The sequence below is a fragment of the Polistes dominula genome, unplaced genomic scaffold (assembly GCF_049000335.1).
Source record: "Polistes dominula isolate Pdom_NZ unplaced genomic scaffold, Pdom_raw_medaka contig_6, whole genome shotgun sequence".
In the NCBI taxonomy this organism is placed as follows: Eukaryota; Metazoa; Arthropoda; class Insecta; order Hymenoptera; family Vespidae; genus Polistes; species Polistes dominula.
Genome location: NW_028301069.1, coordinates 206,306 through 278,394, shown reverse-complemented (window position 1 = coordinate 278,394; position 72,089 = coordinate 206,306). Strand labels below are relative to the sequence as shown.

At 33.1% G+C, this 72,089-nt stretch overlaps 2 protein-coding genes and 1 pseudogene across 2 annotated transcripts; 2 read left to right on the top strand and 1 right to left on the bottom strand.

Moving 5' to 3' along the window:
• The first annotated feature begins 42,036 nt into the window (after positions 1-42,036).
• Positions 42,037-44,131, top strand: LOC149031343 (uncharacterized). The gene is made up of 4 exons (XM_089176282.1): positions 42,037-42,169; positions 42,428-42,871; positions 43,056-43,739; positions 43,878-44,131. The coding sequence occupies exons 1-4, from the start codon at positions 42,037-42,039 to the stop codon at positions 44,129-44,131; spliced, it is 1,515 nt and encodes a 504-aa protein (XP_089032408.1).
• A 9,518-nt stretch (positions 44,132-53,649) lies between these two features.
• LOC149031342 (ATP-dependent DNA helicase PIF1-like) lies at positions 53,650-54,340 on the top strand. Its single transcript, XM_089176281.1, has 3 exons — positions 53,650-53,736; positions 53,836-54,097; positions 54,147-54,340. The coding sequence occupies exons 1-3, from the start codon at positions 53,650-53,652 to the stop codon at positions 54,338-54,340; spliced, it is 543 nt and encodes a 180-aa protein (XP_089032407.1).
• Positions 54,341-57,330: 2,990 nt separating this feature from the next.
• On the bottom strand, positions 57,331-59,227 carry LOC149031341 (protein FRG1-like; annotated as a pseudogene).
• Positions 59,228-72,089: the final 12,862 nt, after the last annotated feature.

Below are 72,089 nucleotides of genomic sequence, written 5' to 3'. Positions count from 1 at the left end.
GATTTTTTTATTTTATTCTTTTTCTCATTAGTGTAATTGTGGGAAATAAGAGTCAGGTGACTCCCATTACCCGCAAGTATAGGGTAAGCAAAACAAAACAAAACATATTGATTAACTGGTCCTTAGGATGTCTAAACAAGTGGGTCCACTTGGTTCTGAACCAGATATTGTATCACCAATACCTGGCACGTGAAACCAAATTAGTGGTAATTTGCATGATTTAATCAAGTTGTTAGAGAAAACACCTATTATAAATACAAGAAAGGGCCGAAAGAAGCAACACGCTACAATTTTAACTTCAACGCCAATCAAAGAAAACCTGATAGAAAAAGAAAATAAGAAAAAGAAAAAAACAGAGGGTAAAGAAAAAGAAAAGAGATGGAAAGGTAAAGGTCAGGGAAAAAAAGACTACAGTACAGAGGAAGAGTCCTGAAAAGGCGAAGCGCCAAGTACTACACGAAACGAACGAAACTTTTGTATCAGATGTTGGTACTAACGACTTATGCCAGAACGATGAGGATGACGACACAGAAAGATGCTAAAAACAGATGCCTGGTATGCAACGATTTTGGAAAAATCAACAAGATCTTGTTCAGATGCACCTCATGTGGGCTATAGGCTCACGCGAACTGCACTGGGTGCAACTCAGCTGAAGGTTATGTCTGCGATATGTGCTAGATTTTCTTTGACTCTGATTGCCCCCAGGGTGACAACTATTACCCCTACGTGGGTGTAATGGGAGTCAAATCTGTTTTTTTTAACTTTTATAATATCCAAAGTTAATTGCCTAAGGGACTGATAGTTATTTATAATGATAATTATTTAAGTAAATGATGTTTAAAGGCCGTTGTAATAAATAGTTTGTTTTTGATTAAATTTTTATTTGTTCTCGCTTAAGTGACCCCCCATTACCCTCTTTTACCCTACGAGCTTTTTACTACAGAAGGTTACTTTACAGTTAGAAGAACAGACAAAGCATGATCTGGTGTGTGGCCGGATATGATCATAGAACAAACGTTAAACCTTTTTTTTTGGAAAAGATTTGACTTACGGCAGGGGTGTTACACGCTGTGTTGTCGCTCGATATTTATCAACCATGCCATCAGTATACAATATAATGGAATGCTTAGAAAATTATTTCGGCTTTTCATTTATTTCAAGTGAACAGCATGTAGATCTTTCTCGTAGTCGAATAAAAAAAGACGATGAAGAGTATCTATGGATACTTTTCTGTTTTAGCTTAAACAACATGATCCCTTTCAACCCGATGTTTCTTTAATTTCTTTATCATCTGGAATAATTGAAGGTCCAAACATCAATTGCTATTTGGCAATTGAAATGGGACAATAAAGTATGGTTACAATGTTAAATAAAAACGTTGCCGAAACTTCTTTGTCAAAGGTTTACTATATACAACTATTATCAGTAGCCAAATATAGATTTCATTTAAGTTTCTACAATGTCTCATCCGTAGATTCTTTTTTACTCTTCCAAAGATCTTGCATTGCTTTTAATGGAGATGAAGAAAAACAGCGTAATGCACTATCGTAAAAATTGGCGCCATTTCCTTTAAGGGGCACGTCACCTTCGAGTGCAAAAAAAAACGGTTTTTTGGTGAATTTTTTTTGCAGCCAGTTTTATTAATATCAATACAAATTTTTGGTCTATGTAAGTTATATATCTGAACTATATTCACAATTTTTTGTGTGTAAAAATATTGTAAATTGTGTTGTCTGTGGCCACTTTTCTAAGAGTCCAAAAAGAAAAAGGTGATTTTCGGTTACCCTCACTGGCAAAAATTGGTTCATCAGAAACATAAACATAAAACCAAGTGTTATCCTTTAGTAGAGGTGTTGGCGCAGGGAATGAACAAAACGAGATTTTGATTTTTTAATTTTTTTCAAAATAGTCGACTTTTTACGAAAAAATTGACATTTTTGCAGAAAAATCGCAGAGTTTTCAAGAAAAGAAAAAAAATTGGCATTTGTTCGAAAAATCCTTTCGTTTATTCCCTAGATACGTGTATCTAGTATTACTATACAAAATTTGGTAAGGATCGGATGAATGGTCTGGACACAGCGAGGGCAACCGTTTTAAAAACGCGAATAGGATTAATTAACGTTTAAAGTTTTGGACACTTACTTGGAGCGCTGCGGCGCGCTCCGTTTAAACTACTACAGTTTCGTAAATAATGGGCGGATCTTTACCAAAATTTGAAAAAATATTTTTGAAATAATATTCTTTCAGAAAATCGAAAAAAAAATCGATTTTTTTTGTTGACGTGTCCTCTTAAGTTTATTCGACGATAGTGGGCTGATGAGAAAGACAGCTAAATCTGGACTTTATAAAATTTTTAAAAAAAGTATTTCGTCTGAACAATTAATAAAGTCTTTTAATTACGTGATCGATGAAGGTTGGTTAATTCACCGTATTAGTTGGCCATATAGTATGAAGTTCAGTAATATTTTTCGAATATGCTTAGATTATATCGTTCAAAATTTTAAGTCTAGTGCTCTGATAGTTTTTGATGGTTATAATAATGAGTTGATTGGAACAAAGTCGTACGAAAGATACCGTCGAGGGGAGATGAATATGGGTGCTGATGTTTCGATAACAGAAGATCAGTTGGTCAATCTAAGTCAAGCGAAATTTCTATCAAATGTTGCGAACAAGTATAAATTTGTACAGATGTTATCTGCGTATTTACAGAGACACAATATCAATACTTAAATTGCCGATGAAGATGCAGATTGTTTGATCGTCCAAACCGCTCTTGAATTAAACAAAAAATGTGATTTAGTTGCTGTAGTCAGTAATGACGTGAACTTATTTGTTTTAATGACTACACTTACGCCGAGAATAGAAAGTCTTCATTTATATAAATTAACATTGTGCAAAACAACAAATACTTTATATTCGACATCAGATAATCAGCATTTAAAACCTTTTATATTATTTGCCCATGCATTTTCTGGATGTGGCTCCACCAGTAGCTTATACAAAAAAGGAAAAAAAAGTATAATTTCTATTCTCAATGATAACGAAGCTTTACAAAATCTTATATATATTTTTGAGCTGCCAGGAAAAAATATATGATTTATATGAGACAACTGAAAAATTTACAATTAAATTATATAATACAGCTAAAAATAATAAAAATGAATCAACATCTATTCAAGATTTAAAATATAAACTGTATACATCATTGACACCGGAAGCAAAAAATCAAGTTTCTTTTAACTGCTCTTCCACCTACGGATTCAGCTTTACGTGAGCACGTTAAACGTGTGTATTATCAAATACAACAATGGCAAGGCAATACCTCAAATCCAGAGCTTTGGGGTTGGAAAAGGAGCGGGTATAATGTTATTACCTGTCATGACTGACAAACAAGCTGCTCTAAGTGAATTACTTTATATGGTAAAAATATTCTTATTAATTTAAGTAACAAACTTTAAGTACATAGAAAATTTTATAACGATAAGAAACATAAGGTTTCTTTTCTTACAACAATTTTTCTAATTGTTTATAGTTTAATTTTATCAGTTGAATATACTGTTATTTGTTTAAATAATAGACGACTTTTAATTTATATTAAAGGGTTCATTCTGGTTTATCATTTTGAAAAAATCAATTGTTTTTTTTTTTGCTTTTTTTGAAAGTAAACATATGTAGAATTCACATATAAAAATTTTAGAACAATCCGAGCAGTTTAAGTATATTATTTTGCAACCCAAACACATAGAGATATTACTGATAGAGGAAACAAACCATCTGCGATGGTGTAAGTGGAAATGTCTCTGCATGAATATAGCAGCAAAAAACAAAAGGTTGATGTTGATCTGACAAAAACAGAATTACTTGAAAGATTTTTAGGTGGGCACACACATTTAAAATAATAATGAGTGCTTCAACAAATGCGTTTGGGCTATGGTGCCTAAATACCTATTTAATGGTAAAAAAATTGTTGAAATAGCTTGTAAATTGGCAGCTTGTATATTCAACAAAGGTTTTGATCCAATACTGAAAATAATGCACGTTTTGGAGATAAAACTTGGCCCTATCGCAGTCAATTACGCTAGTAATCGCGACAACACGCGTGAGCGCTCGGCCAATCGTTTGAGCGGAGAATCTTTGATAGAGGCCAGGACACAACGAAAAAAGGCTGAAGTGGAAAGAAAATGAGTATTTTTGAAGAAGCAGAAGGCATACTGTATGGTGCAGGCATCGCAGAATAAGATAAAGTTAGACTTTTTAAAAATTTGGTAAAAGAAACTTTAAACGCGTTTTTCTCGAAACAACGTTTTTTCGGTTGGCGGGCATGATATCTCCGAAACTACTCAAACCGATCCTTCTGAAATTATAAATACATACTCTAAACATGAATAGCTATCTCGCATGCTATAACTAAGTCAAAAAATTAATTTAAAAAGATTTATTTAAATGTTTATTTATAGACAAATCGTATATTTATATATTGCAGGTATTTTGTAGTTGACAGGCTAATTGTAATACAGCTCGTTGTACATGTAAAAAGGCTGGATTAAAATGTTCCAGGACGTGCAAAAATTGCAACGGTGAAAGTTGTGAAAATACACCAAATAAAATTGCTAATTATTTTGAAGATTAATTAATTAGTGATTATGAATTTGACGAGTTAAACAGCAATATAACAAATGACATTCAAGAAAATGATACAAGTGAACATTTTAATGTAGTAAAAAATAACGGCAACGAAAATGAAGAATTCGATATTGATTTTTAAAATTTTTAATTAACTTGCTTTAAGCTAAATACCAAAGTATAATAAATGTTTTTTTTATTTTAATAATATAAAAACGTTATTCGAAAAAGAAATTTTTCTTTTAATCCATTCATATTTTTCTTTCAATCAATTCCATCGCGTTTAAGGTAGTACCCCCCTGTGTCGGTTCAAAAAAATCGATTTTTTTTTTTACATATTTCGTAAGAAATACATTTCAAAAATATGCTCCGAAAAATTTCAGACCGATATTCAAAGTATTCTCAAAGTTATAGCCGAAAGTAGGGAGCGCGCCGTAGCGTGTATAACTTAGAACGCTCTCTATTTTGTTGCCTCCATTTACTCTCTGTTAGGTATTGTGTCGTTAATAGGCAGATTTTCAAATAAAATAATTGATGTGATAGTCAAATCAAGCATATGTAAAGGATGTCAGTATTCTGCAACAAATAACCCAATCGAACCTGAGAGTTAATCTGAAGATCACAAAAATGAATGCACAGCAAATCAGGAGAGTAACAGTGGCAAAATGGAGGTCGACAGTGTTTCTGAAATGTTCAAGCGTTCTGAGGAGCGTTATGGTGTGAATTACGTGAAATACATTGGTCAAACAGCCAGAAACGACGTCGATACCGTTGATAATGCTCGTATTTTGAGAGCGAAGAAAACTACAGAAGCTAACTCTAAAGAGGCCAGAACCTACGTAGGGTTCTCAAAGCTGTTTAAAAATAATAATTATGAGGAAGCTAAAGGACTACTGCATGCACCAGGCATAGCAGAATTGTGTAAGAATAATTTGTTTATAAAAAAATCTGTTCTCAAAACTTTAAACGCGTTTTTCTCGAAACTACATTTTTTGAAATTTTGGAGAAGCACTCACTAAAAACTATAAAACTGATTGGGCTAAAATTTTTTACCAGTTATTCTTGACACATATTCTGATACGAAATACCTCAAAAATCTTTAATTTTTTAATAATAAATATATTTTTTTTAACAATTAAAGGTAAAAAAAAGCACCGATTTTGGAAAAATTTTTTCACACGTCCGTCATTTTGTTTCTTTTTTTTTTACAAAAAATATACATATTGTTGGTATCACGTCTATAATTAAGCCTATAGAATAATAAGTATTTTTAGTTTTTTTGTTTCAGACAGCTACAAAGGCTCTGTGTTTCTCCAAATTGAATTAGTCTCACTCCAATTTGACGTTAAAAAAAAGGGACATATCTTGCTCAAATAAGATTAAAAAAAATTTTTTGTATAGTTTAAGATACTGATAGAAACATATTAAAATTTCAAAACGATCGCATTTTATTTTCCTATTCAAAAAAATTCATGAAAAAGCATTGAAATTTTTGTCTTTACAGGGGGGGTACTACCTTAATGGAAAAACATAAACACTATCAGATTTTAAAACAGCTGATTTAAGTACGAGTTCCGAACACTTGAAAGAATGTCGCACACGCACACGCCGCACACGCACACGCACACACACATACACACACACACGCACGCGCGCGCGCGCGCGCTAAACATACTTTCAACAGTTTCAACTCTCGATGTGACGTGCAGGCGCGCCGTGGACGCCAACACGGTGGTATACCTATCCGCTCCGTGCTAGAGACCCTATAGGAGGAACGCGTCATGTAGATTGCTGGGGAACAGGAACTCGTGTAATCACGTGATTGCGCGCGAAATATTCAAACATTGAAATAATTATGAAATAATGAATTGTATCAAATACAGAAAAAAATGAATTATATTTAATGATAATTAAAAATTTATATTAAAATACAATAGGTTACACAAAAAAATTATTATAAATTCAATAAGAAAGATTCAATTAAGTTTGATTTGATAAAAGGCAATAAGTCCGTAAACAAACGATAAGTTATAAGTTAGGTTTTTACATTTATACTTGTAATTATTAAATTAGTAGAATAAACTTACATTTATAGAAAATTACCTTAAAAAACAAAACAATTAAATATAAATATCACAATAAAAACTATAAGTATTCCAAACTTAAACTAACCACAGCCGTTAATACATACTACAGATAAACATAGCTGCGCGATGCAACGGAAGTTGTCCCCCCACATTTCCAGCCTTATAATAAACATGGCGCGTCCCTCCTACAGGATCTCTACTCCGTGTGAGATTGCAGCGCCATGGTATCTATGAACTAAAGGACGCTGCTGCTGAGTTTTTAATATCTAAACGTATAGGGCTTTGCAGTAATAATTAATTTTTGTTATTAAAAACATTTTTTTGCTTGTCAAACCACGTGGCAATTGAATTTCAATCTTGTGCAATTATAATGCAAAAATTACCGCTAAAATTTAAGTATAATTAATAATTTAAAAACAGTATGAAAACTGTAGAGTTTACTGTAGTAAATAAAAAATTAGAATATAGCCACAGTAGATGAAACTTTAAATAATATTGGCAAACAGATAAAGTACGATGTGACATTGTTACCAAAAAAATAAATAAATAAATAAATAAATATATATATATATATATATATATATATATATATATATATATATATATATATATATTTTTGTTAAACTTTCAAATATAAAGCAACCATGGACATAATTAATAGAACTTATTAAAAGAACAATATTAAAAATCTTTAAAAAAATATTTTTCTATATTTTATTTTTCTATATTTGTTAAATAAGTTATATTATTTTATTCTTATTGGAAATATAAAGTAAATAGAGTTTATTTCTTTTTGTCACGTGTCTAGTTTCTCATATTTAAAAACTTTTCTATTTTATTGAAAAATTAGTATAAATTTTCTAAATACGCAAACATTATATTTAAAAAACATGTCTTCGGATATTTTTAAGAAAAGTATTCTGCAATGTTGTTTAATTTTCTTTCTCTGATATATCTGATAATCATTTCATTTTTTTGTAAAATATTGCAGACAATACAATTATTATATTCTATATATTTCATAATTGTTAATTATAATATTTGCGAAATGAATAATAATTTAATATTAATTTTTCAATAAAATAGAAACATTTTTAAATAGAAAATATATGACACGTTTGGTAAAATAAAAACAGACCACGCACATTCTTTCTTTATTTCGACCGTCGGTTCGTTTGGACCTTACACTTTTGTCGCATACCTACGTGCTTATCTCTGTTTATTCCTTCTACCCTTCTATCGCTCCTACCTAGAAACATTTCGAGTATCAAAATAATATGTGTTCACGCTTTGTAGTATGCAGACGCACACAAACACACACATATACAACTAGGAGCGATAACTACGAAGCATAGCATAAAGAGGAGACCGAAAATAAAAAAATACTGTATAGCTATGTTCTGTCTCATTCTCTCGCAGGCTTAATCCTATATGTTCTGCTCTTTTTGTTTTTTACTTCCGTTTCGACCCGTTTTTTGTTACGACGTAGAGTTACATTTTTTCAAATCACCCCCATTCTAAAGCAGTTTTTACTTCAAAAAAAAAAAGAGAAAAAAAAATTATAAGAGAACCTTAGAAGTACTTGCTATTTACGGCACTGCTTTTTTCAACGAATAGTTGAAATCCCTCAATCTAACTCGATTATCAGTGATCCCATTCGTACGATAATTATCGTACGCGTCACATAATTTGAAGCCTTGTACTATTCAAAATTCAACCTGTACGATAATTTTCGAATTTACGATAATTCGATATTAATCGATATTATTCGATATGTAAATAATTTTATCGATATGTCTCGAAGTTTTTGTTTTGTTTGCTTCTGCTCGCTTGCTCAGCGTCACGCGCCTCCTATTTCCCCCACACCACTGCTGTCACACAAGTCATATACACTATAAACTACCACAGTCCAATTAGAAAAATTTGAAGATCATATGTTCGTGACGTCGTGAGTCGCCAGTTGACGGAATTTAGTTGGTGGTTTGATGAGCCAACAAATTCAGAAAAAATAAAACTTGACTTTTTTTCAGTTTTTACTTTTACAGTTTTTACATTTCTAAACATATTTCAAACATTGTGACGTCACAGAAAATCACACGACAAAAAAAAAGTTACTAATTTACCAGGTAAATATTTTAAAATTATTAATCCAGGTAATTTTTAAAGGATAAAAATATTCTCAAAATTCAATTAAGTCTTTGAATTTTTTTCAACTATTTCATTAGTATTCTATTTAATCTGTCATTTTAGTCTTAACACTTAGAACAGGGCAGCTTTTTTGAACAAATAGAAAAGATTGAACAGATAGGACAGATAGGACAGATAAAATAGCAGCTACAGAATCTACTATAATAACAGTAAGTCTATAATCTTTAGGAAAAAAGGGAGATTGAAAAAAGAGAAGAGCTTGACAATAAATGGTAAAGAACTGGAGATGGTGGAAGAGTATAAATACCTTGGTGTGTGCTTTTCAACTGATAAGACCTTCGACAAGCACACAAGGATGGTGGAAAGTAAGCTAAGGAAGGCAGCGAACGGAGCTTGGGGAATAGCGAAGAGAGCGAGAATCGGGAGACTGACGGATAGGCTAAGAATAACGGAAGCAATAACGAGGAGCGGGTTCCTGTAGAGGGTTGAAGTGTGGGGATGGAAAAGAAGAGAGAGAGTTGAGAGAGCGCTGGCCAGGTACACGAAGATAGCAATGGGTCTGAGGAGGAATACTCCCGATTACATCTGGAAGATGGAGGCAGGATGCGTGGGGATTGAGATAGAGATAGTAAGGCGGGCCAGTAACTACATAGGAAAAATAATGGTGATGGAGGAAGGAATATGGCCAAAGAAATGTCTAATGGAGGAGGCGAGGTGCCTGATAAACAACGATGGAAGCAAATGGGGTAAGGAAATGAAGGCAGCAATGGAAAAGGCAGGAGAGGGTCAGATTGGAGAAGCAATAAGAAGAGAAAATGTGAAAGAGTGGAGGATGAAATCGGGAAGAGCGGGGCAGAAGCTAGCGGAGAAGAAAGTACAGAGGATGTGGGGAAAAATAAACGCCTCAATTTTCTGCGTAGAGTACAAGGAAAGGAAAAAAGCACCGGGAAGGGAGGGGTATTGGGACGAAGGAACATTTCAATGACTCAAACATTGTGTATTATTGTACGGTATTACGATGAATGTCTAGGACGAATAGCTACTCATTTTGGGAGTTATGTAGAATTTTCAATGATGATTCTAGAGAAGTATCTGCTACAGCAGAGCATCTTTTTTAATTGTGTCCGGGAATCTTTTTAACGTTTTTCTGTATCTTTTGATAAAATTATTGGTTTCGGGTCAGACGGTTGTAATGCGATGATGGGTAAACATAATTCAGTAAGAACAAGATTTGAAGATAGTTGTCCTAACATTTACATCATGACATGTATTTGTCATTTGCTTCAACTTTGTGCCAGTGAAGCTTGTGACGCAATACCGTCCGATTGTGAAAAATTATTTCATTCTATTTATAATCACTTCTCATCAAGTTGTAAGTGGCAGCATGAATTTAAACAGTATCCACAGTCTTTAGAGCTTAAAAATTTTGTGTCCAGTGGAGACTCGATGGCTTTCAGTAACGGCTGTAATTACCAGGCTTCTAGAGCAGTGGGACGCATTAATTTTATATTTTAATAATATTGTTTACGATATTGAAAGGAAAAGATCAAATTCTCGAAAAACAAAAACTTCTTCGACAACTTTAAATTTTGAAATAGAAAAATTTATACTTCAATTTCAACATTTTAATAACTCGATTACAAAATTATACTACCATTTTCTTGAGTGGATTTTACAAAAATTCTCAACTTTAAACAAACTTTTTCAGTCTGAGAAACCATTAATTACAGTCGTACATAAAAAAATGAGTTCAACATACACAGTATTACTTAAAAACTTTATGGTCCCTGATTACGTTAATAAAACACCGTTAAGAAAGATTAATCCAGCCGATGAATCAAAATATATAAATATTATGAATGTTTACATAAATGTATATTCTATTGATTTTTTAACAAGCCTGAGTACTAAACATCTCCACTAAAAGAAGTACAACTCGAATTTCTTACTAGTTGCAGAAATTTTTTCGTAAAAGGCTACTTAGCAATAAAAAAAAGGTATGATTTCGATAACATACTATTAAAAAATTATACTATTATTAATCCTGAAAAAGTTATTGTTCAATTTTACACGAAATATAACACCTTCTCTATTACTAATAATGCGACAACTACCTTGACTTGTTCCTAAAGAATGTTACCAATCAAACGACGATAAGTGGCAACAGCTACCAAACTTTATTTTACCAGAAGATATTAAAGTCACCGACCCTGTAGATTTATTTTGGCACAAATTACAAAAATTTGAAGATAAAAACGATATTTTGGTCTTTTAAAAATCTAGCTAGTTTTTTTTTAATATAATGTCACTACCTTTGTCAAACGCAGATTGTGAGCGTATATTTAGTAAAATTATTTTAATTAAACCAAAGACTCGTAATAAGTTATCTGTTGAAACGCTTAATGGTTTGTTATAGTCAAAGAGTAAGTTCAAATTGTGTTAATTATGAACCCAGTCAACGCGAATACAACTTAATAAAAAAATCATTATATGTTAGTGAAAAAAAAGCATTGATGATAAAAACAATAACGAAGAAGATGGTAAAAACAATAACGAATAAGAAGAAGATTAAAGACGATGGAGAGGTATGCGAAGGGGAATGGACTAACGATAAATGCCAAGAAAACAAAAATTATGGTGTTCAGGAACAGGGGAAAAACCGGCAGGGGGAGGAGTGACATTTATATGGAGAGAGAGTTGAGGTCGTGAGCGATTTTGTGTACCTGGGGTATAACTTCACGTCAGGAAATGCAACAACGAGACACATAGAAAGTGTGGCGGGAAAGGCGCAGAAGGCGGCAAACGCGGCATGGGGAGTAATGAAAATGGCAGGTAGAGAAACGAGGGACGAGAGGGTATATCTGATGAATACATTAGTGAGGTCAGTTGTGATATATGGGGTTGAGGTATGTGGGTGGGGAAATCTAGAAGGGCTGGTGAGAGTATAAGGAAGTTATGCGAGAATGGCTATGGGGATGGCGAGGAACACGCCAAAATATGTATGGAGAAATGAACTAGATGTGAAGGGAATAGAGTTAACGTGTAGGGAGAGGACAATCAGGTACATAGCCAACATCACGAAGATGGAGAGTGTAAGGTGGCCAAAAGTATGCCTGAAGGAGGAAATGAGAGCGGTTCTCAATTGCAAGCCGTCTAAATGGGGGAGGCAATTGAGCGACATATTGAAGGAAATAGGGTGTGTAGATATGGTCCGAAGAATATGGGAAGGTGATAGAGAGGAGCAGTTGTATGATGACATGAGAGAAGGATTGAAAGAATGGTGGGAGAGAGAGATAGAGAAGGAGTGGGGAAAGATCCTTGTATCGACATACAACGAGATTTATAAGTTTATCATCCCAGGTGCGAATAGAGCGGAATACTTAAGGCAGGATTCTACTTTGTAATTTTTCTTTTTTTCCAAATTTTTTTTTTCGATTATTCGTAAGTAAATATATTTAAGAATACTCTCTGAAAATTTCAAAAAGATCAGAGCATCCTAATTGTACTTTTCCGTCCCTCGAATCTACCTGTGCGCGTTAATCTGTAGCGCGCAGTTAACCTACTCATACCACTTTACTTTGTTTGTTCGATCAACTGCGTACTATTTTAAATCTCTTATTTTTGCCTATCTCTTTATTATTTTCGGTAAATAAATGATATTTTGTAGATGTAAAAACTAGTATTCACTTCATTGTATAGGCCATGGCACCTAAACACATTTTCAATGGAAAAAATATTGTCAAAATTGCATGCTTTACTGCGGCATGCATATTTAATGAAGGTTTTCATATAATTTTAAAAATTATGGAGGTAATGGGCATTACAATCGGCGAAACCGCTGCTCAGTATGCCAGCAAACGAGACAACGAGCGCGTTGTCAAAGAAAATCGCAGCTCGTCTGAAGCTTCCAAAAAGAGCAGAACAAAAAAAAGACAAGCTAGACTTGAAGAACATTATCTTCTAAAGCACTCAAAAGGCATACTGTATGGTGCAGGTATCGCTGATTAAGCGTAAGTTAATGTTTTTCGTGATTTTTTACTTAAAAAAACTTTAAATGCGTTTTTCTCGGAATCACGTTTTTATACCGCGTGTTGTAAAAATCTCGAAAACTAGCTGTTCGATTCGTCTGAAATTTTTACCACATAATCTATACACATATATCAACCGCTGGTAGCAGATTTATAAAAAAAAATTTCATTTTTACTATTTTTTTTTTTGGCAAAAAAAAGAAAAAAAAGAGACTTTTTGATAATTTTTTTTTCAACTGACGCCATTTTGTTATTTTTGTTTGTAAATAAAAAAATTTGCTACGAGCGGTTGCTGTAGTCTTTGTGAACATAAAACTATTCGAGTTTTTCATTTCAGATAATCCAAAGTCAAGATTTTTACAACACCGCAAAGGCTAGTCTATTTTTAGGCTTTCAGTTCAAGGGCCTTTCCAATGTATATAGAGCGTATAAAATAAATAAAAAAATCATGTGTGCAGATCACACGTGTTAGAAGTAAAACCTTAAAAAATTAAGTTTCTAGAGAATCAGACGAATGCACAGTTTCAAGAATAAGATAATTGTAAGATTTATTTATTATAATATTATTACCATATATAATAAAGGTCACCGGTATGATTAGTAAGTGGAATAGTCGATAAAAAGTACACTTTTCCAAATTTAAGGAATAAAAATGGAATGCTGAATGCGATAGTTATAAATAGACACCAAAATGGTAGGATGTTTATCAAAGAAAATATAATTCGTCAGAAATTAGGTAAAAATAAGTAATCCTTTTTTTTTGAAACTCAGGTATAACATTTTTTTTGTTAGTATGGTTTTCTATTTCCCGTTTTCATCTGCATTCTTGCGCTATATAACAAACATTTTAGGATAGATGAAATAAAGACGTTACGAAAAACATATGGAAAATACTGCAAGACTGAACGAAGGTTCTGGTAAAATTCAATGAAAGATCTAATAAAGATATTCTCTAGAAATGTTTTTTCTACTCTGTAGCCTACCACACTTCGACGAGACCCTTGTTATTTATAAAATATCTCGTCCTTATTCTTTGGACATCAAACTTATCTTTCTAAATACTCTCGTCTAAATAAATATCTGAACAACGAAAAATCTAAAAAAATGCATTGAATCGTATCGCTCTCTCAGCTTATCGAACTGTGTACACTACGAGTCTTAAATTTCAGCTCCGTGGTAAGCTCCACCGATTCACGATGGGCGTTCAACATCTTACAAATGTTTCTATTTCATTGAAAAATTAGTATAAGTTTCTTAAATACGCAAATATTACAATTAATAATATAATTTTCTTGTATGCATGGATCAGTAAATCTCTTTGGATATTTTTCATAAAAATATATATAAAAATCAAATTTAATAGACATATTTTGTCTTGATGCATCAAATATATTTTATAAAGAAGCAAAATAAAAATATAACAGTAATTTACTTGCTTTTGAATGGAATTTGTCAGCAGCTTCTCATTTATTCCACAGTATTCTCTAATTCTTTTTCTCCGATGTATCTGGTAATCCTTTTTTTTTTTTTAATATTTCAGACAATACAATTATTATATATTCTATATACTTCATAATCATTTATTATAATATTTGCGAAATAAAGAATTTAATACTAATTTTTCAATAAAATAGAAACATTTTTAAATAAAAAAGATATGACAAGTTGTAAAAAAAAAACTATAGGCATGAATATTATCGCATCGATAATAAAGATAATAAATGTAGATCGAATTTCAACAGACCTTCCCTGTTTTTTATAATTCTTTTCTCATGATAAGGAACCGACCTTGGGGTGTAGGTAGCTGACAAAAACTAATATTTTCAAAATTCTATCCATCAATGGAATACAAAATGCGATAGCTATAGATAGAGACGAAAATTGTAGAATATTTGTCGACAGAAAGATACGTCGTCCTCTAATCCAAGTAAATATAATATATTTTTTTTTTGAAACTCAGGTAGATGAATTTTTTTTCTCTTACACTTTTCACACTTTTTGTGAATGTGAGATATCTTTATCATGGGTTAGCATACACAAGTATTTCTTTTTGTGTTGCAACTAATAACTGTAGATGCTGTTAAAAAAGGGAACAATTGTGGTCATATTTTTTTCGTTTCATCGGGTTTTTAATTACAACGATTTTAAAATCTATTTCTATTTTCGTTGTTTAATTTTAAAGTATTAAAAATTTTTTTAAAATTTATTTTTTATATTTTTTTTTCCATATTTGTAAAATAAATTATATTATGATATTCTTATTGAAAATATAAAGTAATTAAGGTTTATTTGTTTTTGTCACGTGTGTCTAGTCTTCTATTTAAAAACTTTTTCTATTTTATTAAAAATTATTATAAATTTTCTAAATACACAAAATTATTATTAAAAAACATGTCTTTGGATATTTATAAGAACAATATTCTGCAATGTATTCTAATTCTTTTTTTCTGATGTATCTGATAATCATTTCATTTTTTTGTAAAATATTGCAGACAATACAATTATTATATTCCATATGTTTCGTAATTGTTAATTACAATATTTGCGAAATAAATAATTTAATATTAATTTTTCAATAAAATAGAAACATTTTTAAATAGAAAAGAAATACCACTTTTGGTAAAATAAAAACAGACCACGCACCTTCTTTCTTTATTTTGACCGTCGGTTCGTTTAGACTTTATACTTTTGTCGCATATTTACGATCTTATTTCTGTTTATTCCTTCTACCCTTCTATCGCTCATGCCTACAAAAAACATTTCGAGTATCGAAAGAATACGTGTCCACGCTTCGTAGTATGCAGTCGCACACAAACACACACAAATACAACCAGGAGCGATAACTACGAAGCATAGCATAAAGAAGAGACCGAGAATAAGAAAAACTGTATAGCTATATTTCGTCTCATTCCCTTGCAGGCTAAATTCTATATTTGTCTCTTTTTCTCTCATTATTTAGTATAGCAGCCGTTTCATAGTTTTGTTACAACATAGCTGCGTTTCTTTACTTTTCAGATCACTCCCATTCTAAAGAAGTTTTCACTTCAAAAAATTTTTTAATGTACTTTAAGAGTATATTAATTAGGCACAACAAACTCTACATCAATATCTTTCTTAGTTTTCTAATAAAAAATTAACAAAAATACCTTTTTTTCGAGCGACTAAAGTAGAGTCCTGCCTTAAACAAGAGAGGAGGAAGGAAGGGAGACAAAGAAACTTGGGCCAGGTTAAGATGCGGAAATTTTAGAAGGGCCCGAAAGAAAGGATTTGAAAGCTGAAATTGTAGGCTGTGCTGGGGGGGGGAAACGATGGCGTATTTGTTCTGTTGCGAGGGTGAGACTGACCAAAGAGAGGTTACGGTAGAATGGATAAGATGATGGAGAGGTGATAGGTGCGAATGGGATATGAAAGAGTTGTTAATTGATACATTAAGAGGAGAGGTTAAGAAAGAAATATGCGAGTATGTAAGAATAATAGAGAGCAAGATAAAGGGACAGGGTGGATTTGGATAGAGAGGAATGTAAGAGTGGAGTAGAAGTGTGAGTGAGAGAGTTGAGAGTATGAATATGAGAGAAATGTAAGATTAGTGATGTAAGAAAAAGATTGTAAATACCCATGTACTACAGGGCATGCAATAAAAACCTACTACTACTACTTGTTTTGTTAATGATTATGTGTTAAACTATTGAAATAATTTAATTTATTGTTATTATTTTTGTTATATTTTTTTGAAAGTTTAATTGAATTGATTGTTAATTAGGTAATAATTAGGTATAATCTAAAAAACTATTAAAATAAAAAAGAAATGTTTAATTCACTGTTATTACCGAAAAAATTAAAAAGTGGATGATTTGTTATGCTTCTGTTTAATAAATCAGTATTATTTAACATTTAATTAAATTATGTTCTTATGCTTAATCGTAATGCCTATAAGTATACGTAACGTAATGCTTATGTCCTACAACATCCTAATGCTTTATACAAGCATTGAGGAAAAAAAATTGTTTGAAAATTTTGTCATTCTATTTAATACTATAATAATGATGTAGTCATAGATTTGAAAGTATAGTAGAATTCTTTTCGATACATATAGATATCGATATATATCGATCCTGATTCGAGATCTCGGAAAAAATCGACTCGAAAAGAGAAGTCGATCACCACTGTACCACCTGCTTCCTCACTGCCGTACCTGACGACAGCTTTGAAGTTGAGACTAAAAAAAAAAAGGGTCATCAAGTTTGGAAAAGTTGGTACTTTTACTCTTTTTTCAGATTTTGAAAATGTAATCCGAAAAATTCAACAAATGTGGAAATCAGGAGTGTCAAATCTAAGATCCTGTGCGTACGATAATTTTTCTGTGTGTACGATAATTTTACGGCCCTGTGTCGATCAGACAAGCTGAAGTCTCTGGGATCACTGTCGATAATGGCTAGTAGTATATTTCCGTTAGCCATATGAACACGAACTTTTTTTACTTTCTCCTTCTCCTCCTCCTCCTCCTTCCCTTTAGCACACTACTTCATCTAAATCATCTGCACTTTAGAAATTACAAGGGAAGGGAGATATAATAACTACCTAGTTTTATCACGTAAGGATAGATACGTTTCCTTATAAGGAAGAAGTAAGTATTGAATTGAAACTAACACATTGGTGCAATTTTATCATTAGATAAAATATTTCTTTTAAATTCAAAAAAAAAAAATAAAAGAAAAGAAACAATCAAATATATCGGATATAAAAAAGTAAAATCTTATACTTGAAAATAAATTGTAGAATCTAACGTATAATGTCTAACACATTATGCTTTAATTTTTAAGTGTATGTTAACATTTAAATACACGTTAACATTCGTGCAGTTTCTTCATTTCGAAAAATATTGTTTTTTTTAAATTTAAGAAAAAAAATATTAAAAGAAAAACACTGTAGAGTTTATTGAGTATGTGGAAGTAATCTTACTGGAAAATAAACAGTTCCTATCGTGTATTAACTAATATATATACTTTAGTTTTATTATAATATTAAGTATAGAAGTCTTATTTATTAATTATGACAAAAAACTTAACTTAAACAATTCAAATAAATTTATAATTTAAATTAAAACATAAAATAAAATTTATCAACCTTCATAGGGCTCATTGTTTTTTTTTGTTTTTCGATTTGACAAATTTAAAAAAAGGAACGTGTTCTCGTTATTTCAAATATTGAAAAAAGGATGACTATATTGAATGTTGTATTACATTATTTACAGGAGTTCTATTAAATAATTGTTGAAACGTAATATATATACTTTTCCTTTTTTGAACAAAAAATACTAAATGAAAAACGAAAATGGAAAAAAAAATAAACGCTTTTTATGTTTATTTCAAATTAGATAAAATTGGACAAATGTATGTTAACAACTAAATAATTAAATAATATAACGTCTGTAATTAATTTAATATTAGAACAGTAGTATTATATAATAAAATACTATTTTGTAAGAAAGTACCGAACGACTCACGCGTATTTCTGTAAATTATTTTTTTACAAAAAATCTATAAAGTGCAATCTACTCTTACCCTATAATGACTAAATATTGAAACTATCAACAATAAAACATTTAAATTTCTACTTTTACTAAATTAGCTAATATGTGGATATTGATAAAATTCCTCGCAAAAGAAAAATAAATATTTATTCTGTAGGAAAAAAACTATTATTCAGTTCTTTTCTTTATATGCTATTTTCTGGAAAGGAAAACTCTATTTAGAGACAAAAAGAAAAGATTTAGGAGGGCTATAAAACCATAAAACAAAACTTAAGAATTATTGGGACCTACTGGTGCGATGAAAACCTTTCGTGCAAGTGTCGGGTCCTTCGGATAGTTTCAGATTTCTATGGAAACACGTGTGACACATGATCTTTCACTACGATCGTTACCTAAAAAACATAAGCTTTACCCATCGGTTGACTATAGGAGGTGTACCCATTTGCTATTGGTCAATAAGATTCATAGTCTCCTTCCCTCTCCAAAAGGGTGTAGCTCATTTCTGATATAAGTATGTGGAAAGAAGTAAGAAAGTGTCTTTAGTTAGTTTTTAGTCTGTACCCCCATAACATAAAAAGTTTCTAAAAATTTTCTAAAAATTTTTCTTGGAAAGCTTTAATTCTTTCAAAGAGATTTCTAAAAAATATTTCTATAAGGTTGATAAGTCCGAGTTTAGAAACTTGCAATGGATTTCTAAAAAGGTTTTTGAAAGATGTTTTTAAAATCTTATTACCATATTTTGCGAAGGGTTTCTAGAAAACATTTTTAAAATTTTTTTCAAAAAAGACAATATTAGGTGTTTCCCAAGCAGCCAGGGCTCACCGACCAATCCTTCTCACGAATGCCCGATTATTTTTTTTTCGTGGCGTTGTAAGACTGTGGAACATATTACGAAACAGACCCCGCCCTCCATCATCCCGGCTGAGCCCCCTGGGTGGAATTCGTGAAAAAAATTTGACCACTGGACTGACGACTGGGACCGGTAAGATTCGAACCACGGATGATCTTTCGCTTTCCGGGCGCGACTGTTCTTTAACCAATTGAGCTATCCAGGGCTACCGACAAATGTTCCTCACGAATGCCTCATAAGTTTGGCATGGAGGCGCTCGTCCCACGGAAGATTTTTGAAAGACTTTCTGAAACCTTATCGTCATGTTTTGTTAAGTCAGACGATACAAGTAAAAAAAAAATGAGTTTTTTTTTCATAAATAGTTAGTTTAATATCTCAAAAATATGCCCGTACATTTTTAGAGTGAAATTTGCATTATGTATCGATTAAAAATTCATTTAAGTGCTCCGCCTCAACTCGGCGTTAGACGCGAACGCTAAACTTTGAACGCGTTTTTCTCAAAACAACTTTTTTCAAACTGACGCGCAAGATAACTCAAAACGTTCTCTACCGATTCTTATGAACTTTATAGCACACATTTTCTTTATAGTATTTTTAGCTTCTAGTTGAATTTTTAGAATGCCACCAAAATTTTCAAAAATTGCCATTTTTTACCCAAAAACCGTCGGAAGAAAGGGTCAAAAATCGGACTTTTTTGTCTTAGTCTTAGCCAATTTACGATTTTTTAACTTTTTTGTTTTTTTCTTAATTTAACTAAATGTTACATGATTTATGACAACGCTCCAACCCTTTTTTTTATTCCAAATTGCAGTAACTGAAGCTAAAAATCACGCTGATTGATGCCTTTCGCCGCGAGAGCCTCAGAAGATTTGTTACTATAGCGGCCATTTTAAAAAAAAATTTTAAAAAAATCGGATTTTTATATTTTTATATGTAATGAATAAACATGCTAAGTTTAAAAACGATTCATTTATTCTTTCCATTTTAAATAAACCTCTGAAAAACGGTCAAAATTTAGGAGTTTACATGTATCGCCGGCCTCAAAGGTTTCTATAAATATGATTGAAAAATGTTTTTGACATAATTTTCATAATAGTTCTACAAACTTTTTTGAAATATTGTGTGAAATCTTTGCAAAATTATTCTGCAAGGTTTTATAGAAATATTTTTTCATCAAGGTTTCGCAAGAAAATATTTTTTTTTGAAATATTTCATAAAAAGGTTTCCAGAACATATCGCAAAATATTGAGAGAAAACTTTTAAAAATGTTTTGAGAAATATTATTTGAAAAGTTGCTATAAGATTTATAAAAGATTTATTTGAAAAAATGATTACTAGAAATATTTAACAACCTTTCTACAACATTTATTGAAATATTTTTAATAATATTCTTACAAACTTTCTTGAGATATTTTATAAAATCTTTTTGCAAGATTTCTGCTAGGTTTCATAGAAATAGTTTTAAACAATTTAATTACTTTTTCAGTAAAATATATTTAAAATGTTCTTGAAATATTTCAGTAAAATCTTTTATAAATCCTTTTTACAATATTTTTGAATGATACCTGCAAGGTTTCTGAAACATTTTTTAGGAATATTTTACGAAAATTTTCGCTGAAAGATTTCAAAACTTATCGTGTTATGTGGGTATCAGTCCTTAGTCAGTCCTTAGTCTTCAGTCTTGAGTTAGTCTGTCTGCATCTGTCTGTTATCTGTTATTCGGCAAATCTCTCACAGTCAGTTGGTTTTATATTTGTAACTCTTTTGTATTCTGTATTTTTGTAACCACGCTACTTTTTGTAAACTTATGCAAATACCGCTCGACATCACATCATAATTAATTAAATGAACTATTATACACATATATTTCAGTTCATCATCAGTTTATCTTTATATTTCTCTCTATCTGAACTCCCACAATTCAAAATTACAAAAAAAAATATCTAACATTAAAGGTATTAACATGATAAATATAAAATAGGTAATTCATAAATTGTTAAATTAAATAATAAATTTAAACATATAAAAATGTATGTACTATCAATATTAAAATATATTTCTACTTTTACTTCAATCTAATCAGCTAAAATGTATGAAATATTGATAACATTCCTTGCCCAACAAAAATGAATACTTATTCAATATTTAAAAAAATGTATAATTATAATAGTATTTATATCATAAAAATTAATTATTCAATAATATTCTAATCATTTAAAAGCAGTATTTTGAGCTGATAGCCACTTATTAATCAACATATGAAAGTCTTGATCAAAAGATAATATATAGAATTGTAACGATTAAATAAATTTAGGAATGAACAGAAAGCAGTGTTTTGTAGTATCTCTATGGTTTTGTGCGTATGTAGTGAAATATGTATATAAAAACAGAAGAAATTTAAGGACATAGAATACAAACGCTGTTGGAAGTGCCAATATAGGTATATTTAGCATAAGATAATTTTCTTGGAAGTAAAGCTACAAGAAATGTTATTCTTTCTTTTGTTCGCGTTGTATAGTATAGGAAATGAGTATATTATGTATGTATGCATGCATGTATGTATGGCTGTATGGATGTATGTATGAGGTACGTGTGTGTGCGCGTACTTACTGCGTAACAGAAAAACAAAACACGGTCATAAGACCAATTATCTGCTACGAAAAGAAGTAGGGATTTCAAAGAAAAGAAAAAGTAAGGAAAAAGATGAGAGTAAATGACAATAGACGATAGAGTGAATAAAGAAGAAGTAATTAAAATAAGAAATTAAAATGTTTTTAAAATATTAAAATATTGTATGTACATTTAAAATTTACCATGATAGTAATGCGGCGCCACCCTAATTTAATGCATTTCGACGGACACTTTTTCATATACAGAGATGTTACTCCTTACTTCTACTCTCCATATTTTCTTGGAAGTAAAGTTACAAGAAATGATATTCTTTCTTTCGTCCGCGTTGTATAGTATAGGAAATGAGTATATTATGTACGTATGTATGTATGGCTGTATGGATATATGTATGTGGTACGTGTAGGGCGCGTACTTATTGCGTAACCGAAAACAAAACACGGTCATAAGACCAATTATCTGCTACGAAAGGAAGTAGGAATTTCAAAGAAAGAAAAAGTTAAGGAAAAAGATGAGAGTAAATGACAATAGACGATAGAGTGAATAAAGAAGAAGAGTAATTAAAATAAGAAATTAAAATGTTTTTAAAATATTAAAATATTGTGTGTATATATCGTTTTCAGATTTTTTTGGGCTGAATAGATAGATTTATGGAATTAAAAATAAATTTTCTTGTTACGTTACCAATTAACGAAGTGACGCGTATTTTCTCCTACCATGATAACCGAACAAAATATTCATGTCTACAGAATCCGAGAACGTAAAAATCAGACGGACATTATTAAATACTGTACACATATATATGTAAAAAAAAAAAAGTGTATTTTGTTCCGTTTGAATTATGCGCGCTTTTATAAGTATGAAGGTTATAGAAACGATGTTACGTGTACAGACCAAATTGAATATATAAATAAGAGACAAAGTAAAGAAAAGACGTTACATGTATAGATCAGATTGAATATTTAAATAAGACAGATTTAATAGACTAAGAAAGTGAGTGTGAAAAGTGAGGAATAGACATAATCGTTGTTTTTCTTTTCAGAGCAACACCTCGTCTTATTCTTGAACATTTCTTCTAAAACACTTCTATTTTGGTCATATATATACATAAATATATATTATAATATAGTTACATATTATATACATTACACATCTTACCTTATGAAATGGTTTATTGTTCGGCATTTTGTTATTTCAAGAATCGTGTATTATAATAATTTGTAAGAGAAACAGCTTTTTAAAAATCAATTATATTTTCAATCTTTTAATGATAATTTATAGTAAGAATTATTTTATAAAATAGACACACTAATTCTAAAATAGTACCTAATGAAAATAAAAATTAAAGTCAATTTTTGTTTGATTTATCAGATGTACTAAATAATACTTTTAACAAAAATGAACTTTACAATTATAGCAATATTCTTAAATTGAGTAATGTTAATACACACAAAAGAGCACCACAAAATATGTGGGCCATGAATTAACAAAACGTCGTATGCAATGTATTAAGAATTTTAATAAGGTTCTTACCCTTTTTTGTAGTAGCTCTCGTGGATTGGACCTCTAGCACACACACATTTTCAATAACCAATAATAAAATAATTGTAGTAGCGAGTAATATTTAATTTTACTAAAATATATTATCTCAAATTTAATTATGTTTAATTAAAATTAATCTTTTTTGTTAACGACCAACCCATATAAAAAAGATCACTGATTTTACATAATACACATTCAAAGTTAACAACAAAAAATAGAAACCTAAGACTGAACAGATCAATCAGAAATGGCTCGCTTCGCTTCTTGATCCTATTTATAAACTTATGCCTGCCCCCACTTCCTTGACGGTTACTTCTTTTCTACAGCGAATCAGTTTTTAGGATATGCCCACTTTGTTCCTTATTAGATACTCCTACTGACGTCCACGAGGCTCATTGGCTTAAATAACTAACATGATCTGACAATTGCCTTCAATGACGATACTTTTAAGAGTAAAAGATAAAAAAAGAAAATGGTTCAGTACGTAACAATAAAGATATATAATAATTTTCCGAGTAAAAAGAAATTTGTGTGTATAAAAAGGCCGCATAAATGTAAGAGGAAATGTATATTACGTGAAGGCTTAACTCCTGGGTAATCAGCTAAATATCTAGATAATATTTATTTTATCTACTAGGAACTCGTTAAAATGAAAGAGAGATTTTTGCTAGAACAGCAACGTTTTTCTATATAGATAATTTATTAATTTATTATATATATATATAATAAAATATAAAATATTTTCGAATATAAATTTAATAAATAATAAAATATATTCAAAGGAACACTTTATAAATTTTAATTCAACTTTAAAACAATTCTTGCGTTTATTCTGGTATTTGTTTTTTTATTTTTATTTTTTTTTAATTTATTATAATATTACATTCATCTTTGGAAGAATAAAAGAAATTCGAGAATGAACAGAAAAGCAGTTTTTTCTGTTAGAAGAAACTTGAGAGGTAGATAACGAAGAGCGATTACTATTAAAAGCGTGCATACAAGATGTTTCGATAATAGCTTCAGACGATATCCTTAACAGTAAAACCAAGGAAAATATTCTTTCTTTTGTCGTGATCTGATAGTGTGAGTATGAGTACATGAAAATGATATGTATGTGTGCGGATTGTGTGGCACTGCGTGTTTATGGCATACGTGACCAAAAGCAAAACGATCATACGATCAATTGTCATTCTAGCAGATGCGAAGTGGGAATTCGAAAGAAAGGAAAAATTCAGAAGAATAACGCTTTAAAAAAATGACGAAAGATGTTAAGGGAAATAACGCGTATCGTATATGTTATGATATTTATATGATATTTATATGATATTTATATGATATTTATATTTTATGTATATGTTATTTATGTATAAGGAATGAAAATACGAGTGCATGGATGGTATTTTCTTAGAAACTATAAAGAGTATTTGTTTTTTACGATAAAAGATTCTGCTAACTATAAGTAATACGACGAATAACAAAAAGCTAAATATACAGCGTTATAAGAAATACTTTGGTTAACACATTGAAGATCGCTTACGAGATATCTCGTTTTTCATATTGCGTTGCTAAGGGCTGTTGCTAAGATATTCCAAATATTATAAATGTAATACTTATAATTCATACTACGTGATCTAAATAAATCTGCGATCAAATGATAATTATTCTTATTTATAAATATTGTGTTTTAGGAAAAGCAACATTTTTTTATTTTTTTCATCATGTTTTATATTGATTTTATTATAGTATGATTTTTACCAAATATTAAAATATATTTACCATTACTGTTGCATTTTGAACTTTGTTAATATCATTTATAGTTTTGTTTTCATGAGCTTTTTTCTAAACTATAGAAAATTATATACCATATTATACAAATTTATATAAATATTCGATATTTTAACTATTTAAAAAGAAATAAATAAATAAATAAAGAGAAAAAATATATAATCAAAAGCGGTCTATCGTAAACGATATTTTTAATAGTACCCTGTAAAAAGAAATCGAGAGGAGTCAAATCTGGAGATCTGTACAGTAATTTTAATTTTTGACCTAGAATGAGTTTCAAGGTCATGATATGGTACATCGTTAAATTCGTTTTGATACAAGCTTTCACGTGATATAAAAAACATATACAACTCCACTTTAAAAACTTAAGGTCACCTTCATTTCTCTAAAAATAATACAAATATAAAAAAATTATATGCGTCATTACATTGCTTATAAAAAACAGTATCAATTTCTCCAATTTAATTTTTTTTAAATATCTACCAATTACGAGATAAATGCTGGCTAGTAAATCTATGAACACCCTGTATATGGTATCAATATTATAATAAATAAATACTACAATTATCTTACTTTTTATACTGTGCATTCGTCTCATTCTCTTAATTTTTTGAAAGTTTCACTTCTAACCAGTGAAGCCCAGATCGTAGAACATTTCTACCCCTTCTCTTGAGCCTAGCACGCCTCGCACACAACGAAATTTTACGTGTTGGTGTGTCGGGAAAGCGAAAGAAATCGAGGGAAGCCGAGGGAAGCCGAGGTTAGCTGCGCGACAGCGGAGAAATAATACCCCCACCACGCGCCGCGGAGAAATCATCATGGACATAATTCACATTGATTTACACATTGGTTTACACAATGTTTAAATGTGCTGGGCTCGAGAGAAGAGGTAGAAATGTTCTACGATCTGGCTTCATTGCTTCTAACACATTGATCTGCACACATGATATTTTTTCATTTCAAGATAATTTTTTATGTATTATGAAATAAAGTATTTTATATTTAAAATGTAAGCGATAAGTCGTATTAGGTTACAATTTCCTTTTCTTTGTAAGCGATTTTCTGTCCTTTGTGTTCTCTTTCTTATAACAATTGGAAATCCGTTGACGGTCGCTAAGGAGATAACTATTTACGGTTGCTAGGGAGAAAACCATTAACGATAACAATTGAAAGTGGTGGGAGTCCGAGTTTTTCCGATTTTTGCTCCCACCTCCACCTCCAGTGGGTACAGATGGCCAATAAGATTAATATGTTCCCTTTCTCTTTCCAAGAGGGCGTAGGTTACTTATAGCATAAATATGCGTAGATAATTATCGTACACGTAACATAATTTAAAGCATTGTACGATCCAACTTTGATTATGTGACAAATATGTACAATAATTTGAGTTTTTGTACGATAATTGTAAAATTTTCGATATGTCTTGATAATGTTGATTATGTTTCGAATTGCAGCGCCTCCTATCGCCCTACACAGTCTTATTTATGTATCGTTGCATTGATAAACAGCTTCGAGCTGCTTAGAGCTGCTTAAAAGCTGCTTAAAAGCTGGCAACAAGACTAAAAAAAATCATGTGTGCAGATTACACGTGTTAGAAGTGAAACCTTAAAAAATCTAATTTCGAGAGAATGAGACGAATGGACAGTATTAACACTAGATTTACGGATGTTTTGTTCATTATTTTTTAATGACGTAATAACATTGTTTGAATAAAGGATTGAGTAAAGGAATTGAACTAATATTTACGTATATTTCATTACGTAACTAAAAACCAATAAGTTTTCAAAAAATAGTATTTAAATTTTATAAATATATAAAATAATCAAATGTTCAATGAGTCAAATTGGCTCAATTCGTAAATCTAGTGTTAAGAGTAAGACAATTGTAGGATTTATTTATTATAATATTATAACTATATATAATAAGGGTCACCGGTATGGTCTCTTTGTGGAATAGCTGATAAAAAGTGCACTTTTCACAATTCAAACAATAAAAACGGAATGCTGAATGCGATAGTTATAAATAATCACCAAAATGGTAGGATGTTTATCAAAGGAAATATAATTCGTCAGAAATTAGGTAAAAATAAATAATCCTTTTTTTAAACTCAGGTATAAAATTTTTTTGTTAGTATGGTTTTCTATTTCCCGTTTTCATCTGCATTCTTGCGCTATATAACAAACATTTTAGGATAGATGAAATAAAGACGTTACGAAAAACATATGGAAAATACTGCAAGACTGAACGAAGGTTCTGGTAAAATGCAATGAAAGATCTAATAGAAATATTCTCTAGAAATGTTTTTTGAACTCTGTAGCCTACCACACTTCGAGACCCTTATTATTTATAACATATCTCTATCTTATTCTTTGAACCGCAAACTTATCTTTCTAAATACTCTCGTCTAAATAAAGATCTGAACAAAAAATCTAAAAAAAAATGCATTGAATCGTATCGCTCTCTCAGTTTATCGAACTGTGTACACTACGGATCTCAAATTTAGGCCCCGTGGTAAGCTCCACCAATTCACGCTAAGCGTTCAACATCTTAAAAATGTTTTTACTTTATTGAAAAATTAGTAAAGGTTTCTTAAATACGCAAATATCACAATTTATAATATAATTTTCATATATGCATGGGTCAATACATCTCTTTGGATATTTTTCATAAAAACGTTTAAAAATCAAATTTAATAGACATATTTTGTCTTGATGCATCAAATATATTTTATAAACAAGCAAAATAAAAATATAACAGTAATTTACTTGCTTTTGAATGGAATTTGTCAGCTGCTCCTAATTTATTCCACAGTATTCTTTTATTCTTTTTCTCTGATGTATCTGGTAATCCTTTTTTTTTTTTATAATATTTCAGACAATACAATTATTATTTATTCTATGTACTCCAACTTCGGTTACAATCGACTTCTTTCGACATCCCGAACACACGGACATGGATAATTTTCATTGTGTGCAATCCCATTGGCACAGGGAGAGGGTAAGATTTACCCACGATCTGGCAGCACAGCCACGATCTGGCAGCATAGCAGCACAGGCTGGGATCACTGTTAGCAGTTGTCCTCTGTCAGATGAGTTTTTAAGCTCCGTCTGTAAGTAAATCTGCGTCTGTAATTCTTTGTATATTTGTATCTCTATCAGTTAGTAGGTATATTTTATTTATGTGTATCCATTATTATTTACTTTAATATATATCCTTGTTACTTAATTATTATTATATTATATATATTCATCATCTTATTATTTATTTCTCATTTTCTATAACTCCCCACAAAAAAGATTGTGTACAATTGTCATATTAATTGGATGAAAATTACAAAATAAAATCTTAAATCCTAGTATGAAAAACCGTATTTTTAGAAAAACGCGTTTAACATTTTTGTTTAAAATGGAACGAAATTGCTCATTTAATGAACAACGATTTGATATTAAAAAATATGTTTAAATTAAAGCAGGAAATTTAATTTAGTTACGACTGTCTGATATTTCTGGGAAGTTCAAATGAACGACAAAATTCTGGACAACAAAAAACACGTTACGATTTGGTGAGAGAAAGAGAGAGAGGGGGTGGGAGGGGGGGGGGGTAAGTTTTAATTAATAAACAATTAATTCTTATTATTAAATTATATTTATTCAACTTTTATCTTATATATAACATCTCCTGTATAACGAATTAAATTAAAAGCTCCAGCAGAATTTATTTATATTCGCTGTAGATTCATCAAACAAAAGTAGATCAAAATTGGTAAGGACCACTCCTTGAATGATTAAAAGATTGCTTCGATAATTAAAATTTATTAATTAAAGAGATAGTGTCTGTAAAGGATAATAATTTATCATTATTTCAGGTAAACGTAGCTGTTGACTTTTAAGTGAACATAAATATGTCTTTATTACCAATAAAAAGGATTAGAAATGCAAGTTTTGGTTAATTGCAAAAGAAAAATTTAAGAAATGATAGCGATCATGAAAATATCTATAATTTTAATCGAAAAAGTGTTATTACAATTCCTGAAGATAAACGAATTATACATTTTTTTAATTGGAGAGTTATGTTAAATGAAGAGTATCACTTGATTATTACTGGAACCTCAGATTGGTAATTTGAACAAATTAATTTATTTTAAAATTAAAATTTGTAATTTCTTTCTTATTTATCTTTTTTTTATATTTATTTTACATAATGGAAACTTTATATATAGTCAACCCATAAATAAAATTTGAACATTTTTGGCTAAAATAATAATTTCATTTTAATAGATGTTATTGTTTTATTTTAGAATAACCGATTTTTATTCGATTTAAATTTCAAAATGGTTTTCCTGAGGATTGGAAAAGTGTAACAGATTCTTGGAAAGTATTGGTTAAGCGAGGTTTCTACAATGATTTTCATCAGTATACATTGAAATGTATGAAAAAAGCACGAACACAAAATGCCTTTGAATTCAAAGTACATTTTTGTTCTTTTTGTCGTCAAAAATGCAATAGCTCGATTCTAGAAGTTAAAAACAATAGTAGTATATATAATAAAACTTATCTACCAAATTCAACAGACTTACCTTCTTCTAATGTAATACAAAATAAATATAATATCAATAATAATAATTTAGATAAGGAAAATCTAACAAAATATAAAAATATAAATGATAATCAATCGAGTCATTTTCAAAAAAAAAAAAAAAGTAACATTTCAGAAGATAAACAGAATGAAATTGTTACGAATCTGTTAAACAAAGATGTGCCTATAAAACATATTTTAAAATTATTAGAAATTTTGAATTTTGATAAAAATATTTTGTTGTCTAAACTAGAATGTAATGTTGCTAATAGCACCCAAGTACAAAATAACGAAATGACAAATATCTATGGAAGATCTAATGATGTGAGAATAATGATTCTAAACAAAAAATAGCAGTCTACACAGAAAGCAACACTCTAAAGTGTTCTAAAGATGCTAATACTTCACGTAAAATGATGGTAAGATATTTTATATAATTAGATTTATAAAGATTTAAACATACATTATAAATAATAGTTTTTACTATGAAGTATTTTTAGTGTGCATCGGTTATATTCTACATTAATTATATTAACAGTTGCATACTTAATAATTTATATATTTTTAAGGAAAAAAAAAAGAAAAAATAAGTAAATCACTTAAAAATTTTAAATCTTCCAAAATCTTAAAATAGAAAAAGGCAAGCAATGCATCTAAACATGAAAATTTCAAGGTATGTAAATAATGTTTAAATAATTATATTATATTATATATATTATATATTATACAGAATTAAAAAAGATTAGCTATTTTAAAGTCTTATAATACTTATCGAAAAAGAGAGGAATAGAAAATGTCTAATTAATAGGATTCTAAAATCAACCCTTTCGGTGCAAATAAAATTGTATTATTTATATCGTAAGTAGATCTCGTGACAACATATTGAATTTTTACTTGGAATTTGCTTAAAAATTTCTTAGTTATAGGTTGTCGAAATAAATTATTAATAATTAAAAATGATTTTGGTAATGCAAACATTGTATAATTCATGAATATTTGATACATCTTCTTTTCATTTGCAATGCAAATCTAACATCTACAGATTTTAAATTGACATATACTTTCAAATGTTCCTTGAACTAGTGTATTTTTAAGCAAATTCTTCTGCGTAAACTCAACGTTACTAAAAGATTCCCTTATAGTATCAAAAGCTTATTAATAATAAAAGTTAATTTACAACAAAAGGGTTGATTTTAGGACCTATGTTAATTAGTCATGTTTTATTCATCTCGGTGAGTACTTTAAACCCTTAATATATTAATCTTATTTTTTATAACCTTATATTTTTAGGAAGCTTGTTTGTTCATAACAAAATCTAAAATTTTGTCTATTTGGTTTTTTCTATTCTAAAAAAATTAATAAAAAATCTTAAGACATCAAGTATCTTAAAAGCAAAAAAATGCAAGTAGCAAATATAAATATGCAAATTTTACTGTATTTAAATAATGTGTAAAAATTATATGTACAAACAAAAATTGTTTGTTTATAACAAATTCTAAAATATTGTCCATATATTTTTATTTTTATTTTGAATGCATAAACATTTTTGCTTACAGTTACAGCCACGTATAGTTTTAAAAAGAGTTACAGTATCTTCGCCTAGATACAAATTACGATCAAATTATAGAAATAAAGTGAACAAATAAAGTGCTGCTGTACTTCAGTTAGATAAACGTTACAAGTAAGATTCATAATTATTTAATCTTAAAAGTTTAGTTCTAAATTGAAAAAAGTATCAAACATATTTCATTTTTATTTCAGATATGATAACAAATGTTAATCATTTAATTAAAAAAAAGCCTAAAGTTGATTTACCGTAAAAATGTATATCTCAGGTAGATGATATTTTATTTAACGGTAATAGACATATTTTTTCAATGTAAACTATCATATTAGACACTCATTTTCTCAAATTAATTAACTCCATATAATACAAAATACAGAATATTAATTAAATTACATATTTTGTTATTTTTCATAGCGTCAAGAAAATTTATTTTAAATATGAAAAACGAAGTGTATTTATAAATTATGTACAATCTCCAATCATCGTATCCAGAAATTATTTCTATTTAGTGTAAATTGCTTGATACTTTGATATTTATAATACATTAACAATTTATCTTGTAATCTAATATATGTTATATTCAAGAAATATTCGTTTAATTTGTTTAATTAACATTACTGTCCTCACGTATAATCGGGACTCTATTGTTTAGTCCAATTTTACTAATCTTATCGTTACTTCTTAATAATTTTTAATTCTATTCCTCTATTTTTTTCTATGCAATTTTTTTTGTATCATTTATTTTGTGCAAATTTTTGTTTTATACAATATATAAATTTTAACTTCATTTATTTTATATCGACAGCGACTTAGCGGAACACGACAAATTGAAAAAACTACACTTTTATTATAATAAATTAGAAAGATTTAATATAAAAAGTAACATACATCAGCATCCATAAAAAGACTGAATACAATACTATTTATGCTATATTATATTAATACAAATCATACGTACATGTGTAAAAAATGTGTATTATAAATTAATTTTACAATCAAATATATTTATATTATTAACCCTTTCGCTACGGACGTATTCTGGGGCGCTGCTCTCGCTGAGCGAGCCGCCGCACGAAAAGTGTGCATTTACGAAACAACTGTAATCGTCAGTGATACGTTTAAAGGTGCGATCTCATGCTGACGCTTGACGCTAACTTTTAGCGTAAAATTTGATCACAGATACTTCATTTGTGAATACATTAAACACAAATATTTATTAAAATAATTTTTTTTTACTATTCAATGTCTGAGATACTTCTTGCCATAATACTGCAACAGTTTCTTTACTTCGCTGCTCAAGAGGAAGTTCAAAATTCCATAACGGTTGTCTGGATTGTATTTCTAAAAGTAAAATTTCGACTTCATCATCGTTTAATTCTTTTCCTCGCTTAGCCGTAGAGTCATTGTTGTTTTGTTTCTTGTTAATTGATGTATTTAGACTTTTACCTATGATAAACCATTTTAATTAAAACAGTGTTTGTATTTACAAGAAATATCCCTGATTAAATAAAACGATGTGACCCACACTATGTGTATATTTACATATTAGTCAACTCTAATTGTTTCAAATCGTTTTAAATCATTTCAAATCGTTCTATTTAATTAGAGGTAGGCGAAGCTTTCACAATATTAAAATTTGTCGAAGTATCAGATATTAGACATTTCTTTTTTACAAAAACAAAAATTCTTTGATAGAAATTATAAATTAACTACAAATATATTTCACCTGTATTGGGACTTGCATTTTCATCATTCGTAGGATATAATTTTTCATAAATAATGCCTTCTTTGCCATTCGGTAACAATGCGCGACGAACTATTGTAACTTTATCATCTGCAAAATGATGTTAATGACAACGCTTCAATTATTTTAACACAGTTAATTGTATAAGCATATTTAATAACTTACCTAGTAGTAGAAAAAAATAATTTTCGTCTATATGGACATCACTGTAATTTTTTAAACATTCATGATTGAGATATTTGTCACAAATGGTCTCACATACACCCCATGTAAAAACAACTCGCCTTTCCTAAATATTAAAAGAAGATGAACACATTATCAATACAATTTATTAATGACCATTTGTTTTTTGTATAACATGTAAGGCATATTAAAATATTTGTTTATATTGTTATGAGTATCAATAGGTTAGAATGTAGTATTTAATTTTTTACAAAGCAGGAAATGATTTGTTTAATTTATATGAAACAGAGAAGTGTTATAGGTATTACCTCTTTAAAATCCATAATATTTTATATCTTATAATATTTCATAAATAATTATTTAAAAAAACGTAATCGATGTAATCGTAATTATAATTGTAATCGTTTTTAGCGTCAAGTAAAAGATACCAGCGTTAATTAATTTAAAGCTCAGATATTTTTAGCTTTATCGATGCGTCTTATCTAGATGGAACTTTAATCGAAATTATATAATGTAGTCAAATTTGACACTCAAAGCTAGCGTCAAGCGTCAGCGTGAAATCGCACCTTAATACGTACATAGCGATCGTCAAGTGTTAGGTGGCTATAGTCACCGCCAGTAATCTCAGAGACTTCAGCTCGTCTGATCGACACAGGGCCGTAAAATTATAGTACACACTGGAAAATTATCGAAATTGATTTTCTAAAATTGGTAAAAGTTCCAACTTTTTCAAAGTTGATGAAAAAGTTTTTTTTTTTTTAGTCTTCAAGTTCAAGCTGTCGTTTGTACGGCAGTGAGGGAGCAGATGGTCCGGTACATCGATATATCGAAGTTTCGATATATATCGATATCTATGTGTATCGAAAAGAATTTTACTACACTTTCAAATCTGTGCCAACATCATTATTAACTTATTAAATAGAATGACAAATTTTCTTACAATTTTTTTTCCTCATTGCTCATATAAAGCATTAGGATGCTGCAGGACATAAGCATTACGTTACGTATACTTATAGGTATTACAATTTCAGCATAAGAACATAAACTTATTAAATGTTAATTAATACTGATTTATTTAACAAAAGCATAACAAATCATCCACTTTTTCATTTTTTCAGTACTAACAGTGAATTAAATATTTCTTTTTTATTTTATTATAAGTTTTTTAGATTATACTTTAATATTACCTAATTAACAATCATTAAAATTAAACTTTCAAAAAACATAACTAAAATAATAACAATAAATTAAATTATTTTAATAGTTTAACACATAATCATTACCAAAACAATTAATTTTGCTTTATTCAATCGTCAATGTCTGACATTTCTAAAATCACTTCTTCTTCGTTATTGTTCTTATCATCAATGCTTTTCTTTTCACTAACATATGATTTTTTTTATTAAATTGTATTCGCGTTGACTGGGTTCATAATTAACACAATTTAAATTTACTCTTTGACTGGACAATAACAACCCATTAAGCGTTTCAATAGATAACTTATTACGAGTCTTTGATTTAATTAAATTAATTTTACTAAATATACGCTCACAATCTGCGTTTGAGAAAGGTAGTGACATTATATTTAAAAAAAAAACTAGCTAGATTTTTGAAAGACCAAAAATATCGTTTTTATCTTCAAATTTTTGTAATTTGTGCTAAAATAAATCTACAAGGTCGGTGACTTTAATATCTTCTGGTAAAATAAAGTTTGGTAGCTGTCGCCACTTATCGTCGTTTGATTGGTAACATTCTTTAGGAACAAGTCAAGGTAGTTGTCGCATTATTGGTAATAAAGAAGGTATTATATTTCGAGTAAATTGAGCAATAGCTTTTTTAGGAATAATATTAGATAAATTTTTTAATAGTATGTTATCGAAATCATACTTTTTTTTATTGCTAAGCAGCCTTTTACGAAAAAATTTCTGCAACTAGTAAAAAATTCGATTTGTACTTCTTTTAGTGGAGATTTCGAGTACTCAGGCTTGTTAAAAAAATCAATAGAATATACACTCATGTAAACATTCAGAATATTTATATATTTTGATTCATCGGCCGGATTAGTCTTACTTAACGGTGTTTTATTAACGTAATCAGGGACCATAAAGTTTTTAAGTAGTTCTGTGTATGTTGAACTCATTTTTTTATTTACGTCTAAAAAGAATGATTTCTGGGACTGAAAAAGTTTGTTTAAAGTTGAGAAATTTAGTAAAATCCACTCAAGAAAATGGTAATATAATTTTGTAATCGGGTTATTAAGATGTTGGAGTATAAATTATTCTGTTTCAAAATTTAAAGTCGTCGAAGAAGTTTTTGTTTTTCGAGAATTTGATCTTTTCCTTTTAATATCGTAAACAATATTATTAAAATATAAAATTAATGCGTCTAACTGCTCTAGAAGCCTGGTAATTACAGCCGTTACTGAAAGCCATCGAGTCTCCACTGGACACAAAATTTTATGACTTTTTAGCTCTAAAAACTGTTGATATTGTTTAAATTCATGCTGCCGCTTACAACTTGATGAGGAGTGATTATAAATAGAATGAAATAATTTTTCACAATCAGACGGTATTGCGTCACAAGCTTCACTGGCACAAAGTTGAAGCGAATGACAAATACATGTCATGATGTAAATGTTAGGACAACTATCTTCAAATCTTGTTCTTACTGAATTATGTTTACCCATCATCGCATTACATCCGTCTGACCCGAAAGCAATAATTTTGTCAAAGAATACAGAGAAGCGTTGAAAAGAATCCCGGACACAATTGAAAAGATGCTCTGCTGTAGCAGATACTTCTCTAGAATCATCATTGAAAATTCTACATAACTCCCAAAATGAGTAGCTATTCGTCTTAGATATTTATCATAATACCGTACAATAACACACAATGTTTGAGTCATTGAAATGTCAGTTGACTCATGTACCATTACACTAAAGGGAGTTTTTTGTAATATACTAGCTAGTTCTTCTTTTTCAGCAAATCCGATTACGTTTTTAATATTACACGCGCTCTTAGAAGATTTTAATCGCACTTGCTTTATAATGTCACTATCAGGAGAACACTCCTGAAGTAACGGTGTTAAGTGATCCATTATCTTAAAAGGTACATTGTATTCTGCAAAAAAACTACGCAATTTAATTTCTGCGCGTGAAAATTTACCATTCATTAAATCATTTCGAGCTTCATTTGAAGCTTTATCTATAAAACTAGCACTTTTTGTTTGTTTATTTAATACGTTTACGCTGACGCGTATCACCAGTGGCCCGTACTAGACCGTCTCATCGGGCGGCTTGTACCACTGGTGGCCTGCGCTTGACTGTCCCATCGAGCGGCGCGTATCACCAGTGGTCCATCTTGGTCCAGGTTTGAAAAAAGCAAAAATCACGAACCGCCAGATGAAACGCATCTTAGATTCGAGGGCCGCCCCACAGCGCAGACACTGAAAATCGGCGCTGGCGTCAACGTGTTAAACCTTTTAAACTTAATAAATGATATTTAATAGTCACATGATTGCGAATAACTGTTAACCCCGCAGTGATTGTTGCTTTGCAGAGTGAGCATTGAGCTTTTAATTTGTTAGAATGAGGCAGGAGCCACGAATAAAAATCCGGATTACTAAGCCACTCCTTACGGAACTTTTGTGGCTGCCATGTGCTTTGTTTTTTTAATTGCGTAGGAGATGTGTTATTTGTCATTGTAAATATAATCAGTAAAAAATACAAAAGATAAATAAAAACTTGAATAATTAAAGAAGAAGTGTTACAAAATATCTTTCAAAATTAGTTGTAAAAATATGCCTTAAAATCAATATTAGACAGAAAAATATGCAGTCAGACCTCAAAATTACTCTTCTCTTTTATCAGCAAAACTCAAACGTTCGTTATTACCTAGGGAACAAATTTTTAGCTTAAAATAAAACATGTATAATTGAATACATAAAATGATCAGGTCATATTTTTTCCTATGAACTTCTTCATTAGATGATGTTACAACAGTAATAATCTGCATAACATAATTAATTTATAGCGTTAAATGACTAAATAAATAGACTAATAATTAAATTGTTGAAAAAAATTATAAGACTATATTCAATTTTAAGGATATGTTTATCCTTTAAAAATTACCTTGATTAATAATTATCAAATCTTTACCTGGTCAATATTTAACATACTTTTTTTGTGCGATCTTACGTGATGTCACAATATGTTTACATAGATTTATATAGACTTACTGTAATTATAGTAGATTCTGTAGCGGCTATTTTATCTGTCCTATCTGTCCTATCTGTCCTATCTATCCTATCTGTTCAATCTGTTCAATCAGTTCTATATGTTGAAGAAGTCGCCCTGTTCTAAGTGTTAAGACTAAAATGACAGAATAAATAGAATACTAATAAAATAGTTGAAAAAATTCAAAGACCTAATTGAATTTTGAGAATATGTTTATCCTTTAAAAATTACCTGGTATAATAATTTTAAAATATTTACCTGGTAAATTAGTAACTTCTTTTTTGTCGTGTGATCTTCTGTGACGTCACAATGCTAGAAATATGTTTTGGAATGTAAAATCTGTAAAATGTAAACCTATAAATGAGAGAGAAGAAGGTTTGGATGTTATCGCTGTTATTGCAGGTATGCAAATGCTGCTATGCAGCTATGCTGCTATCTTTTGCAAGTTTTCCAACCGTCAGCGATCCCATTCGTACGATAGTTATCGTACGCGTACGATAATTTGAGGTCCTGTACGATCCAAAATTCGTGGCATACGATCCATTTGGAATTTCGAAAACTTAAAGGCCCTTTTTTTTTTTTTTAGTCAACAAATTTTGGAAAGGTGCACCCCCACCCCTACCACCACCACCACCCATAGTACCACCACCACGATCTCCCAGCGAACGACTGTTTTCATCGTTTTCATGAGAGGGTTTTGGAACTTGATGACTAAAAAAAAAAAAAAATTTTTTTTTCTTGACTTGAAGATGTTCCCGTAGACTAAACGAATAGTGAACGTTTCCTACCTAAAAAAAGAAAAAAAAGGTCATCAACTTTGAAAAAGTTTAAACGTGGACACTTTTTCCACATTTTGAAAATTTCGTCCCAGAAATTGTCCGATTTCAAATTTTCCCAGGGCGTACAATAATTTTCTGCCACGTACGATAATTTTACGCCCCTGTGTCGATCAGACGAACTAAAGTCTCTAGGATCACTGCCAACCGTTTTTTCAGTCTTCTTCTGTCCTCTTACTTCTTTGCTTCTTTGCTTTATATCTTCATATTTTCTTCGTGTCTTCTGTTTTCACGTTAACCGTTCAACTGACTCGTTTGCAAAGTTTGATGAGTAAAAAAAAAAGGTCATCAACTTTCAGACTCATGTGTTCTATTGGGCTGTGGTAGTTTATAGTATATATTCTTGTGACTGTGTGAAAGCAGTGGGGTGGGGGAAATAAGAGGCGCGTGACGCTTAGCAAGCGAGCGAAGCAAACAAAACAAAAACTTCGAGACATATCGATAAAATTATTTACATATCGAATAATATCGATTAATATCGAATTATCGTAAAATCGAAAATTATCGTACAGGCTGAATTTTTGATCGTACAAGGATTCAAATTATTTGACGCGTACGATAATTATCGTACGAATGGGATCACTGGTCACCGCCCGTACGTAGCGAGCGTCAGGCGTTGGGTGACTATAGTCACCGCCCGTAGTGAAAGGTTTAATAAATATACGAATATAGTATATCTTTATCTCTATAAAATTCCCCTGTTACAGTGTTTGTTATTCTTATTCTCCGAAACGACTTGACCGATTTATATGAAATTTTTGTATATATTCGGTAGGTATGAGAATAGTTTTTCTTATATTTCTTATACCCCTGAGTGATAAGGGTGACCCACCATAATTATTTTTCCTTTAAAAGAATATTAAGAAAAAAGAGAAAAAAAAGACAAATGTTATGTGCCTAGATTCAGATCTATCTATATATTTATTAGCCACAGCAACGCGTGGCCGGGGCACCTCTAGTATATTATATATATTTATATATATATATATTTACACGACAAATTAACACATTCGCAATCGGCATTTGTTGAATAAAATGTTTAACTGGATATATATTGTATAAGAAAACTTGAAATATATACCATTAAATTAAGATTACAAATTGGTAATAAAATACATTATTACAATTTCACATAATCTTATATGAAATTCTTTTGTCACAATGTTCGTTCCCATACTCCTCCGAAACGGCTTGACTGATTCTTATGACATTTTGTGTGCATATTCAATAAGTCTGAAAATCGGCTACTATCTATTTTTCAAACCCCTAAGTGATAAGAAGTGTCCACCCCAAAAATTTTGTTTTTATTTTTGGGATAATGTAGGAAAAACTGGTATTTAGTCATTTCATCTTCAGTTATATATATGTAGGAGTGCGAGTGTGTATGGTGTATATGGAAACAATTGATGAAAGATTTGTATGAACATATAGCGATATGGACAGGAGTGTGAGTGCACGCAGCGATATGAGTATGAATACGAGTGCGTGTGGCAAGAAAGAAAAGCGTGCGATATCCGCTGATGTCATCGTTTGTAGACACCCCGAAATCTCTCGAATATTCCCGGACCGGAAATCAGGAAGAAGTCTTTTGTCTGATCGGTTGGGAATAGTCTGGAGACTTCTAGAATGAGTAACGGAAGTGATCGGGACCATTGGAGGGGTCAATGCATATATAAGCGCGGTGAAGAAGGCGGTCCTCGGCCCCTTCTTGATTCAGTGTGACGAGTGAGTGTTATACGGGTGTGGTTACGATTTCTAACTCTGGTTACTTACTTTTTTCTTTTCGGTCTTTATCTTAAACCTTAATACTTAAGTCTTTGTTATATTATAATAAACATTTCTTTTATTTCGATTCAATAAAATCTTATATATATATATTTCTCTGTCTGTCTGAAACCACGCCAACCATCATCACACCACACCCCCACAATAAATTTTTTTTTTATTTTTTTATTATGTGGCATTATAAAATACATACAACCCTAAATTTTAACTCTTCTATCACCAACCCCTGCTTTTTAATAGTCATTTTCATAATTTTATCATTTTTTATCCCGCTCGATAACATCAATTATTATCACTTGGTAAGTTATCCCCTCCATGTGTCTACCGGTGTCACTTCTCACCCAGTAAACAGCACGGAGTAGGGATGACAACGAAGATAGTTTCCTATTTCTCTCAAACAATAAGCCTTCTCTCACTCCCTCTGCAGTTTTTTGGCTATTATTAGTGTTTATGCGTCAAGCGTAGTAGTTAAACATTTTTACTATCTCAGTGTAATTCTCATATCAAGTATATTCTTAAGTAACTTTATTATTTATTTAATAATAACTAATATTATTGAATATAATTAATTATTATTAACTAATAAAACTATTAATTTTTAGTGTAATTCACACGATCAGTTAATTAAGTGATTTACATAACCTCTAATACTCAACACGTGCCACGAGTTCCCGCAAACAACGGCTATTGAGTTGTAAGTATAAATTATTTTTATACGTTTATTATAAAATCAAAAATTATTCTTTCTTATTTATAAGGAAAATATTGTTGGGAATGGTGAAAAATGAATTCGGTGAAAGTTAAATTTTTATTACAATTGGGAAATTTTTTTTGTGTTTACTTATAAGAGCTCTAACTTCTACAGAATTTTTTTTTTCACTATTTCTAACAATATGTATTTTCGATATAATTAGGAAAAATAAAATTTTTTGCTTTCATGAAACTATATAATTTTTACATGTATATTTAATGTAATCAAAGATAAAATAAATTATTAATATATTAATTTTCATCATTAAATAATTAAATCAGTTCTATTTATGTGTGTTTTGTATTGTACAGTGAACAATGCCAACAAAACGCAAAGGGGTTAATTTGAGCCGTGATACAAATAAATCTAGAAGCATTCGAAATAGAAGAGCCCAAAAAACCGAAGAAAAGTGAACGGCGCAATTGCGTCAAGAACAATTAGACGATACACGAGCTGAACGCAATGAAGTCATGAGATTAGAGCAACGACAATCACACCGTTTTACTGTCAATAGACGCAGAGCAAATAACCAACAACGCCAACAGACACATCGAGCATTTGTAGCTAATTCATTCCTGCGTCTAGCATTCCAGTATGAGCCTGATATTGAATATTATGCTCATTAAAAAGTTGTAATTGGTGCTATGGACAAAGAATTCTCGTATTGTCATGCTTTGAAATTCAAAAATGAACCAGACGGGATGTGTTGCGCGTCAGAGAAGGTGCAAGTACCTGAAATTGAAACATCACCGGAACCATTGAACGATTTGCTTATCATCACAGATCCAGATTCTAACGTGTTCCTGAAGTCCATTCAAACATTCAATTCATGCTTTCAAATGACATCGTTCGGAGCAACAGAATTAGTTCAAAATACTAATGCAAATGGTCAACAATACAATTCTATATTTAAAATCAGAGGCCAAGTTTATCATAAAATAGGCTCATTGCTGCCAATGCCAAACGAACAACATAAATTTTTACAAATCTACTTTATGGGCGGCGAGGACTCCGGAAGCGCACTAGCCAATCAGGTGGATGCACGTTGTGGCTACAATAACCTTCATTCATTCTTTGCCAGACGCATCGGATGCTCTATTGAATGAGTACAATGAATTGTTGAAAATATTCAAATCCCACATGCACAAATTAGAAAGCGATAATCACGCTATTGTTATTAATCCTGATAAAACACCAGTTAGAGAACACATTCGTAGATTCAATGCACCTGTTGCTGACGATGTTGCTGGAATCATGGTTGGCGATCGTACAGGTGCACGAGAAATTGTGATTCGTAGGAGAAATAATAATCTTCAGTTCATTGCTGATACACACCGTTCATATAACGCTCTCCAATATACGCTAATCTTCTGGAAGGGACAAGACGGATATAGCATAAATATTTAACAACGAGATCCGGTATCAGGTACTTCATTAATTATGAGTTTGATCATTACACTTTTAACAAAACAATTAAATTATTAAACGTTATTAATTTAAATTAATATTTATGAATATATTATTACCGGAGCCAAAACAAACAAGAACGTTAGTTTGAAGGATTATTATGCGCGTAGATTGATGATTAGACGCGGGCTAGACAACGTCATTCTACGATGTCGAGAGCTTTGTCAACAATTCATGGTCGACATGTACGCGAAGATAGAGGGCGAACGATTACGATACTTACGAAATAATCAACTCAAGCTACGTGCGGAAGAGTACATTCACTTGCAAGACGCTATTGTCAACAACGCCGACGCCGCCGAAATTGGTAATTCTGTCATTCTACCATCATCGTACGTAGGCAGTCCACGTCATATGCAAGAGTATATACAGGATGCTCTAACTTCCGTGCGCGAATATGGGCGACCGTGTATATTTATCACGTTCACATGTAATCCAAAATGGCCAGAGATTACATCTTTGCTGTTGCCTGGCCAAAATGCAATACATCGTCATGACATTACAGCACGTGTGTTTAAACAAAAGCTGAAGTCTTTAATAAATTTTATTACTAAATTACATGTATTCGGTCCCACACGTTGCCAGCTGTATTCGGTTGAGTGGCAAAAGCAGAGGATTACCTCATGCCCACATTTTGGTTTGGTTAATCGACAAAATCCGTCCTGAAGAAATAGATAATATAATTTCTGCAGAAATTCCCGCTCCGTCTACTGATCAATTGCTGTTTGATATTGCTACAGCAAACATGATTTATGGCCCATGCGGTACTTTTAATCGTTCATCGCCTTGCATGGCAGATGGAAAATGTACAAAAAATTTCCCTAAAGATTTCACTTACGATATAATCACAAATGTCGACGGATATCCAATATATCGTCGAAGAAATCCCGATAATGATGGACAATCATTTATTAAAAACATCAGCAACACAGACATTGACATTGACAATCGTTGGGTCGTGCCATATTCGCCCATGCTGAGTAAAACATACAATGCTCATATTAATGTTGAGTTCTGCAGTTCTGTGAAGAGCATCACATACATTTGCAAGTATGTCCATAAAGGCAGTGACATAGCTGTGTTTAGAGTGGAAAATTCCAATGTGCATGCTCCTCCAGTGAATAAAAACGATGAAATAACGCTCTACCAAATTGGTCGGTACATCAGCTCCAATGAAGCTGCTTGGCGTATTTTTGGTTTTCCGATTCATGAACGGGATCCAGCAGTTGTTCAGTTAGCCGTCCATCTTGAAAACGGTCAGCGTGTATATTTCACGAACGAGACAGCGATTGATCGTGCTATAAATCCACCAAAAACTACACTCACTGAATTTTTTGAATTGTGTAATCGTGCGGATGATTTTGGTGCCTTTGCACGTACTTTACTCTATTCACAAGTACCACGCTAATTCACATGGGCTCAAATAAAACAATGGATACCCCGCAAGCAAGGCTCACTAGTTGATGCATGTCCCAATTTATTCAAATCAAACGCCTTGGGGCGAGTATTTACAGTGAATCCAAGACAGACTGAGTGCTTTTATCTTCGATTGTTGTTGGTTAATGTTACTAGCCCATTGTCATTTCAAGATATACGTAAAGGGAATGGGCAACAGTATCCGACGTATAAAGATGCATGCCTTGCACTCGGTTTGCTGGAAGATAACAACCAGTGGGAATGTATGCTTGCTGAAGCAGCATTGAACTGTACAGCAATACAAATTCGTCTACTATTCGCTATAGTGTTGACAACAAGATTTCCAGCCTGAGCAGAGATTTTGTCGAATCATCACAAAGATTCAATGACTGATGATATATTGCATCAACATCGTACACGGTGTAACGATCTAGCGATAACTTCAGCGACGATATGTACAATGAAGCATTGATTGCTATTGAGGATCTTTGCATTATCATTGCCAACTTACCACTCAGTAATTTCGGTATGAATTCGCTAAATCGAGGTGCAACTGATTTAATGAACACTGAAATGAATCGTGAACTGCAGTACAACACTGTAGAAATGGCGGCGATTGTTACTCGCAATGTCCCGCTAATGAATGAGGAACAAAGAACCATTTACGACCGCATTATGCTCGCAGTTTCAGCAGGATAAGGTGTCTTCTTCTTTTTAGATGAACCAGGTGGAACTGGCAAGACATTCCTTATTTCGCTAATTCTCGCCGAAATACGATCAAATAATGGCATCGCATTGGCCGTTGCATCATCGGGCATTGCGGCGACTTTATTGGATGGAGGCAGAACAGCTCATTCAGTATTTAAGCTACCACTAAATATTCAAAATAACCCTGACGCGGTGTGCAACATAAAAAACAATCGTCCATAGCCTCAGTGCTGAAACAGTGTAAAATTATCATCTGGGATGAATGTACCATGGCACACAAACATTCGCTTAAGGCGGTGAACAGGACATTGAAAGATATTGAAAACAACGACAAACTATGTGGTGGCACTCTGTTAGTCCTTTCAGATGACTTCAGACAAACACTTCCCGTCATTCCACGTTCAAAATACGCTGATGAAATCAACGCCTGCTTAAAATCATCACTATTGTTGCGTACTGGTGCCTCGATCAGTACTATAGTATTTATTCCATCGTAAGAAGGAGTTAGAGGAATGTGGGTTGTAAATCGATTGTTGTTGTTTACCGTTTTATTAAAATAGGGGGCCCATTTGCGCCCCTGGTTGTATTAGTTGTTTATTAATAATGCAAATATAGCGCTAAAGCGTGTTGCTGCTACTGGAACGACTGGGACTGATGAATGCGAGTATAACGCTAGTGCGTATATACCGCGGCTGGAACAATTGGAGCTGATAAGTGCGAGTATAACGCTGGTGCGTATATACCGCGACTGGAACAACTGGAGCTGATGAGTGCGAGTATAACGCTGGTGCGTATATACCGCGACTGGAACAACTGGAACTGATGAATGCGAGTATAACGCTTTACGCGTATATACCGCTGCTGCCGCCGCTGTCGCCGCAAAGATACCGACAATGCGTGTATACCGCTGCTTCTCCGTCTTCTCGGTCTTCTTCTTCTTCTTCTTGCAAGGGATGTAATGTGAATCGTGAGTTGTATCGAAGTGCCAAGCTTGGATTCTTGCGCCCTTTTATACCCAGAATTGGTCCTCGAACATCCCTTCCCCAACTTGACTGACCAATAGGAGCAGAGTTCCCCGACTCCACTGTGTTTTCCAATGAAAGTACTTGTGTTTTAGTGAGGCTTAAAGAAGTACAAGAATAGGTAAAACACCACTGTGCATCGATGCTTTGTCGAAACGGTGCTATTCACAGAACACTTCTACAACACACTGCAACTCATGCCTTACGTTGCGTGCTACGCAACAGCTATTGTGGCGTAATGTTGAAAAAGTACAGCTAAAAGTAAATATGCGCGTTTAAATGCGTCAAGTTCCATCCGCTGAAACATTCTCAAAACAACTCTTAGATATCGGCAATGGAAAAGTCACTATAGATGAAACTGGATGCGTAAAATTACCGACTAAGAGCCACTTAAGAGGAGGCGTATTATCCTCTCTTAAAATAACGAGTGTTCCTATACTTATGTTATCCGTTGTACCTCTATGCCACTTCTTACGCACTGTTTGTTCGTTCAAATATTCCTTGTTCCATCGATTCCAAAAATGTTGTCGCATTTTCTGCACATGTTGCCATTGTGATAATCGACCACATGATACATCTCTGTAATCGTGATCTGGCAAGCCTATTAGCAAGTCACCTAACAGGAAGTGTCCAAGTGTGAGAGCACACAGGTCGTTTGGATCATTGGATAGGGGCGTGAGAGGACGAGAGTTGAAGATAGCCTCTATCTCCAAAACATAAGTTAAAAGTGCTTCACAGTGAGTAGTGTTTCACCAATTATCCGAATTAAATGATGTTTAAAAGACTTTACCGCAGCTTCCCAGAGACCTCCGAAATGAGGTGATCGAGGAGGAATGAAGTGCCATTTTATGCCATCGTTCGCCAATTGTCGAGCGGCGAACGTCAATATTTCATTTGCCGCGCCCACGAAAGTTGTTGCATTATCTGAATATATGTCTGAGCATTTCCTTCTGCGAGCTATGAATCTTCTTAAGCAAACTAAGAATGATTCGGTTGTCAAGTCGCTTACTAATTCTAGATGTACTGCCTTTGTTGTGAAGCAAACGAATACCACCACGTATACTTTAATACGTCCGCGATTCCGATGTTGTTTTTCCTTTATGAATATAGGTCCGCAAAAATCAACTCCGGTATATAGAAATGGCCGATTTAACTGTGCTCGATTTGTTGGTAATTCACTCATTTTATATTTAGGAATAATCGGCTTCCATCGTCGACAGATGGTGCATCTGCTTATTACACGTTTCACTTCAACGCGTCCGTTAATAGGCCAAATATTTTCGCGAACGGCGTTAAGCGTTGCTTGTGCACCGCCATGATAGATTTTTTCATGTTTTTCACGAATTATGATTGCGGTAATGAAATGTGCCTTCGGTAATAACGCTGCGTGTTTTTTGTTCATATGGTAAATCACTTCTATTTAGTCTCCCGCCAACCCTTAAGATTTCCTTTTCGTCAACAAATGGATTAAGATTTGTTATTGACGAGCGAATATCCTTTCCTGCCACGATTTGTTCGATGAGTTCGGAAAAGGTTTCTCTCTGAACGGCCTTGATTATAGTTATTTCTGAATTTTTCAGTTCGCTTGCTGTTAACTCGCCGCTAGTCCTGTTTACAGTGGTCTTTCTAGCATTATGTATAAACCTGAAGCAATAGGCTACTACGCGTTTTAGTCTCTGAAATGAAGAGTAACGCCTGAATAGATCGAATGAGTTGACTGAATTCGCGATAGCCACGGTCTTTTTTACCTCGGGCGTTTCTATACTGTCCATTACCTGATGTGGCCAAAGTGATTCGTGTTGGAGGAGCCATGAAGGTCTCACCCTCCAGAGGTCGTTCTTAATAAATTCAGTTATCGTTATGCCGCGAGATATTTAGTCTGCCGGACTATGATACGATGCCACGTGTCCCCACTGCTCAGGAGCGGTACTCTCTAAAATTTCTGTAACCCGATGCGCTACAAATGTTTTCAAGATATGTGGTGGTGTTTTGAGCCAGTGTAGTACTATTGTCGAGTCAGACCAGAACACCGCGCGACGAAACCTGACTCTTCGTAGTGCATGTTTAGTGGCCCGGTATAAACGTGCTAATAAAACTGCGCCACACAATTCTAAGCGCGGAAGCGATTGCGTCTTGAGCGGAGCTACCCTAGATTTCGCACATACTAGCTGAATGGTCGATCTGCTACCCGTCGTTTTTATATATATACATGCCCCGTATGCCCTTTCGCTTGCGTCACAAAAAACATGAATTTCCAGTTCTACATCGCAGTTTAAGACCTTGCGTGGAAACCTAACTTCTTCTATTCTATGCAAATCATGTCGAAATGATTGCCACGCTCTGCCTATGTCTTCTGGCACGCCTTCGTCCCATGAGGATTGTAGTTGCCAAAATTTTTGCATTAGTAATTTTGCGTAGATTATAACCGGTCCTAATAACCCTAATGGATCGAAGATTCGTGCAATTTCTGAAAGTATATTTCTTTTAGTGACCTTAGATGGATTATCGTTGTGTTTTACCGCATAGTTTATAGTATCATGCATAGCATTCCAGTGTATTCCTAATGTTTTGATTGTGGTCGATATGTCTAGACTGATGAGTTTGTTATCATTTTTATCAGCGAGGCCTCTTAACACTTCTGCGTCATTAGAGGCCCATTGTCTCAGTTCCATGCCTGCTTTGCCTGTTAGTGTGATAAGCTCGTCGCGGATTTGCTTTGCGTCGTCTAACGTATGCGCTCCTGTTAGTAGATCGTTTACATAAAAACCCTCCTTAAGAGTAGTGGACGCTCTTGGGTAGTGCTCTGATTCGTCGCTGGCTAACTGATATAACGTGCGCGTTGCTAGAAATGGTGCGGCTGCTGTTCCATATGTTACTGTTGAGGCGATATGTTTTTACCGGTTCGCTCGGGGTTTGACGCCAAAGAATGGTTGGTAATTACGATCTCGAGGGTCCATAATTATTTGGCGGTACATTTTTGCTATATCAGCCGTAAGCGCGATGGCGTGTGATCGAATTCTCAATAAAATGGAGAATAGGTCCTCCTGAATGTTGGGACCTACCATAATTGTATCGTTTAACGATAAACCGCTGCTTGATTTCGCAGATGCATCGAAAACTACTCTAAGTTTGGTGGTAAGACTTGATTGTTTTGTTACAGCGTGGTGTGGCAAATAATAGCCGTCTGTGGGACATGGCGAATCGACCCTCTCCATGTGACCTAATCTTCATATTCAGTAACGAACTCTACATATTCCTTACGCGTGTCTGGTTTTCGCGCTAATGATCGTTCCAGCGCGTGGAATCTCTTTAACGCGGTTTTCGCAAGCTTCTTCTTCGTGAGACCTGAATTTTTCCTTTGGTGTTTGTTCAGTGAGCCAAAATTTTTCTAACTGTTCGTCTAATTTAGTGCTGACAGTGTGACATTCGACAATTTTTGGATTGCGCGTATTTACATTTGTTATCACAATCCACCCTAGTCGCGTATTTTGCAAGGCTATTGATTCATTTATTTGGAGAATGTGACCGGCGCGCTATAAAGTACAGAAGGTCGGCATACCAATAATTGCGTCTATCATTGCTGGTTGACCGAAACCGGGATCAGCTAATTGGATATTCGAAGGTATGTCTAACACACCTGATAGTATAGGTTGCGCTGGTAAGATATTAGTTAGTCTTGGTAACAATAAAAATTTAAGTTCTATTGCGTACTTTTCTACCCGTGACTGCATTACTGTAACAACGGTCTTGTCAACATTGGTGTTGAGTTCATTTATTCCGACTATTGGCACGCTTACACTTTGCTGAGTGACACGCAATTTATTTGCAAAATCTGATGTTAGAAAATTGGCCTCAGCACCTGAATCTAGTAGCACATGGCACTTATGGGGGTTGCCATCGCGATCTAACAATGACACTACTGCGGTTAGTAGAAATGTTGGTAAAGATGTATAATTGATTCTGACACGTGAGCATAATGCAGTTAGGCCTGATTTATCTTCGTGCAATAGTGTGTTGTGTTTTTCACATTTCCTACAATGTCTGGCGAAACACTTGTCGGTAGAATCATTTGACCGCAATCAGTTTTTGCATAACCCCGCCGATTCAGCTATTCTGGTTCGCTCGTCGGGTTTAGCCCTTACGAATTGTTCACAAATAAAGGTATCATGGGTACCCGAATATAGGAAGCATACCGTGAGAGTTCGCGATGTGTAAATTTGCACTGCGTTCCGATATGCATTTCTTTGTGGTCTTTGCGGAATTGGATAGCGCGCGTATAATTGCGCTCTATTTCGCGGATTCTCGTACCGAGGAGTCGACTTAAATGAAGTAGTTACGCGGCTCTTTCCCGTATCTCTAGAATTCCTTGAAGGCTGCAATTTTGTGAGAATTTCTCCGGTCTCAAACAAAAAATCAGCAAGCTGTTCTACAGTTGGTAGCTCTTGTTTGGGACGATGTTTTTTCCAGTCAAACCTTGTCTGATCGTCCATTCGCGAAACTACCGTATATACAGTTGCATGCATAAATATCCGGCCAACCATATTTTTATATTTAACTGAGGTTTAAATAGTATAAAATGAAAACAGTAATATATCATTATAAAGTAGATTTATTGTGCTACATTACTACATAGTTAGATAATTAAATACAACAAATAATAATTATTTAGAACAAAAACAAAAGTTTTTGATACTTCATAAATATCCGGCCAATATCTTTAAAGGTATTTACTAATCGGGAAAGAATGTGTTTCGCTCCGTGTGGTATGTAAACATTGAGTACGCTATTTGTTCTGTATTATCCGATCAGTTATCATTCGCCAAGATGCCGAAAAGGACGTCATTAGCCAAACGTGAATTAGTTTTGAAGTTACACAATGAAGGTAAAACTTCACGTGAAATATCCTCAACTTTAGCTATGGGAAAATCGACTGTTAATGATATACTAAAAAAATTTGAGACTACTGGTACTGTAGAAGCTAAACGCATTCCTGGGCGACCTCGAAAAACAACTCAGCGTGTTGATAAAGTGATCAAAAGAAAGGCTGTTTCAGACGTGAAGAAAAATGCTGCTATTATTGCACGTGAATTACGTGAAGAAAATTTAACTGACATTAGTCAAAGCACCGTATCTCGAAGACTAAATGAAGTGGGACTTTTTGGACGCGTTGGTGTTAAGAAACCATTGATCAGTAAGAAAAATAAGAAGGATAGATTGGAATTCGCAGAAAAACACAAGTTCTGGACTATTGACGATTGGAAAAAAGTTTTATTCTCAGACGAAACTAAAATTAATTTATTTGGAAACGATGGGAGAAGATACGTTCGACGACCTAAAGGTATCAGAAATGATCCACGGTATCAAACACCAACTGTGAAACACGGTGGCGGAAATATCATGCTATGGGGAGCTTTTTCTTGGAAAGGCGTTGGTCCGATTTTCAAAATTGACGGCATTATGGACTCTACTAAGTATAGGGATATTATATTAGATGTAATGCTGCCTTATGCACGTAAAAATATGCCAAGAGGATGGATCTTTCAGCAGGATAATGATCCAAAACATCGATCAAAGCTCCTTCAACAAGTTTTTTCTCATAAGAAAGTCCGAGTTTTAGAGTGGCCAAGTCAATCTCCGGATTTAAATCCAATAGAGCACTTATGGCAAGAATTAAAATTAAGAATAGGGAGTGAAACTTGTGCAAATAAAGCTGATTTATGGGAAAAAGTTCAAGAAGAGTGGCAAAATGTCTCTCAAGAACGAATTGTCAAACTGATCGAATCAATGCCTCATCGATGTGCTGCCGTGATAGCAGCAAAGGGTATGGCTGCTAAATATTGATGAAAAACGTTAACTTTTTTATTTATTTCAAGTTATAATAGTTTGTAACTGTTTTTTCTTAAGTTTTTTGTTATATATTGAGTAATTTCTGTTTGGCCGGATATTTATGAAGTATCAAAAACTTTTGTTTTTGTTCTAAATAATTATTATTTGTTGTATTTAATTATCTAACTATGTAGTAATGTAGCACAATAAATCTACTTTATAATGATATATTACTGTTTTCATTTTATACTATTTAAACCTCAGTTAAATATAAAAATATGGTTGGCCGGATATTTATGCATGCAACTGTATAAGAAATGCGTCATGGAAATCCATTTTGGTTGATTTTAAAGCTTTATAGTTAGTGATAAGGGTAATTGCCCTCGGTTAAAGATTCTGGCGATTGCTTATTTATCCGTGGGCATTCTTGAATTGCCTTTACGTATTTGTCAATTAGTACGATCGGGTTATTATAACATGAATCTAATAATTCCTAAGCTACATGATAGTTTTCTGCGGTAATTGCTAAATCACGTACTCGTTTCTCTGCACTGCCCGATAAGCAGGACATTAAATATGAAAATTTTTCTGTATCAGATAATTCTGAGTCCCTACCAACAATTGATTGAAACTTCTCGGAGAAACTCGGCCAGTCCTCGTACCGTCCATCGAAACGCGGTAACGTCATTGGTGGTAAATGTCTAGATTTGTCATTTTTCGGAGGGTTATGCGTCTCGCTTGATGAACCCGCGGAAACGATTGCTGTTGGGCTATTAATCGGCGGATTGGAATTGAGTGTCATGGCCTGTTCGAAAGTGGGCACTATCCTTCGCACTCTTATTATCGCATTATGAATTGACTGCCGAATCTCTTCACCCTCGGTTACGTATGACTCCCAAGTTTCCTTAGACGCGAAATCTATCAACGCGGCTGGCACATTCTCGAATTCTATTAAGGCTGACTCAATCTGTTCTATTCGTGATTTTAATATGTCTATTTCTTCACTATCAGGCTCGCTCAAGTCAGTTATGAATTTTTTAAATACTGTGAATTTAGTTTTTAATGGAGCACGTTTCCGCTTAAGCTGCGATTCAGTACATTCCCTTAGAGGTCGAGACATTTTTACGATAGAAAGGCACGAATGGGGAGAGATAAGAGTGGAATTCTTGACTTCAACAAATTGATGACTCGTTATAAGTATTGTGAGACTCACGTGATGGTTGGTGTTCTGTAGTAGTACAGTCTAACCTTGGGATGGTTGGCTTGATGCGTTCATTCCTTGCGTCGACTGACTGCACATATTTAGAACTGCTTAAAGTTATTCATACTCCGGTTGTCTCGACCATTCGTTGGCACGTGATTGAAGTTTTCCTTGCCTCTTGTCTCGTCCGCTTGAAAGTAGCTACTTTGCAATAGGTGCCGGCAGACATGGATCCAGCTCGAAGGACCAAAAATGTTGCGTACTGGTGCCTTGATCAGTACTATAGTATTTATTCTATCGTAAGAAGGAGTTAGAGGAATGTAGGTTGTGAATCGATTGTTGTTGTTTAACGTTTTATTGAATTGGGGGCGCTTTTGCGCCATTGGTTGTATGAGTTGTTTATTATTAATGCAAATATAACGCTAATGCGTGTATTCTGCTACTGGAACGACTGGAACTGATGAATGCGTGTATAACGCTGGTGCGTATATTCCGCGACTGGAACAATTGGAGTTGATGAGTGCGAGTATAACGCTGATGCGATATACCGCGACTGGAACAACTGGAGCTGATAAGTGCGAGTATAACGCTGAAGCGTATATACCGCGACTGGAACAACTGGAACTGATGAATGCGAGTATAACGCTTGACGCGTATATACCGCTGCTGCCGCCGCCGTCGCCGCAAAGATACCGACAATGCGTATTTACCGCTACTTCTCTGTTTTCTCGGTTTTCTTCTTCTTCTTCTTCTTCTTGCAAGGGATGTAATGTGAATCGTGAGTTGTATCGAAGTGCCAAGCTTGGATTATTGCGCCCTTTTATACCCAGAATTGGTCCTCGGACATCCCTTCCCCAACTTGACTGACCAGTAGGAGCAGAGTTCCCCCACTCCACCTTGTTCTCCAATGAAAGGACTTGTGTTTTAGTGAGGCTTAAAGAAGTACAAGAATAGGTAAAACACCACTGTGCATTGATGTTTTGTCGAAACGATGCTATTCACAGAACACTTCTACAACACACTGAAACTCATGCCTTACATTGCGTGCTACGCAACAGCTATTGTGGCGTAATGTTGAAAAAAGTACAGCTAAAAGTAAATATGCGCGTTTAAATGCGTCAAGATCCATCCGCTGAAACATTCTCAAAACAACTCTTAGATATCGGCAATGGAAAAGTCACTATAGATGAAACTGGATGCGTAAAATTACCGACTGATTTTTGCACAATCATTGAATCGCAAGATGCTCTCATTGAACAAATATTTCCCGATGTACACACGAATTACATAAATCTCTAGTGGCCTGCAGAAAGAGCAATTTTAGCAGCAAAAAATGTGGACGTTGACATTTCGATTCTGAAGATACAACAGTTATTGCCAGGGGACTTGGTATCATATAAATCTATTGATACAGTTTGCGATGCGACTAAAGCTGTAAATTTTCCAACAGAGTTTTTGAACTCACTGGATTTGCCAGGCATGCCACCGCATAACTTACAATTGAAGGTTGGATCTCTAATTATTTTGCTTCGTAATTTGAACCCGCCACGGCTGTGCAACGGTACGCGATTAGTCATTAAAAAATTAATGAAAATTATTCGTTATCGAAGCTACCATTTTAAATGGCAAGTTTCGAGGTGAAAATATATTAATACCACGAATACCTATTATACCCACAGATGTGCCAATTCAATTTAAGCGTATTCAATTTCCGATTAGATTGGCATTTGCAATAACTATTAATAAATCTCAAGGGCAAGCAATGTCTGTTTGTGACTTAGATTTGAGCACACTATGTCTTTAACACGGACAATTATACGTTGCATGCTCTTGAGTGGGTAAACCATCAAGTTTGTTTGTATTAGCTAAAGACGGGCTAACAAAAAATATTGTTCACGCTGTAGCATTAGGAGATTAATATTATGTAATAAATTAATGATATAAATAATTATTACTTAAATAAGTTGTAATAAATTAAAAAAATTATTTTTTGGTGTTTTGTTATTTTTATATTCCCTCATCGTTCACAGTACTTTATGCCTTTTTCACTCATATATCACATCCTTACACACTTCCAATAAGTTAGTTATTTTTTTTCTACACTAGAAATTATTTACATGGCAAAACAACGTTTGCTAAGTCAGCTAGTAATATTGTAAAGCTGTTAACTGCATGTGTTAATGTAAATATTGGGTCGCTTAAAAAAATTGTATCAATTTATATTTTTAATTTACATGTAATATGTACATAATACTATGGCACTAAGCCGCTTTAAATTTGAAAGTGATCTAAAATAAGTCCATTTTTCATAATAAATTGTTCATTTATTTCAAAATTGACTCCAATTTATGGATAACTTAAGGGGACGTTCCACCTTGCAATTTTAAAACAATTGAATTTTTTTTTTTACATTTTTCGAATGTATATATATTTAGATATATTGTGTTAAAATTTCAAAAAAGATCCGATGTCTCTAACTACATTTTTTTGCTGCCTGAACGTTACTATTTCGGACTGCTCTCCTGAGCGTTCGGCGCGCACGGTTCTTATATCGGCTACGGAGACTCCAAGACTTTTAAAATGCTGCTTTATTATCATCCATACGGTGAAGATTTCATTGTTAAAAAGTTGAAGTGTATATTGCATGTGGCAAAACGTATTTTTAAGTGCGCTAATAAGGCAAGAAAAGCTCTCATACAAAAGAAGAAAATTTAAAAGAAAAAACGCCGAACCGCCAAAAAAAAATAAGAACCGTAGCAAAAACAGTAGTGAAGAGAAAGACGGCTGTTGTGAAAAAAGTTCCTGAAGTAAAAACTAAAAATTTATAATCAAATTGATAAAAGAACTCTCAGAGATCTACGGTTTAGCAGTCAGAAGAAATTTGAATTCTTCGTAGGATATGCGTAACGAGATTTGGGCAGGATACTACCACAAAATTTCGACTGATGCCAAGCCGAAGCATTCTAAGTGTTCCATCGACTAGTGAAAGTACCTCAAATCTAAGGCACATGGCACCTAAACACATGTTTAACGGCAAAAAAGTTGTTGAAATTGCGTGCAAAGTTTCGGCATGTATCTTCAACGAAGGATTCCGAACAGTGATGAAGATAAAGAAAACGATGGGCATGAAAATTAGGCGAGGAGCGATCGACTTTGCTAAAAGACGCGACGACCGACGTATCGAATCTGCGAACCGTCGAAGCTCTGAATGCTCAAAAGATGCCAGATCAAAGTGGAAGAAGGCAAGACTGGAAGAAATTGAATAATTTAAACAAAAAAAAGGTCTATTGTACGGTCCAGGCATCGCAGATTAAGTTTAGGTAAGAATTTTTCACGATTTTGAGTAAAAAAAACTTTAAACGCGTTTTTCTCAAAACTACGTTTTGAAGTACTAGCTCCATCGTATCTCACAAACCAGTAAGCTGATTCTTATAAAATTTAATCCATATATTCTACACATGAGCTGTAACAAAGTGACGGTAAATCTTTTTTTAATTTAATTTTTACTATTTATTTTTAGTCAAAAACAACGAAAAAGAGGTCATTTTAAGGTTTTTTTGTAATTCGTCCACAATTTTTTTATTTATTGATAAAATTTCATATATTACCGTCACTTTGTAGCTAAAGTCATACAGAATATAAAACCATTTTACTTTTATGTTTCAGGTAGCCCATTCTTAAGTTCTGATGGAGCTACCAAAGCACTAAAGTTTTAAGGTGTTTTTTTTTAAACTACTGTTTTTGCAATAAAAAATTAATTAAAATGAAAAAAAAAAAAATTTATTTCTGTAGGTTAAGACTCAATTACCCAAACCCAACAACTTTTATATCTGTATCTTTTATAGTTTTGTTGGAAAAAATTCGCGAAAATAGCCTTTTTTTTGGGTACTTCAGGTGGAACGTCCCCTTAATGATATAATTACTGAATTGCCTACTCAAATATTGTATTACAATTTTAATATATACATGTAGGGAATTTTATTTAGGGTGACAGGTGTGAGGTGAACATACACCCAGTTTAATCCTACTAATAAGATTTATTTAAAACAGGTATTAGAATAAGTACAATAATAGTTTCACAATCTTACGGTTACAACTTAGATGAGCGACTGTATTCTTACAACTGATAACGACTTATAATACAACTGCGACTGTTACGACTGATGACTAACTACCTACGGCTACGACTACGACTGCGATTACTGCCACGACTACTGCCACGACTACTGCTACGACTACTGCTATGACTATTGCTAACTTCTTATTTCTTTCCACGTATTTTATATCAGAAATGACCTACACCCCTTTGGAGAGAAAAGGAGCTTACGAATCTTATTGACCAATAGCATAAGGATCCACCCCCATAATCCACCGACGGGTACAGCCTATGGTTTTTGGTAGTGGTAACTATGCATAAAGAAACTTGATCTAGAACATCGGAATGTTATCTCTTTTTATGGTATCGCATATGTTTACATAGGAATCCGAAATTCTTCAAAGGGTCCCGACACTGCACAAAGGGTTTTTATTGCCCCAATATATCTTGATAATTCTTAGGTTTTTTTATGGTTTTATGGCCTTCCTAATCTTTTTTTGTAGTCTCTGAAAAGAATTTTTCTTTCAAAAAAAATGAAATTTAAAGAAAAGAACTGTATACTAGTTTTTTGTCTACATCTGCGACACTTAAAACTCTCCTACATACATACTGTATAAATATGTATATATAGTATACTGAACAGAATTTGTATCTAGGCAACCTAACAATATGTATATTACCATTTTAATACAAATAATCTATTTGCAATAACGATCAGCTTTCATTTTACTCCTTCGATCTAGTAAAGTTTCATGTAAATTTCCTTTCATTTTAGCTTTTTCTAAGGAAGATCGATCTTCTTTATTTATTCTTAGTTTTTTATCTTGAAATTTGAGCAATTTACGTCTGTAACATAATAAAACATTTATTAGATTATTTATTATATTAATATTTATATAGATATATTAATTATATTAAAACTAATGTCATAATACTTACACGTAGTTTACTTCTACATCAGCTAAGCAACCAACTTCTTCTTTTGGAATATCTAGATATTAGGTTTATTGTCACGTTCTATAATACTTCTTAGAGTAACATATTCTGATAAACCCGCTATTTTACTTTGGCAAATAAAATCGTCTTCGTCAGTTACAGAAATGAAATTTCCCATCATATTACTTAATATAGCAAGTTTGTCACCTTAAAAAAATTTAATAAATAATATGTTTCATATTAAAATAAAAAATGATATTTATTTGAGTTATTATTTGTCAAAAAAACTTACTTTAAAAATTGGTTTCCATTGTTGTTCAATAACACCTATTGCATCACTACGTCCAACAACAAAACCATTTTTGTTAACACCAAGATATTTACCAGAACCGGATTTTAATGCTATTAAATTGTCGCTTATACAAAGTGCTGTTAAGATTTATTCGGGACTAGGGCCTTCGCCATCTGCGTGAGGAGCACCAAGCGTAAAAAGCTCATTATCAAGAGTTTATATGTAGGTTTGTTTTTCAAACTCAATGGCTACTGTACCAGTTATTTCTTTGATACTATTAGTCTTCCACTAACCACCTATTAAAAGAGAAATAATCTTTTTAAGTATACTTTTATTCCTTTGATATAATAACAATTTATTAGGACCTTGAATAAGTTCTCGCTATTTTTTTACAAAATAAAAACTTTATTTAAAATATAAGGAACAAAAACGTTTTATTAAAAGTATTGCCTATCACTAACAACCACTTCCTCCCATCTTTCTGGCAGTATATAAATTCCGCGTTGGAAAAACGACATGTTTTTTAAGGCTATCCAAGAATCGACCCATTTTTTAGCTTCTTCGTAAGAATGAAAACGCTGGTCAGCTAAGCCATGTGCTATCGAACGGAATAGGTGAAAATTGGAAGGGACTATGTCAGGTGAATACGGCGGGTGGGGGTAGAACTTTCCATCGAAGCGTTTCCAGGTAGGGTTTTCACTGGTTTTGCCACATGAGGCCAGGTATTGTCATGTAACAAAACTACTTTGTCGTGTCTCTTCTCGTATAGCGGCCGTTTTTCTTTTAGGGCTCGACTCCAACGCATCAATTGAAGTCGATAACGATCCCTCGTGATAGTCTCATTCGGTTTGAGCAGCTCATAATAAATTACACCCTGCTGATCCCTCCAAATACAGAGAAAAAGCTTCGAACCATGGATATTTGGTTTTGCGGACGATGTTGATGCATGGCCAGGGTTACCCTATGATTTTCTACGCTTTGGATTATCATAGTGTATCTATATTTCTTCGCCAGTCACGAGACGGTGCAAAAAACCTTTTCTTTTCTGCCGTTGAAGCAGTAGTTCACACGTAAAAAACGCCGTACGATGTCTCTTGGCTTCAATTCATATGGCACCCAATGTCCTTGCTTCTGGATCATTCCTAACATTTTTAAACGTTTTGAAACAGTTAGCTCATCAACTTGTAATGTTTGTCTAAGTTCTGCTAGCGTCTGAGATCGGTCTTCATCTAGTAATCTCTCCAATTCTCTGTCTTTAAATTTATTTGGTACACCAGAACGTTCTTTATCCTCAAGTTCAAAGTCATTATCTTTGAAGCGTCGAAACTAGTCTCTGCATGTAGTATCTGACAGAGCATTGTCACCATAAGTCTCAACAAGAATTCTATGTGCTTCAGCTGTCGAATTCTTTTAAACAAAGTAGTGCAAAAAAATTCCCCGCAAATACACTTTAGTTGGCACAAAAGTAGACATTTTCAAAACTAATAAAAAATTACTTTGTTTACACTAAAGTGAACTATCATACAATGAAATTTTAGATTAGATACAGTACTTTCTTGCAAGTGTGTTACCATTCAAAATTTCATGCACGCAGTACTGCTATTGCCATCTTCAATTAAACAGCGAGAACCTAGTCAAGGTCCTAATAGTGACAATAATAATTCAAAATATAATAAACAAATTAAAAAATTAAAAATAAATCCCCTTGTTGGTCCCAGAGTAGAATAGACCCAAGGTATTTCTTGCCTGTCGTAACAGGCGACTAAATAGGAATCTGGTGATGCAAATGATCAGGGATTCTATAAACGGGCAACCCTGAAAAGCGAATGGCCAGAGTCCTTATAAACGGGATATTCTGAAAAGCGAATGGTTGGGATTCATATAAACGGGTTCTCCCAGTGTGAATGAACCAGCAGGCGTCGCTAATATGGACACACACAAACACTCCCTCAGGGGCCGTGCAACGTTCTGGCACGGCACAGGAACTGCGACTATGAGGAACCCGACGCAACACGGAACAAAACAATCGATGATATGCACAAACAAAGCATAGATATACTTCAGGATGTATACTCTATACAGGGACAATCAACCCTAGGTTCCGACCGGAAGAAAGATCCAATGGGCCATGGCAGCGGCGAGGATTCTAAGGGCCGCAGTAAGTGCAAAAATTCGACGCTGAATAAAGCAAACCAAAAGACGGATAAAAAAGACGAAACAACGGGACAGATACTCCTAGATCCTACGAAACGGGACAGAACGGTGAGAGTATCAAGCGTAGGTAGCGAATCGAGCCTCACCTCTATCACCGACAACGACGACGGACAGACGAAATCAAAAAAGGAACAGGCAAGACAACCAAGATTGGACGTAACAGCGCTACAAAAACGAGACCTGACGGAACTGCTGACGATCATACAAACGACAGCAACAATGATGGCAGAGGCAGCGGCCATCCAAAGAACATGAACATAACCATCAAGAAAGGCATCAAGACGATCCTCTGGAGACGAGGAGTGCAGGAAGCGGGCCGGACGACGGACAGTGTAATCTAGGGAAACCTGAACTGCAGCAGGATAGCTGACATGCTACTACCCCAGATAGCGGACGAACTGGACGCTGACATACTTATATTATGTGAGACATACAGAAAACACGGACGTGGTTCACAAACGACGACGAGACGGTAGCTTTCTGGGTGAGGGGCGCTGCCCGATTCCGGATAACCGACTGTGGCGTGGGGGAAGACTATGTCTTGGTCAAAGTGGGCACTGTCACTTACGTCAGTGTCTACCTGACTCCAAACTGTGACGCGGCGGAGTTCGGGAGAAAGGTAGCGGCCCTCGAGGACGGGATCAGGGAACTGCCTGATGGTTGCTGGAGATTTCAACTCGAGAGCGAACGAGTGGGGCATGACAGCGACGAACAAACGAGAACAGCTGCTTCTGGAGATGGCCTCAAGGCTAGACCTAGAAATAGCAAACATAGGAAACACGCCGACATACAGACGACCGGGATACGGTAACTCTATCCCAGACGTGACAATGACCTCAGAAAGTCTGCTGGCACAAGTGAGGCAATAACGAGTGATCGAAGACTATACGGCCAGCGACCACCAGTACATCGCCTTCGAGGTCACAAGAAGGACAGCAACGGTACAGAAAAGACAACGACAACCTCAGCGGTGGAATACGAACAGGCTCGACATACAGAGGCTTTCGGAGGAACTGGCGGCAACGCCGGCCCCGGCGATGATCTGTACAACGTTCCCCCGGATCTGACAGGCCGGATCAGGGCGGAAAAACTTACAGACAAGACGGCGAAACTAACAGCTGTGTGAAAACACGATGCCGAGAAAACACCTCAGACGAAACAGACAGCAACAATACTGGTGGACGGACGACATCGTCGAACTGCGGAGGGGTTGCCTCGCAGCACGCAGAAGGGTGACAGAGCTAAATGCAGGCCTGAGAGGGAAGCTCTCCAGGCCAAGTACAGGACAGAACGGAAAAGACTGACAAACGCCATACGAGACAGTAAGACAAAGTGCTGGAGGACGCTCTGCGAGGAGTGGACCACGACTCGTGGGGTGCCGGTTACAAGATAGTGACCGGCAAACTGGGAGCTCGGAAACCACCTGTACTCAAGGATGCGGAATCCATGTGACGCATTGTGGATGGACTCTTTCCGAAACACCAGCTGCGAACACAAACAACAGACGAAGACGGGACAGCGGCGGTTGACGCCTTCACGGCTGAGGAGCTCTTCAGAGCGACTAAAGCGGTGAAGGTTGGCAAGGTGCCGAGACCAGATGGTGTACCGGGGGAGGTTGTTCAGCTAATGTTCAAAGAGAGGCTGGAAATCTTCCTTGATCTGTACAACATCTGCCTAAAGACAGGGACCTTCAGCGACCGATGGGAGGTGGCGAGGCTGGTCCTCATCCCTAAGAGTAAGGGGGACCCCAGCACGCCGTCGGCCTACCGGTCGCTGAGCCTACTGGACACAACGGGGAAACTTTACGAACAGTTACTCAGACAAAGACTCACAGGGACGACAGAAGTTGGGGGAGGCCTCTCAGACCGCCAATCCGGCTTCTGAAAGGGTCGGTCGCTTGTTGGTGCGATCCAAAATGTCGTTGACACCTTCCGGGAGACAGACGCCTAAAAATGCTTTCAGGGTTTACCGTAATGCTCGAGGTGGTGGAGGATTACCTACGAAACAGACGACTGACGTACGAGAGGACAGAAGGACATACGACGAGACAGATCACCTTCTGGGGTTGCCCAAGGATCTATCCTTGGACCGGACTTTTGGAACGCGACCTGTGACAGCCTGCTCAGACTGGAACTCCTGCTTGACGTATGTCCTGTCGCAGGCGCCTATGACGTAGCAGCGGTGATCGTGGAGCGGACTCCAGAACTGACGCAGTTAAAACTGAACCAGACAATGAGACGAGTCGGACGTTGGATGACAGACCACGGACTGCAACTCGCAATGGAAAAGACAGAACTACTGATCCTCACAAGGAGACGCATACAGACGAGACTACCCATGACGGTCGGGAAATAAACTATCGAGACCAGGGGAGAAGTCAAGTACCTGGGGGTGACCCTAGATACGAAGATGACCTTCTGGCCTCACATACAGAGGACAGCCCAGAAGGCGGCCGAAAAGGTAAAATCCTTAAGCCGCCTGATGGCAAACACGAACGGACCAAGACCAATGAAACGGAGACTATTAATGTCGACAGTCTCACTCGATCCTCCTGTACGGGACAGAAATCTGGGCAGATTCCCTAAAGACGAAGAAGTACTGCCACGTAATGAGGACGATACAAAGACAGAGCGCGCTGAGGATCGCCTGCTCCTACCGTATGGTCTTTGCGCAGGCCGTTCTGGTCGTAGCAGGCGTGATTCCCATAGACCTTCTTGCTTTTGAGCGCAAGAGAATCTACGGAAGAAGCGCAGATACGAGACGACAGGACGCAACATCGACAGAAAGAGACAACACTATGTGACTTATAAATAGGACACTCGCTCAATTAGCGTAGCAAACTTCGAAATTAGTCGTCACTGGGACGTGAAAAGATTGTTAGAAAAAGAATAGAAAGTAATCCACAATTTCTTCTACTCTTAATGTAAGATTTAAATATGCGCGCCTAAAGACTAATGATGACTAATAGGTTAAAACAAAAGAGGGATATGAAGCGTATCCGAGGATATAGATTAGTCGATAAAGATCAATCGATAAGCGCGGACGTATTAAGAGAAAGTTCCATTATTAATATATTATTAAGTATAAATGTTATATCATTTAGAGAGTATGAATAAAGTAATATTGAAACATTGTTTTTAAATAATATAATATAAAAACCTTGCCGAACCCACTGCAATTTTTCTCAATTTAATGGAGAAAAATTAACAATGGTATTGAAACTTCGTCAGATCGCTGAGATCTGAGCGATTTCTGATGACGGAGATGAACATGGTCTTGAAGTCTTGCTATTTTCAGCTTTCGCCACTGAATGACGGCACGGTAAGCTCAGGTAAATGTGAGCGAGCTCGAGCGCCAGCTTCAGATGGAGGAGCTGGTTAAGAGGCCTGAGCAGGCTGCACCTTGAGACGTCCAAGCAATCGTTTGATTTTGAGTACTAACATGGATTTAGAAATGCTAGCCTTCCAGGTGAGATATAAGTAGTCTAAGTGAGCTGAAGGCTAATGAGAAACTAGCCACGAGTGCTTAATGCGGAAGTCCTGATGCATCTCTTTAAGCTGTTCGAGCATCATCGTGACTTCTGTCAGTGCAATATCTTCAGAAGGCTCGGTAGCTTGAGTTATTTATTGTCGAATTATAAAATTCATAAACAAAAATGAAATTTGTCTTAAAATAATCAAACTTAAATCTTCAATATCATTCAAATGGTGAGGTTTACGGAAGAAATATAAGATACCTTTTTTGTAGAGCATCAAATTTCCTACAAAATTCATTTTGAATATTTTTCTGCACAATCAATTAATGATGAGGTATGAATTTTATTCTATTGGACTGAGAAAAATAAAAAACTGCGATGCGGAGAATCTTCCTCCTAAAATTAAGAGATCATGTCTGTTGAGAAATTTTTTAAGGTGTCTAGTAACCAATTTTTCAGTGTGTCTTGTAAAAAAAAAAATAATTGATTTTTTTGACCCACCCTAATATATACAGGGTGGGGCGTTAGATCTCCTAAAGTAGTAATTTTTTTACATAAATATGTTAATACTTTTTTGTAAATAATATGAAAGAGCATCAGATGATGCAATAAAAAATATATGATTCCGTTTAAAAAAACATTAATGACCTTCATATGTCCTTTACACGTCCACCTACAAAAAAAGTACCATCAGTATGAAACCCTTTTAAAGCCATTCAACTCCATGTGAAACATTGTCTACTACGCGTAATAATAATAACGTAAATCTAGATGGTAAAATGTGGTGACCCACCCTGTATATATATAGGGGCATTCAACGTTAAATCGGTCACTTTTGATCTCGACCTCTTTCGATTTGGCTGAAAGATTCTTATCCTTTGCTACTCTATGAAAAACAATTTTCAGAATTTTTTCAAATTTTTTTACCAAACCAAAAAAAAATTTTTAATTTTTGAAAAAATGGCTCTTTTCTTTGAAATGACTATAACTTCTTTAAAATTCAACCTATTAGAACGGTTTTTAAAAATATTTGTTTTTAAATGTACTTTTCAGAAAAAAATACAAAAGAATTTAAAAATTATAAACTCCATGAAATTTTCGTATTTTTTGAGAAAAACCGTTATTTTCTCGAAGTATACTTTTTTTTATTTTTTTTAATTTTCTAGAAAAAAACTTTGTCTAAATCTGCGATTATCTCCGCCAGTCCCAGAGTAAGCTGAGTTAGTTTCCTATTTTTTTTATTTATTTAAAAAAAAAATTTTTAATTTATTTTTTTTTTTTAATTAAATTATTGCAATTAAACAATTTAAAAATATTATATACATAATTTGTAGTCTCAAAATACGAAGTTTAAAAAAAAAAAATTCAACCTTTCGTTTTTTACTGTAAGAATATAATTGAAAAATAGGTCATTTTTATGTCCAAACAAATGACTTTATATTGAGGTCATAAATAAGTCATTATAATGTCATGTCTACGAAAAAATTTTAAGATCACTGTATGACATACGTATGACATCATTTTAAGGTCTTGTGTTCACTGGGTAGGAATAATGACAACACGCCCATATTCTTTGCAAAACTATAGGCATGAATATTATCGAATCGATAATAAAGATTAGGAATATAGATGAAATTTCAACGGACTTTCTCTGTTTTTTATAATTTTGTTCTCATGGAAACGATTCAACCTTGGGATGTAGGTAGCTGACAAAAACTAACATTTTAAAATAGTACCGATGAAGATAGAACATCAAGGATAATATTAGAAAGGAATCGGAAAGAAATAAGATACGAAGACCGCGAATGGAAGGATCGTGCTCAGGGACGGGAACAATGGCGGGATTTGGTATTTGCGGCAATGAACTCTCGAGTTCCTAACGCCAATTAATAATAATAATAATAAAGATAGAATATCGAATGTGCTAGTCATAAATACAAACCCAAAATTGTAGAATGTTTGTCGGTGGAAAAATACCCTGTCTTGACCTTAGTAAGTATAATATACTTTTTTTGAAACTCAGGTAGATGAATTTTTTCTTTCAAACTTTACACACTTTCTGTGTATGTGAAATATCTTTATCATAAGTTAGCATACAAAAGTATTTCTTTTTTTGTTGCAACTTATACCTGTAGATGTTGTAAAAAAAGGGGACAATTCTGGTCATATTTTTTTCGTTTCATCGGTTTTTGAATTACAACGATTTTAAAATCTATTTATCATTTCCGTTGTTTTATTTTATAATATTAAAAATTTTTTTCAAATTTATTTTTTATATTTTTTTCTATATTTGTACAATAAGTTATATTATTCTATTTTTATTGAAAATATATAGTAAATAAGGTTTATTTGTTTGTATCACGTGTCGAGTTTCTTCTATTTAAAAACTTTTCTATTTTATTGAAAAATTAGTATAAATTTCCGAAATATTATAATTCACATTATAATTAAAAAACATGTCTTTGGATATTTATAAGAAAAATATTCTAAAATGTTGTTTATTTCTTTTTCTCTGATGTATCTGATAATCATTTCATTTTTTTGTAAAATATTGCAGACAATACAATTATTATATTCTTTATATTTTATAATTGTTAATTATATTATTTACGAAATAAATAATTTAATATTAATTTTTCAATAAAAAAAATAGAAATATTTTTAAATAGAAAATAAATGACACGTTTGGTAAAAAAAAACAGACCACGAACCTTCTTTCTTTATTTCGACTGTTGGTTGGTTTGGACCTTATACTTTTGTCGCATACTTACGTGCTTATCTCTGTTTATTCTTCTACCCTTCTATCGCTCCTACCTACAAACATTTCGAGTATCAAAATAATATGTGTTCACGCTTTGTAGTATGCAGTCGCACACAAACACACACATATACAACCAGGAGCGATAACTACGAGGCATAACATAAAGAAGAGACCGAGAATAGAAAAAACTGTATAGCTATATTTCGTCTCATTCTCTCGCAGGCTCAATCTTATATGTTTGTCTCTTTTTCTCTCGTTATTTAGTAGAGCCGCCGTTACATAGCTGCGTTTTTTTGGCTTGTCTTGTCTCTTGTTGTCGACAATTCGACTTCGACTCGACTATTCAACTATGCTATGCTATTATGTATGGCAACTTTTCGAACTTTTCGATGCAATGATACATAAATAGCTGAGCGAGCGCTGCGCTGCAATCGAAATTATATTTACATATCGAATTATCGTAAATTATTGTACAAGTTGGATTTACAATCGTACAATGCTTCGAATTATGTGACGTGTACGATAATTATCGTACGAATGAGATCACTGCCTACAAATAAGCCGTTCAGTCCACACATCGATTAACTTTATAAAACAAAAAGTTGAGAAATGTGATGAAATAATGTATTGGGATCTCCGGCAGGGGCGTGGTTTACCCTAACGGCAAAAATATGAACAAGAGACTGGATAGTGCTGTGCATTACTTATATAACCAAAATAGAGAACAACGTGTATAACATTATTATTTATATTTTATTTAGTTATTATTTATATTATTATTATAATTTTTTTGTAATGAAACTAAATAAAATGAAACCTACATCGTAAGAAATTTGTAAATTTTCTTGCACAAAATCAAGCAATAAAAATTTTGTTGGTGGTGAAAGTGTATTGAATACTGGACATGTTATTAAGTGTGGGCAAGTACCAAGTCGTGATTGTAATACTATAAGTATTTTAGCTTTTTGTTTAAAAACTTCCCACATAAAAGATAATCCACATGAATTAACTAGTGAAATATTAAAAAATGGTCGAATAACTAGAATGACTGGTTCATGCAAGGCTGGTTTAAGTGGTATTTGTAAACACGTTGTTGCAGTATTGCAATATCATTAACTGTCACTAACTCAATTGATCTTCTACGTATTCTTCCTTCTCAAGAATCTATTTGATCTACAAGAAAAATCACATTCTTTGGATGATACTAAAGGAAGATTTTGACTAGAAATACTTGTTTTTTGAAATAAGTTCGAGTTGAATCAATAGCTATAACAATACACAAAAACAATATAAGCATTAGTAAATTTATTGATTTAACAATTTATAATAACCAGAGTAAATAATTGTTGAAAATACTCACGTGAAGCTAAAAAATCATCTTTAATAAAATGGAGTGAACAGACTTTCATATTGGGAGTTATACTTTTTCCAATTTTGAGCGTTTTTACCCAAGTTATATGTCTATCAAATATTTCGTTATTGCCAAATTTGTTTATTCGATAAACAAATTGTTTTTTACAAGGTGGAGTTTGAAAAAACCCAATTTTTTTCATCACGACAACCCATGCTAGTACAACCAATTACACAGAAACAAACTTTACTTGTATTTTCTTTTGCTGGGAATTTCATAACAAAAAAAAATTCTTTACAACAACTTTTTAGTTTAACGATACAAGGTATTTTCAATTCTACTTTCAATAATTAATAAGCAAGCTATAAAATTAAAAATATAAATATTTCCACATAAATATCTTGTAGTTTAAATCAACTGTCAGCAATTCCCTTTACTGCTCTAGTTCTGAATTTAGCCACCAGATAGCGTATTTAAGTGCTAGAGATCCCAATATTGTTCTTTAAATTCCTTTCAATGGCCAACAAAATTTTGCCGTTTAATGGTGTTAATTTTTATTATTCAGGAAAGTTATTATAAATATAAAAAGTTATGACTATACCAAGTGCTTTGACACTTAAATTTAAGATTTTTCAAAAAGTGGAGTTAATCGATGTGTGCACTGAACGGCTCAAATGTTACAAAATATCAATACTTATTTCTGCCACTAGAACGGCGTGGTTATCAGTGTGGTCTTAGTGACGTTGACGGAGGTAGAAACACAGGAGAACGAACACTGTATATAAAAAGTGTCCGCCAAATGCGGAAAAAACAAAGTTTTAGTCCAGAGTACGCTGTAGTTGCTAAAGTGAGTTTTGTTTGAGCACCGGTCCGTGCTCAGGCTTTAAATGTCTCTTAGGTCACCAGTTGTTAATGTGTTAAATAAATTCATTTGTACATACATGAAACTATAAAAAGATTTATGTAATTATTGCTTATTAAACTAGTTATTTAAAATTTGACGAAAAAGCAAACTAATAAATTAAGAAGATTTTTAAATAATAGTATATATTTTATATTTGTTATTAATAAATAAATTAATAATAATGAAAAATGACATTTCTTACTCAATGTAAAGTATATAATACATTTATAGTTCTAAATTTATGAAGAAATAGTTTAAAAAAAAATTGTTTTTCTATTAAAAAATAATGTGTTATCAATAAAAATTATTGAACTTTATTAAAATCAATCAACTTTGCAATACTTGTTGCAATTTTTTTAATATAAGGAAATTTAAGAAAAATATAAAATGAATAACAACTTCAATAGTAAATAATTAAGTACTCTGTAAAAATATTTAGATATAAGATTTTTATGAACATAAAATTTGTTTATAACACAACAGTAAATATATTAATATTAATTATAAATACTTGTGAATTGTTTATATGTTCGGAAAATAACATAGACATGACTCATACAAGTTTGGATATTTTACGTAATTTTTTATTTTAAATTTATTTTTATCATTATTTTTATTTATATGATTAGCAAGAAAGTGACTCCAAGTAGTAATAAAATTATTTAATGTTTTTCATCAACTTTCATTCAACTTTGATTGGTGGTTCTTGCACTGGAACTAGAATTCTATACATTTGACAAAAGAAATAAATGAAATGAAGAAAATAGAAAAAGTAATGTGTATATAAAGATATAAAAAGATAGTACATACTTTCCACTTCTTCGAATTTTCAAAGCATACGTGACGCTACATACTTTGTCGTTAGCAACATTACGCCATTTATCTGAGTTATTGTGCGTAGAACTAAATAATATTTTCCTCTTGGTTGAGGTACACAAAGGAGTAAGAAGATGATTGGTCGATGCTGTTGGCATATGTTTGGTTACATTTGCTTTCCTCAGTTTCTGGACTCGTGTCCATGTGTTCGGACGACACGAGTCGCTTTCATAGTGTGTCACTCCGGCGTGCCCGCCAACTTCGGTTAAACTCGGCTTCTTTCGACATCCCAAACACACGGACATGGAAAACTTTCATTGTGTGCAATCCCAGTGGCACAGGGAGAGGGTAAGATTTACCCACGATCTGACAGCACTGGCCTATTTTGTCTGTCTCGAACCCTGAAGCGGAGCACATGTTAGCGCGGCTTTGTATCTACGAATATATTAATCAATAAATAGATAATCATTATTTATACTGGCTACCTCAATTTATTTGTTTACCTGTTCACAATCTCATGCATTAACAAACTACATACTACGAAGCGTGGACTTATATCATCTCGATACTAAGCCTGTATGTAGATATATAGGAGCGATATAAATGCACGAATAATAAACAGAGATAAGAAATAAAAGAGAATAGAAGAAACACAAGAATAGAGAAAGACAGAAATAACAGAGATGTCTGCGTGTAGGCGGCAAAAGAATAAGGTACAAACGAAATCAACGGTCGAAATAAAAAACGGTGTATGGTCTGTCTTTGTAAGTTGTGTAGTGAGTCTGGAAGGTTTTTGAACGATACCAATGCTTTGTCTATTATACTTATTTTTTTAAATATATCTTATCAGTAGGATTAAACTGGGTGTACGTAAACCTCGCACCTCTACACTAAACCCAATCCTACATGTATATATATATACGATATATATAAAATAAATATATTAAATAAAAATATATTTAAGCTTTGTTTATTTATTGTACGTTTATATATCTACGGTTATACTTGAGAGGTCGACTTAACGGATGAGTGGTTTGAAAGGAGAGAGTAGAATATCAGAACAGAAGAGATAGATAGACTAGATAGATAGAAGGGTTTTTTTCTAGCAGCTGATTGCGGTACACCTTTTTAAAAAGAATTTAGGAAATAATATAAAACAATAAATATAGAGAAGCATAAACATTAAATTGTTGATTCTCTATATTTTAGGTAAGTAGGACACATATACGTTAGGGTAAGTGAATTTGTTACGTCGTTAATAATAAAAACTTTATATTTTAGACGAATCAATCTTGTGTTTCTGCTTCAATTTGACCTTCAAACATTATAAATCAACAATTTGCTTGTTTGTGGAGAAAAATACTAACTTTGGAGTAATAGGCGGACACCATGTCAAGATTAAAATTTAAAGGGTATAGCCGGATAAGTATGGGAAATCTGCCCCCGTGGCTTTTTTTGACTCGAACTTAGGAGATCGATTTGGTGTCGAATAAAAATAATTCACCCCAAATTTGAGCTCTTTTACTCAAACGGTTCTGGAGATTTTCAAAAAAACCTGTTTTTTCGATTAAAATCGATATAAATTTTTTTTTTATAGTAAAATTCAAAACTAATCAATGATTACTTTTTTTCTAGTTCTAGGAGTCTTAGACATGAAAAAAAAATATTATCATAATATTTTAACGAAAAGCCGATTTTTGGCGGACGAAAGAAAATTAAATTTTTTTTTTTTTAGCTTTTTTGAAATATGTCAGTCACCAAAATTTGTCAAAAAATGTCTTTTATACTCCTCTACACTCAGGAATTTTCTTGAATTTTTTGAAGTTGTGGAACATTATGAAAAAAATTAAAAACTCATTTTTTTTTCTAAAATCTCAAGTTTTAACTAACTTATATTTTTTTTTTCAGTTAAAAAAAAAATGTGAAAAAATATTTTTTTACTCAAAATACACTTTGCCAGAAATAAACATAAAGATTATTATAAAACAATTAAGATATATTCCGTCTAACGTAATTAGAAGGGGTATAAATTATTGAAAATACATTTAAAGATAGTACTTATATATTCTTTATACGGTTAGATATTATTATAAATCATATGCAACAAAAATAAAAATTATAATAAAAGATGTAACTATATTAATCTTCATCACTGTCTTCATTCACTAGGACACTAATTTTTTCATCGATGAACAGGCGACTCAGGATCTCAGCAGGTCTTACAATTTTCACCAAATATCGAGCGTAAGATAAATAATATATGATAGCAGCAATGTGAGAGCAACATCCAACAGTCCCACATAACACGATAAGTTTTGAAATCTTTCAGCGAAAGTTTCGTTAAATATTTCCAAAAAATCTTTCAGAAGCCTTACAGGCAACATTCTAAAATATTTTGAAAAAGATTCACAAAGATTTTACAAAAATATTTTAAAAACATTTTTACAATATTTTACTGATAGAGTAATCTTTTGCAAGTCTCTTACAGGACATTTGCGGACATTTTCACCTTGTAAAAAGATTTTTTAGAAACCTTTTTGAAAGGTTTAAAACTTTTCAAGAAATGTTTTAGAAAGTTTATAGAAAGTTTTTATGTTATGTGGGGTGCGTCTACCATTCGCACAATCACAACAATATCGAGTTATTCCGGAAATATCGTTCTTATCTGGCTGATATTCAATAAAACAACGATATGTCTTCGAATTATT

Coding starts and splice junctions, on each gene's coding strand:
- LOC149031343 (XM_089176282.1), top strand. CDS start 42,037: ATGCACAAATTAGAAAGCGATAATCACGCTATTGTTATTAATCCTGAT. Junction 42,170..42,427: donor CATGGTTGGCGATCGTACAG/GTGCACGAGAAA, acceptor TTATTACCGGAG/CCAAAACAAACAAGAACGTT. Junction 43,740..43,877: donor TGATTTTGGTGCCTTTGCAC/GTACTTTACTCT, acceptor GAGTATTTACAG/TGAATCCAAGACAGACTGAG.
- LOC149031342 (XM_089176281.1), top strand. CDS start 53,650: ATGCGTCAAGATCCATCCGCTGAAACATTCTCAAAACAACTCTTAGAT. Junction 53,737..53,835: donor CTATAGATGAAACTGGATGC/GTAAAATTACCG, acceptor ATAAATCTCTAG/TGGCCTGCAGAAAGAGCAAT. Junction 54,098..54,146: donor CCCGCCACGGCTGTGCAACG/GTACGCGATTAG, acceptor TCGTTATCGAAG/CTACCATTTTAAATGGCAAG.